Genomic DNA, 72089 nt, shown 5'->3' with positions numbered 1-72089 from the left:
TTACTGTGTTCCGATTACTTCCCCTGTCCTCTGTTTCTAATTAAACAATTACTGTGTTCCCCTTACTCCCCCTGTTCACTTTTTCTAATTAAACAGTTACTGTGTTTCCCTTGCTCCCCCTGTTCACTGATTTTAATTAAACAGTTAATGTGTTCCCCTTTCTCCCCCTGTTCATTGTTTCTAATTAAACAGTTACTGTGTTCCCCTTACTTCCCCTGTTCTCTGTTTCTAATTAAACAGTTACTGTGTTCCCGTTACTCCCCCTGTTCACTGTTTCTAATTAAACAGTTACTGTGTTCCCCTTACTCCCCCTATTCTCTGTTTCTAATTAAACAGTTACCACGTTCCCCTTACTCCCCCTGTTCTCTGTTTCTAATTAAACAGTTACTGTGTTCCCCTTACTCCCCCTGTTCACTGTTTCTAATTAAACAGTTACTGTGTTCCCCTTACTTCACCTGTTCACAGTTTCAAATTGAACAGTTACTGTGTTCCCCTTGCTCCACCTGTTCACTGATTCTAATTAAACAGTTACTGTGTTCCCCTTACTCCCCCTGTTCATTGTTTCTAATTAAACAGTAACTGTGTTCTGCTTACTCCCCCTGTTCACTGTTTCTAATTAAACAGTTACTGTGTTCCCCTTATTCCCCTGTTCACTGCTTCTAATTAAACAGTTACTGCATTCCCCTTACTCCACCTTTTCTCTGTTTCTAATTAAACAGTTACTGTGTTGCCCTTACTCCCCCTGTTCACTGTTTCTAATTAAACAGAAACTGTGTGCCCCTTACTTCCCCTGTTCACTGTTTCTAATTAAACAGTTACTATGTTCCCCTTACTCACCCTGTTCACTGTTTCAGTTAAACAGTTCCTGTGTTCCCCTTACTCCCCCTGTTCACTTAATCTAATTAAACAGTCACTGTGTTCCCCTTACTTCCCCTGTTCACTGTTTCTAATTAAACAGTCACTGTGTTCCCCTTACTTCCCCTGTTCACTGTTTCTAATCAAACAGTTACTGTGTTCCCCTTACTTCCCCTGTTCTCTGTTTCTAATTAAAGAGTTACAGTGTTCCCCTTACTCACCCTGTTCTCTCTTTCTAATTAAACAGTTACTGTGTTCCCCTTAGTCCCCCTGTTCACTGTTTCTAATTAAACAGTTACTGTGTTCCCCTTACTCCCCCTATTCTCTGTTTCTAATTAAACAGTTACCACGTTCCCCTTACTCCCCCTGTTAACTGTTTCTAATTAAACACTTAGGGCTGGATTTTCAGTAGCTTGCGCCAGCAGTTAGCGCCTTAAGAGAAGTGATTTCCGGGCGCTATGCGTGTAGCGCCCGGGCGCAGCGCAGTTTGCGCTCCGCCCCAAATTAAGTTGCCCGTTAGCGCCGGCGCAAAGTTTAGCGCCCGCCCGGATGCGCGCGCAGAAAATGACGTCACATCCTCGTGCAACGCCCTTTGGCCGCCCCGATTGCAAACTTCAGTCGGACCGCCCCATTGTGCGGCGGGCGGCCGGAGCGTTTGGAAAAAGGAACGCAACACAACCAGCGCGGGCCCCGGGGGGCGCTAATTAAAGGGAACGTCCTCTCCAGTATAAAGGCCATCCTTTTTTCAGAAAACAGTCTTGTGCAACGCATTTCTGGAGACACAACAAGGAGGATAGCTAACTGGTTTCAAGCAGCAAGAGCCAGGTATTTTTGGACTCAGGCAACAGCGCTGCAAGTGGCCATTTGGAAATTAGAGTGTTTGCCAGGATTTGATGGGGGTTGCATGGGGTGCCAACGCGGAGCTGCAGCTCCATGTCCGTAGGGCTCACAGACGCATTGTGAGAGGGGCAGCCCTGGCTAGAGGCAGAGGGGGCTACAGGCGTCGGCCACGTAGGCCTTACCCAGTCAGGCTATACCGCCAGCAGCGCTCCTACCTAAACATGAGTGCCGCGCGATGTGTTAAAAGGCTCCGATTCCGAAAGGGGGTGATTGCAGAGATCTGCCACCTGCTTCGCCGAGATCTGCGGCCAAAGCTCAGGTGCAGGACGTCTCTGTCGGTGGAAGTGAAGGTGACAGTGGCATTGAACTTCTATGCCACCGGCTCCTTCCAATACGCTGCTGGGGACATAGCAAACATCTCCAAGTACGGCGCGCATCGCTGCATCCGCCAGGTGACCGAAGCACTGTTCAGAAGGAGAAGCCAATTCATCTCCTTCCCCATGGCCCTGGAGAGCCAGCATCAGCGCGCATTGGGATTTTCCAGACTCGGGGAATTCCCCTTGGTGCAGGGCGCCATTGACTGTACGCATGTGGCTTTGCGGGCCCCTCTGGAGCATGGCGAGCAGTATCGCAACAGGAAGGGCTACCATTCTCTGAATGTGCAGCTGGTCTGTGACCACAAGCAGCGCATCATGGCAGTCAATGCCAGCTTCCCAGGCAGCAGCCACGATTCCTTTATCCTGCGGCAGAGTACTGTGCATGACATGTTCCAGGCACAGCCTCCCCCAAGAGGATGGCTACTCGGGGACAAAGGCTATCCTTTGTGCACCTGGCTCATGACCCCGCTCCGCGCGCCCAGGACCGCTGCTGAAGAGGCCTACAACGAGAGCCATCAAACCACCCGCAACATCATCGAGCTAACTATTGGGGTCCTCAAGCAGCGGTTCCGCTGCCTTGATCGCTCCGGAGGAGCTCTCCAGAATTCGCCGGACCGGGTCTCCCAATTTGTGGTGGTTTGCTGCATGCTACACAACCTGGCTATCCGCAGGACTCAGGCACTGCCACCTGACGTTGGACCAGCACCTCAGGAGGAGGAGCAGGAGGAGCATGAGGAGGAGGAGGAGGAGGAGGAGGAGGAGCAGGAGTACGTTCCCAGGAGGGAGCGACCAGGGCCAAGGGCCGCACGACGCCACCTTATTACACGGTACTTCTAAGCCCCCTGTCAGGGAATGGCCAGGGGCCATGAGGGAAGATGAATGCAGCCGCTCCGCAAGCCCTCAGCCGGCGAAGCCAACAAACACTAAGAAGAACAACCATGGAGACTGCATGAATAAAGATAATTTTTTATTACACAAAAATGAAAAGCCCTTCCCACATGAATCCCCAAAAACAATAAACGGGCCCCACAAAAAGCCCAACAAACGATTCACTCGCACAAACTGGGGAGGAGCCACTCCACCTTTATTGAAACCGGGCCTCAACGTCGGCCTAACGCAAAAAAAAAGCCCTCCAAAAGCACAACCATGGGCAAAATAAAGATGGCCACCGCCATATTAAAGGAAAGCTGGCCACACCCTCTACTGAGTGGCCCGCGAGGGCGAGACCTTGGCCAGCATTTTGCCTCCCCTGCCCTGCCTGCTGCTCCTTCGCAAGCTCTGCCCAGTGGCTGCTGCGAGGCTGGGGGAAGGCGCCTGAGGCTCAGATGCCGTTCCGCCAGATGCCGCTGGGGGGCGGCCTACACGGCGTTTGGGCCTCGAGGGGCCGTCTGCTGAGTGGCGCACCTGAGCCTGGCCACCATCAGCTGCAGCCGCTTGCCGTCGACGCCCCAGAGGGGGAATGGCGGCGACGGATGGCGCAATGTGGGCCAGCTGGCGTCTGGGATGCGCTGGCTGGTGCTGTGGCGTGGTGGCACTCGGCCGGGCCCGCACTGCAGGATCCGCAGCAATCAGCCGACGGGCGGCTTGCTGGGATGGTCCAGCGCGGCGCCTGCCCTGGCGATGCCTGCCTGAGACAGCGCGTGTGGCAGCAGTGAGTGGCCCTGTGGTCCTGGTGTGCGCGCGCATCACATCCGCCAGGGTCTTGATGGCATCAGTCAGCATGCGGCCAGTCACGGCAGTTGCTGCCCCGAACTCGCGCACACTGGTCGCCAGCGACTCGATGGCCTCAGGCATGCGCCCCACCACGCTCATGAGCTCCGTGTGGCGCCGGTCCGAGTCGTCGGCCATCTTATCCAGCTTCCGCACCTCCTCCGAAGTGAAGGTGTCCGGACTGGAGTCGTGACTCTCCCGCTGGGGAGGAGGGGGCCGAACTAGGGGACCCTTGCCGCGTTGGTGACGGCGAGTGTGCCGAGCAGCAGCACTCCCCTCTGATCCTTCCCCCCTTTGGGGGGAAGGCCGCGGGCCACGCGCACGGCTGCTGGGTGGCTGGACGCCACTGGTCCCAGAAGCTGCATTGCCCTGCGACAGGTCCTCCAGGCACTCGTCCAGTGAGGAGGTATCAAGCATTTCCTCCTCTCCTGCGGGACGTGACTGTTCCCCCGAAGGTCCGGCTTGCTCCTCCTCCTCCTCCTGGTCGGAGGTGCTGTCACTGGCAGCCTCAGGGTCCTGGTCGTCACCAGCTGAAAGCAGGAATGCACAAGAGTAGCTTCAGAGTGAGGAGACGGCGTCAGCGAGGGAGTTAGGACTGGTGGGATTCAGCGCATTGGTGGGACAGTGGCAAAGGAGGTAGCTCGGATGGGCCAGTGTGACGCAAGAGGGCCAAAAGGCGAGGCCCCCAGACTCTGCCTTTGCAAAAAACACATGCACCCGCCCCTTTAAGAGCTCACTGGCACCAGAGTGTCTGCCGTGCGCTGCGCCCGAGCTCGGGTGTTGCGCTCTGCACCGCCGGCTTAGCGCCTAAAGATAGCAGTGGAACGCCTCTTTTAGCGCTCCACCAACCTCTTAGGGCGAAGCCACTGAATTTCCGGCAACGGGGCGCTACTTTGGGGCGGGCGCTAACTTCAGGCGGGCGCTAAGGTTAGCGCCCCAAAACTGTCTATACTGAAAATCTAGGCCTAACTGTTTAATTAGAAACAGTGAACAGGAGGAGTAAGGGGAACAGAGTAAAGGTTTAATTAGAAACAGTGAACAGGAGGAGTAAGGGGAACACAGCAACTGTATAATTAGAAACAGAGAACAGGGGGAGTAAGGTGAACACAGTAACTGTATAATTAGAAACAGAGAACAGGGGGAGTAAGTGGAACACAGTAACTGTTTAATTAGAAACAGTGAACAGGGGGAGTAAGTGGAACACAGTAACTGTATAATTAGAAACAGTGAACAAAAGGAGTAAGGGGAACACAGTAACTGTTTAATTAGAAACAGTGAACAGGGGAAGTAAGGGGAACACAGTAACTGCTTAATTAGAAACAGTGAACAGGGGGAGTATGGGGAACACAGTAACTGTTAAGTTAGAAACAGAGAACAGGTGGAGTAAGGGGAACACAGTAACTGTTTATTAGAAACAGTGAACAATGGGAGTAAGTGGAACACAGTAACTGTTAAATTAGAAACAGAGAACAGGGGAAGTAAGGGGAACACAGTAACTGTTTAATTAGAAACAGTGAACAGGGGAGTCAGGGGAACACAGCAACTGTTTAATTTGAAACAGTGAAGAGGGGGAGTAAGGGGAACACAGTAACTGTTTAATTTGAAGCAGTGAACAGGGGAGTAAGGGGAACACAGTAAATGTTAAATTAGAAACAGAGAACAGGGGGAGTAAGGGGAACACAGTAACTGTTTAATTAGAATCAGAGAACAGGGGGAGTAAGGGGAACACAGAAACTGTTTAAATAGAAACAGTGAACAGGGGGAGTAAGGGGAACACAGTAACTGTTTAATTAGAAACAGTGAACAGGGGAAGTAAGGGGAACACAGTAACTGTTTAATTAGAACCAGTGAACAGGGGGAGTAAGGGGAACACAGTAACTGTTTAATTAGAAACAGTGAACAAGGGGTGTAAGGGGAACACAGTAATTGTTTAATTTAAAACAGTGAACAGGGGGAGTAAGGGGAACACGGTAACTGTTTAATTAGAAACAGTGAACAGGGGGAGTAAGGGGAACACATTAACTTTTTAATTAGAAACAATGAACAGGGGGAGTAAGCGGAACACAGTAACTGTTTAATTAGATACGGAGAACAGGGGGAGTAAGGGGAACACAGTAACTGTTTAATTAGAAACAGAGAACAGGGCAAGTAAGGGGAACACAGTAACTGTTTAATTAGAAACAGAGAACAGGGGGATAAGGGAACACAGTAACTGTTTAATTAGAAACAGAGAACAGGGGGAGTAAGGGGAACACAGTAATTGTTTAATTAGAAACAGTGAATAGGGGGAGTAAGGGGAACACAGTAATTGTTTAATTAGAAACAGTGAACAGGGGGAGCAAGGGGAACACAGTAACTGTTTAATTAGAAACAGTGAACAGGGGGAGTAACGGGAACACGGTAACTGTTTAATTAGAAACAGTGAACAGGGGGAGTAAGGGGAATACAGTAAATGTTTAATTAGAAGCAGTGAACAGGGGGAGTAAGTGGAACACAGTCACTTTTTAATTAGAACGAGTGAACAGGAGGAGCAAGGTGAACACGGTAACTGTTTAATTAGAAGCAGTGAACAGGGGGAGTAAGGGGAACACAGTAACTGTTTAATTAGAATCAGAGAACAGGGGGAGTAAGGGGAACACAGAAACTGTTTAATTAGAAACAGTGAACAGGTGGAGTAAGGTGACAACATTAGCTGTTTAATTAGAAACAGTGAACAGTGGAAGTAAGGGGAACACAGTAACTGTTTAATTAGAAGCAGTGAACAGGGTGAGTTCGGGGAACACAGTAATTGTTTAATTAGAAAGAGTGAACGGGGGAGTAAGGGGAACACGGTAACTGTTTAATTAGAAACAGAGAACAGGGGGATAAGGGAAAACAGTAACTGTTTAATTAGAAACAGAGATCAGGGGGAGTAAGGGGAATACAATAACTGTTTAATTAGAAACAGTGAATAGGTGGAGTAAGGGGAACACAGTAATTGTTTAATTAGAAACAGTGAACAGGGGGAGTAAGGGGAACACAGTAACTGTTTAATTAGAAACAGTGAACAGGGGGAGTAAGGGGAACACGGTAACTGTTTAATTAGAAACAGTGAACAGGGGGAGTAAGGGGAACACATTAACTGTTTAATTAGAAACAGTGAACAGGGGGAGTAAGGGGAACACAGTAACTGTTCAATTAGAAACAGAGAACAGGGGGAGTAAGGGGAACACAGTATCTGTTTAATTAGAAACAGTGAACAGGGGGAGTAAGGGGAACACAGTAACTGTTTAATTAGAAGCAGAGAACAGGGGGATAAGGGAACACAGTAACTGTTTCATTAGAAACAGAGGACAGGGGGAGTAAGGGGAACACAGTAACTGTTTAATTAGAAACAGAGAACAGGGGGAGTAAGGGGAACACAGTAACTGTTTAATTCAAACAGTGAACAGGGGGAGTAAGGGGAATACAGTAACTGTTTAATTAGAAACAGTGAACAGGGAGAGTAAGGGGAATACAGTAACTGTTTAATTAGAAACAGTGAACAGGGAGAGTAAGTGGAACACAATAACTGTTTAATTAGAAACAGTGAACAGGGGGAGTAAGCGGAACAAAGTAACTGTTTAATTAGAAACAGTGAACAGGGGGAGTAAGGTGAACACAATAACTGTTTAATTAGAAACAGTGAACAGGGGGAGTAAGCGGAACAAAGTAACTGTTTAATTAGAAACAGTGAACAGGAGGAGTAAGGGGAACACAGTAACTGTTTAATTAGAAACAGAGAACAGGTGGAGTAAGGGAACACAGTAACTGTTTAATTAGAAACAGTGAACAGGGGGAGTAAGGGTAACACAGTAACTGGTTAACTAGAAACAGAAAACAGGGGAAGTAAGGGGAACACAGTAACTGTTTAATTAGATACAGAGAACAGGGGGAGTAAGGGGAATACAGTAACTGTTTAATTAGAAACTGTGAATAGGGGGAGTAAGGGGAACACAGTAATTGTTTAATTAGAAACAGTGAACAGGGGGAGTAAGGGGAACACAGTAACTGTTTAATTAGAAACAGTGAACAGGGGGAGTAAGGGGAACACGGTAACTGTTTAATTAGAAACAGTGAACAGGGGGAGTAAGGGGAACACAGTAACTTTTTAATTAGAAACAGTGAACAGGGGGAGTAAGGGGAACACAGTAACTGTTAAATTAGAAACAGAGAACAGGGGGAGTAAGGGGAACACAGTAACTGTTTAATTAGAATCAGAGAACAGGGGGAGTAAGGAGAACACAGAAACTGTTTAATTAGAAAGAGTGAACGGGGTAGTAATGTGAAAACTGTAGCTGTTTAATTAGAAACAGTGAACAGTGGAAGTAAGGGGAACACGGTAACTGTTTAATTAGAAACAGTGAACAGGGGGAGTAAGGGGAACACGGTAACTGTTTAATTGGAAACAGTGAACAGGGGGAGTAAGGGGAACACAGTAACGTTTTAATTAGAAACAGTGAACAGGGGGAGTAAGGGGAACACAGTAACTGTTTAATTAGAAGCAGAGAACAGGGGGATAAGGGAACACAGTAACTGTTTCATTAGAAACAGAGAACAGGGGGAGTAAGGGGAACACAGTAACTGTTTAATTAGAAACAGAGAACAGGGGGATTAAGGGGAACACAGTAACTGTTTAATTAGAAACAGTGAACAGGGGGAGTAAGGGGAACACAGTAACTATATAATTCAAACAGTGAACAGGGGGAGTAAGGGGAATACAGTAACTGTTTAATTAGAAACAGGGAACAGGGAGAGTAAGTGGAACACAATAACTGTTTAATTAGAAACAGTGAACAGGGGGAGTAAGCGGAACAAAGTAACTGTTTAATTAGAAACAGTGAACAGGGGGAGTAAGGGGAACACAGTAACTGTTTAATTAGAAACAGAGAACAGGAGGAGTAAGGGAACACAGTAACTGTTTAATTAGAAAGAGTGAACAGGGGGAGTAAGGGTAACACAGTAACTGGTTAACTAGAAACAGAAAACAGGGGAAGTAAGGGGAACACAGTAACTGTTTAATTAGAAACAGAGAACAGGGGGAGTAAGGGGAATACAGTAACTGTTTAATTAGAAACAGTGATTAGGGGGAGTAAGGGGAAAACAGTAATTGTTTAATTAGAAAAAGTGAACAGGGGGAGTAAGGGGAACACTGTAACTGTTTAATTAGAAACAGTGAACAGGTGGAGTAAGGGGAACACGGTAACTGTTTAATTAGAAACAGTGAACAGGGGGAGTAAGGTGAACACAGTAACTTTTTAATTAGAAACAGTGAACAGGTGGAGTAAGGGGAACACAGTAACTGTTAAATTAGAAACAGAGAACAGGGGGAGTAAGGGGAACACAGTAACTGTTTAATTAGAATCAGAGAACAGGGGGAGTAAGGGGAACACAGAAACTGTTTAATTAGAAACAGTGAACAGGGGGAGTAATGTGAAAACAGTAGCTGTTTAATTAGAAACAGTGAACAGTGGAAGTAAGGGGAACACGGTAACTGTTTAATTAGAAACAGAGAACAGGGGGAGTAAGGGGAACATGGTAACTGTTTAATTGGAAACAGTTAACAGGGGGAGTAAGGGGAACACAGTAACTTTTTAATCAGAAACAGTGAACAGGGGGAGTAAGGGGAACAAAGTAACTGTTAATTAGATACAGAGAACAGGGGGAGTAAGGGGAACACAATAACTGTTTAATTAGAAACAGAGAACAGGGCAAGTAAGGGGAACACAGCAACTGTTTAATTAGAAACAGAGAACAGGGGGATAAGGGAACACAGTAACTGTTTAATTAGAAACAGAGAACAGGGGGAGTAAGGGTAACACAGTAACTGTTTAATTCGAAACAGTGAACAGGGGGAGTAAGGGGAACACAGTAACTGTTCAATTAGAAACAGAGAACAGGGGGAGTAAGGGAAATACAGTAACTGTTTAATTAGAAACAGTGAATAGCGGGAGTAAGGGGAACACAGTAACTGTTTAATTAGAAACAGTGAACAGGGGGAGTAAGGGGAACACGGTAACTGTTTAATTAGCAACAGTGAACAGGGGGAGTAAGGTGAAAACAGTAGCTGTTTAATTAGAAACAGTGAACAGTGGAAGTAAGGGGAACACAGTAACTGTTTAATTAGAAACAGTGAACAGGGGGAGTAAGTGGAACACAGTAACTGTATAATTAGAAACAGTGAACAAAAGGAGTAAGGGGAACACAGTAACTGTTTAATTAGAAACAGTGAACAGGGGAAGTAAGGGGAACACAGTAACTGCTTAATTAGAAACAGTGAACAGGGGGAGTATGGGGAACACAGTAACTGTTAAGTTAGAAACAGAGAACAGGGGGAGTAAGGGGAACACAGTAACTGTTTATTAGAAACAGTGAACAATGGGAGTAAGTGGAACACAGTAACTGTTAAATTAGAAACAGAGAACAGGGGAAGTAAGGGGAACACAGTAACTTTTTAATTAGAAACAGTGAACAGGGGAGTCAGGGGAACACAGCAACTGTTTAATTTGAAACAGTGAAGAGAGGGAGTAAGGGGAACACAGTAACTGTTTAATTTGAAGCAGTGAACAGGGGAGTAAGGGGAACACAGTAAATGTTAAATTAGAAACAGAGAACAGGGGGAGTAAGGGGAACACAGTAACTGTTTAATTAGAATCAGAGAACAGGGGGAGTAAGGGGAACACAGAAACTGTTTAAATAGAAACAGTGAACAGGGGGAGTAAGGGGAACACAGTAACTGTTTAATTAGAAACAGTGAACAGGGGAAGTAAGGGGAACACAGTAACTGTTTAATTAGAACCAGTGAACAGGGGGAGTAAGGTGAACACAGTAACTGTTTAATTAGAAACAGTGAACAAGTGGTGTAAGGGGAACACAGTAATTGTTTAATTTAAAACAGTGAACAGGGGGAGTAAGGGGAACACGGTAACTGTTTAATTAGAAACAGTGAACAGGGGGAGTAAGGGGAACACATTAACTTTTTAATTAGAAACAGTGAACAGGGGGAGTAAGGGGAACACAGTAACTGTTTAATTAGATACGGAGAACAGGGGGAGGAAGGGGAACACAGTAACTGTTTAATTAGAAACAGAGAACAGGGCAAGTAAGGGGAACACAGTAACTGTTTAATTAGAAACAGAGAACAGGGGGAGTATGGGGAACACAGTAATTGATTATTAGAAACAGTGAATGGGGGAGTAAGGGGAACACAGTAATTGTTTAATTAGAAACAGTGAACAGGGGGAGAAAGGGGAACACAGTAACTGTTTAATTAGAAACAGTGAACAGGGGGAGTAACGGGAACACGGTAACTGTTTAATTAGAAACAGTGAACAGGGGGAGTAAGGTGAACACAGTAACTTTTTAATTAGAAACAGTGAACAGGGGGAGTAAGGGGAACACAGTAACTGTTAAATTAGAAACAGAGAACAGGGGGAGTAAGGGGAACACAGTAACTGTTTAATTAGAATCAGAGAACAGGGGGAGTAAGGGGAGCAAAGAAACTGTTTAATTAGAAACAGTGAACAGGGGGAGTAAGGTGAAAACATTAGCTGTTTAATTAGAAACAGTGAACAGTGGAAGTAAGGGGAACACAGTAACTGTTTAATTAGAAACAGTGAACAGGGTGAGTTCGGGGAACACAGTAATTGTTTAATTAGAAAGAGTGAACAGGGGGAGTAAGGGGAACACGGTAACTGTTTAATTAGAAACAGTGAACAGGGGGAGTAAGGGGAACACAGTAACTGTTTAATTAGATACAGAGAACAGGGGGAGTAAGGGGAACACAGTAACTGTTTAATTAGAAACAGAGAACAGGGCAAGTAAGGGGAACACAGTAACTGTTTAATTAGAAACAGAGAACAGGGGGATAAGGGAACACGGTAACTGTTTAATTAGAAACAGAGAACAGGGGGATAAGGGAAAACAGTAACTGTTTAATTAGAAACAGAGATCAGGGGGAGTAAGGGGAATACAGTAACTGTTTAATTAGAAACAGTGAATAGGTGGAGTAAGGGGAACACAGTAATTGTTTAATTAGAAACAGTGAACAGGGGGAGTAAGGGGAACACAGTAACTGTTTAATTAGAAACAGTGAACAGGGGGAGTAAGGGGAACACGGTAACTGTTTAATTAGAAACAGTGAACAGGGGGAGTAAGGGGAACACATTAACTGTTTAATTAGAAACAGTGAACAGGGGGAGTAAGGGGAACACAGTAACTGTTCAATTAGGAACAGAGAACAGGGGGAGTAAGGGGAACACAGTAACTGTTTAATTAGAAACAGTGAACAGGGGGAGTAAGGGGAACACAGTAACTGTTTAATTAGAAGCAGAGAACAGGGGGATAAGGGAACACAGTAACTGTTTCATTAGAAACAGAGAACAGGGGGAGTAAGGGGAACACAGTAACTGTTTAATTAGAAACAGAGAACAGGGGGAGTAAGGGGAACACAGTAACTGTTTAATTCAAACAGTGAACAGGGGGAGTAAGGGGAATACAGTAACTGTTTAATTAGAAAAAATGAACAGGGAGAGTAAGGGGAATACAGTAACTGTTTAATTAGAAACAGTGAACAGGGAGAGTAAGTGGAACACAATAACTGTTTAATTAGAAACAGTGAACAGGGGGAGTAAGCGGAACAAAGTAACTGTTTAATTAGAAACAGTGAACAGGGGGAGTAAGGTGAACACAATAACTGTTTAATTAGAAACAGTGAACAGGGGGAGTAAGCGGAACAAAGTAACTGTTTAATTAGAAACAGTGAACAGGAGGAGTAAGGGGAACACAGTAACTGTTTAATTAGAAACAGAGAACAGGGGGAGTAAGGGAACACAGTAACTGTTTAATTAGAAACAGTGAACAGGGGGAGTAAGGGTAACACAGTAACTGGTTAACTAGAAACAGAAAACAGGGGAAGTAAGGGGAACACAGTAACTGTTTAATTAGAAACAGAGAACAGGGGGAGTAAGGGGAATACAGTAACTGTTTAATTAGAAACTGTGAATAGGGGGAGTAAGGGGAACACAGTAATTGTTTAATTAGAAACAGTGAACAGGGGGAGTAAGGGGAACACAGTAACTGTTTAATTAGAAACAGTGAACAGGAGGAGTAAGGGGAACACGGTAACTGTTTAATTAGAAACAGTGAACAGGGGGAGTAAGGGGAACACAGTAACTTTTTAATTAGAAACTGTGAACAGGGGGAGTAAGGGGAACACAGTAACTGTTAAATTAGAAACAGAGAACAGGGGGAGTAAGGGGAACACAGTAACTGTTTAATTAGAATCAGAGAACAGGGGGAGTAAGGAGAACACAGAAACTGTTTAATTAGAAAGAGTGAACGGGGTAGTAATGTGAAAACTGCAGCTGTTTAATTAGAAACAGTGAACAGTGGAAGTAAGGGGAACACGGTAACTGTTTAATTAGAAACAGTGAACAGGGGGAGTTAGAGGGAACACAGTACCTGTTTAATTAGAAACAGTGAACAGGGGGAGTAAGGGGAACACGGTAACTGTTTAATTGGAAACAGTGAACAGGGGGAGTAAGGGGAACACAGTAACTTTTTAATTAGAAGCAGTGAACAGGGGGAGTAAGGGGAACACAGTAACTGTTTAATTAGAAGCAGAGAACAGGGGGATAAGGGAACACAGTAACTGTTTCATTAGAAACAGAGAACAGGGGGAGTAAGGGGAACACAGTAACTGTTTAATTAGAAACAGAGAACAGGGGGATTAAGGGGAACACAGTAACTGTTTAATTAGAAACAGTGAACAGGGGGAGTAAGGGGAACACAGTAACTGTATAATTCAAACAGTGAACAGGGGGAGTAAGGGGAATACAGTAACTGTTTAATTAGAAACAGGGAACAGGGAGAGTAAGTGGAACACAATAACTGTTTAATTAGAAAAAGTGAACAGGGGGAGTAAGCGGAACAAAGTAACTGTTTAATTAGAAACAGTGAACAGGGGGAGTAAGGGGAACACAGTAACTGTTTAATTAGAAACAGAGAACAGGGGGAGTAAGGGAACACAGTAACTGTTTAATTAGAAACAGTGAACAGGGGGAGTAAGGGTAACACAGTAACTGGTTAACTAAAAACAGAAAACAGGGGAAGTAAGGGGAACACAGTAACTGTTTAATTAGAAACAGAGAACAGGGGGAGTAAGGGGAATACAGTAACTGTTTAATTAGAAACAGTGAATAGGGGGAGTAAGGGGAACACAGTAATTGTTTAATTAGAAAAAGTGAACAGGGGGAGTAAGGGGAACACAGTAACTGTTTAATTAGAAACAGTGAACAGGGGGAGTAAGGGGAACACGGTAACTGTTTAATTAGAAACAGTGAACAGGGGGAGTAAGGTGAACACAGTAACTTTTTAATTAGAAACAGTGAACAGGGGGAGTAAGGGGAACACAGTAACTGTTAAATTAGAAACAGAGAACAGGGGGAGTAAGGGGAACACAGTAACTGTTTAATTAGAATCAGAGAACAGGGGGAGTAAGGGGAACACAGAAACTGTTTAATTAGAGACAGTGAACAGGGGGAGTAATGTGAAAACAGTAGCTGTTTAATTAGAAACAGTGAACAGTGGAAGTAAGGGGAACACGGTAACTGTTTAATTAGAAACAGAGAACAGGGGGAGTAAGGGGAACACGGTAACTGTTTAATTGGAAACAGTTAACAGGGGGAGTAAGGGGAACACAGTAACTATTTAATTAGAAACAGTGAACAGGGGGAGTAAGGGGAACACAGTAACTGTTTAATTAGATACAGAGAACAGGGGGAGTAAGGGGAACACAATATCTGTTTAATTAGAAACAGAGAACAGGGCAAGTAAGGGGAACACAGCAACTGTTTAATTAGAAACAGAGAACAGGGGGATAAGGGAACACAGTAACTGTTTAATTATAAACAGAGAACAGGGGGAGTAAGGGTAACACAGTAACTGTTTAATTCGAAACAGTGAACAGGGGGAGTAAGGGGAACACAGTAACTGTTTAATTAGAAACAGAGAACAGGGGGAGTAAGGGGAATACAGTAACTGTTTAATTAGAAACAGTGAATAGGGGGAGTAAGGGGAACACAGTAACTGTTTAATTAGAAACAGTGAACAGGGGGAGTAAGGGGAACACGGTAACTGTTTAATTAGAAACAGAGAACAGGGGGAGTAAGGTGAACACAGTAACTTTTTAATTAGAAACAGTGAACAGGGGGAGTAAGGGGAACACAGTAACTGTTAAATTAGAAACAGAGAACAGGGGGAGTAAGGGGAACACAGTAACTGTTTCATTAGAATCAGAGAACAGGGGGAGTAAGGGGAACACAGAAACTGTTTAATTAGCAACAGTGAACAGGGGGAGTAAGGTGAAAACAGTAGCTGTTTAATTAGAAACAGTGAACAGTGGAAGTAAGGGGAACACTGTAACTGTTTAATTAGAAACAGTGAACAAGGGGTGTAAGGGGAACACAGTAATTGTTTAATTTAAAACAGTGAACAGGGGGAGTAAGGGGAACACGGTAACTGTTTAATTAGAAACAGTGAACAGGGGAAGTAAGGGGAACACAGTATCTTTTTAATTAGAAAGAGTGAACAGGGGGAGTAAGGGGAACACAATAACTGTTTAATTAGATACGGAGAACAGGGGGAGTAAGGGGAACACAGTAACTGTTTAATTAGAAACAGAGAACAGGGCAAATAAGGGGAACACAGTTACTGTTTAATTAGAAACAGAGAACAGGGGGATAAGGGAACACAGTAACTGTTTAATTAGAAACAGAGAACAGGGGGAGTAAGGGGAACACAGTAATTGTTTAATTAGAAACAGTGAATAGGGGGAGTAAGGGGAACACAGTAATTGTTTAATTAGAAACAGTGAACAGGGGGAGTAAGGGGAACACAGTAACTGTTTAATTAGAAACAGTGAACAGGGGGAGTAACGGGAACACGGTAACTGTTTAATTAGAAAGAGTGAACAGGGGGAGTAAGGTGAACACAGTAACTTTTTAATTAGAAACAGTGAACAGGGGGAGTAAGGGGAACACAGTAACTGTTTAATTAGAATCAGAGAACAGGGGGAGTAAGGGGAACACAGAAACTTTAATTAGAAACAGTGAACAGGGGGAGTAAGGTGAAAACAGTAGCTGTTTAATTAGAAACAGTGAACAGTGGAAGTAAGGGGAACACAGTAACTGTTTAATTAGAAACAGTGAACAGGTGGAGTTCGGTGAACACAGTAATTGTTTAATTAGAAACAGTGAACAGGGGGAGTAAAGGGAACACGGTAACTGTTTAATTAGAAACAGTGAACAGGGGGAGTAAGGGGAACACAGTAACTATTTAATTAGATACAGAGAACAGGGGGAGTAAGGGGAACACAGTAACTGTTTAATTAGAAACAGAGAACAGGGCAAGTAAGGGGAACACAGTAACTGTTTAATTAGAAACAGAGAACAGGAGGATAAGGGAACACGGTAACTGTTTAATTAGAAACAGAGAACAGGGGGATAAGGGAACACAGTAACTGTTTAATTAGAAACAGAGATCAGGGGGAGTAAGGGGAATACAGTAACTGTTTAATTAGAAACAGTGAATAGGTGGAGTAAGGGGAACACAGTAATTGTTTAATTAGAAACAGTGAACAGGGGGAGTAAGGGGAACACAGTAACTGTTTAATTAGAAACAGTGAACAGGGGGAGTAAGGGGAACACGGTAACTGTTTAATTAGAAACAGTGAACAGGGGGAGTAAGGGGAACACAGTAACTGTTTAATTAGAAAGAGTGAACAGGGGGAGTAAGGGGTACACAGTAATTGTTCAATTAGAAACAGAGAACAGGGGGAGTAAGGGGAACAGAGTAACGGTTTAATTAGAAACAGTGAACAGGGGGAGTAAGGGGAACACAGTAACTGTTCAATTAGAAGCAGAGAACAGGGGGATACGGGAACACAGTAACTGTTTCATTAGAAACAGAGAACAGGGGGAGTAAGGGGAACACTGTAACTGTTTAATTAGAAACAGAGAACAGGGGGATTAAGGGGAACACAGTAACTGTTTAATTAGAAACAGTGAACAGGGGGAGTAAGGGGAACACAGTAACTGTTTAATTCAAACAGTGAACAGGGGGAGTAAGGGGAATACAGTAACTGTTTAATTAGAAACAGTGAACAGGGAGAGTAAGTGGAACACAATAACTGTTTAATTAGAAACAGTCAACAGGGGGAGTAAGGGGAACACAGTAACTGTTTAATTAGAAACAGAGAACAGGGGGAATAAGGGGAACACGGTAACTGTTTAATTGGAAACAGTGAACAGGGGGAGTAAGGGGAACACAGTAACTTTTTAATTAGAAACAGTGAACAGGGGGAGTAAGGGGAACACAGAAACTGTTTAATTAGAAACAGTGAACAGGGGGAGTAATGTGAAAACAGTAGCTGTTTAATTAGAAACAGTGAACAGTGGAAGTAAGGGGAACACGGTAACTGTTTAATTAGAAACAGAGAACAGGGGGAGTAAGGGGAACACGGTAACTGTTTAATTGGAAACAGTTAACAGGGGGAGTAAGGGGAACACAGTAACTATTTAATTAGAAACAGTGAACAGGGGGAGTAAGGGGAACAGAGTAACTGTTTAATTAGATACAGAGAACAGGGGGAGTAAGGGGAACACAATATCTGTTTAATTAGAAACAGAGAACAGGGCAAGTAAGGGGAACACAGCAACTGTTTAATTAGAAACAGAGAACAGGGGGATAAGGGAACACAGTAACTGTTTAATTATAAACAGAGAACAGGGGGAGTAAGGGTAACACAGTAACTGTTTAATTCGAAACAGTGAACAGGGGGAGTAAGGGGAACACAGTAACTGTTTAATTAGAAACAGAGAACAGGGGGAGTAAGGGGAATACAGTAACTGTTTAATTAGAAACAGTGAATAGGGGGAGTAAGGGGAACACAGTAACTGTTTAATTAGAAACAGTGAACAGGGGGAGTAAGGGGAACACGGTAACTGTTTAATTAGAAACAGAGAACAGGGGGAGTAAGGTGAACACAGTAACTTTTTAATTAGAAACAGTGAACAGGGGGAGTAAGGGGAACACAGTAACTGTTAAATTAGAAACAGAGAACAGGGGGAGTAAGGGGAACACAGTAACTGTTTCATTAGAATCAGAGAACAGGGGGAGTAAGGGGAACACAGAAACTGTTTAATTAGCAACAGTGAACAGGGGGAGTAAGGTGAAAACAGTAGCTGTTTAATTAGAAACAGTGAACAGTGGAAGTAAGGGGAACACTGTAACTGTTTAATTAGAAACAGTGAACAAGGGGTGTAAGGGGAACACAGTAATTGTTTAATTTAAAACAGTGAACAGGGGGAGTAAGGGGAACACGGTAACTGTTTAATTAGAAACAGTGAACAGGGGAAGTAAGGGGAACACAGTATCTTTTTAATTAGAAAGAGTGAACAGGGGGAGTAAGGGGAACACAATAACTGTTTAATTAGATACGGAGAACAGGGGGAGTAAGGGGAACACAGTAACTGTTTAATTAGAAACAGAGAACAGGGCAAATAAGGGGAACACAGTTACTGTTTAATTAGAAACAGAGAACAGGGGGATAAGGGAACACAGTAACTGTTTAATTAGAAACAGAGAACAGGGGGAGTAAGGGGAACACAGTAATTGTTTAATTAGAAACAGTGAATAGGGGGAGTAAGGGGAACACAGTAATTGTTTAATTAGAAACAGTGAACAGGGGGAGTAAGGGGAACACAGTAACTGTTTAATTAGAAACAGTGAACAGGGGGAGTAACGGGAACACGGTAACTGTTTAATTAGAAAGAGTGAACAGGGGGAGTAAGGTGAACACAGTAACTTTTTAATTAGAAACAGTGAACAGGGGGAGTAAGGGGAACACAGTAACTGTTTAATTAGAATCAGAGAACAGGGGGAGTAAGGGGAACACAGAAACTTTAATTAGAAACAGTGAACAGGGGGAGTAAGGTGAAAACAGTAGCTGTTTAATTAGAAACAGTGAACAGTGGAAGTAAGGGGAACACAGTAACTGTTTAATTAGAAACAGTGAACAGGTGGAGTTCGGTGAACACAGTAATTGTTTAATTAGAAACAGTGAACAGGGGGAGTAAAGGGAACACGGTAACTGTTTAATTAGAAACAGTGAACAGGGGGAGTAAGGGGAACACAGTAACTATTTAATTAGATACAGAGAACAGGGGGAGTAAGGGGAACACAGTAACTGTTTAATTAGAAACAGAGAACAGGGGAAGTAAGGGGAACACAGTAACTGTTTAATTAGAAACAGAGAACAGGAGGATAAGGGAACACGGTAACTGTTTAATTAGAAACAGAGAACAGGGGGATAAGGGAACACAGTAACTGTTTAATTAGAAACAGAGATCAGGGGGAGTAAGGGGAATACAGTAACTGTTTAATTAGAAACAGTGAATAGGTGGAGTAAGGGGAACACAGTAATTGTTTAATTAGAAACAGTGAACAGGGGGAGTAAGGGGAACACAGTAACTGTTTAATTAGAAACAGTGAACAGGGGGAGTAAGGGGAACACGGTAACTGTTTAATTAGAAACAGTGAACAGGGGGAGTAAGGGGAACACAGTAACTGTTTAATTAGAAAGAGTGAACAGGGGGAGTAAGGGGTAAACAGTAATTGTTCAATTAGAAACAGAGAACAGGGGGAGTAAGGGGAACAGAGTAACGGTTTAATTAGAAACAGTGAACAGGGGGAGTAAGGGGAACACAGTAACTGTTCAATTAGAAGCAGAGAACAGGGGGATACGGGAACACAGTAACTGTTTCATTAGAAACAGAGAACAGGGGGAGTAAGGGGAACACTGTAACTGTTTAATTAGAAACAGAGAACAGGGGGATTAAGGGGAACACAGTAACTGTTTAATTAGAAACAGTGAACAGGGGGAGTAAGGGGAACACAGTAACTGTTTAATTCAAACAGTGAACAGGGGGAGTAAGGGGAATACAGTAACTGTTTAATTAGAAACAGTGAACAGGGAGAGTAAGTGGAACACAATAACTGTTTAATTAGAAACAGTCAACAGGGGGAGTAAGGGGAACACAGTAACTGTTTAATTAGAAACAGAGAACAGGGGGAATAAGGGGAACACGGTAACTGTTTAATTGGAAACAGTGAACAGGGGGAGTAAGGGGAACACAGTAACTTTTTAATTAGAAACAGTGAACAGGGGGAGTAAGGGGAACCCAGTAACTGTTTAATTAGAAGCAGAGAACAGGGGGATAAGGGAACACAGTAACTCTTTCATTAGAAACAGAGAACAGGGGGAGTAAGGGGAACACGGTAACTGTTTAATTAGAAACAGTGAACAGGGGGAGTAAGGTGAACACAGTAACTTTTTAATTAGAAACAGTGAACAGGGGGAGTAAGTGGAACACAGTAACTGTTTAATTAGAAACAGTGAACAGGGGGAGTAAGGGGAACACAGTAACTGTTTAATTCAAACAGTGAACAGGGGGAGTATGGGGAATACAGTAACTGTTTAATTAGAAACAGTGAACAGGGAGAGTAAGTGGAACACAATAACTGTTTAATTAGAAACAGTGAACAGGTGGAGTAAGCGGAACAAAGTAACTGTTTAATTAGAAACAGTGAACAGGGGGAGTAAGGGGAACACAGTAACTGTTTAATTAGAAACAGAGAACAGGGGGAGTAAGGGAACACAGTAACTGTTTAATTAGAAACAGTGAACAGGGGGAGTAAGGGTAACACAGTAACTGGTTAACTAGAAACAAAAAACAGGGGAAGTAAGGGGAGCACAGTAACTGTTTAATTAGAAACAGAGAACAGGGGGAGTAAGGGGAATACAGTAACTGTTTAATTAGAAACAGTGAATAGGGGGAGTCAGGGGAACACAGTAATTGTTTAATTAGAAACAGTGAACAGGGGGAGTAAGGGGAACAAAGTAACTGTTTAATTAGAAACAGTGAACAGGGGGAGTAAGGGGAACACGGTAACTGTTTAATTAGAAACAGTGAACAGGGGGAGTAAGGTGAACACAGTAACTTTTTAATTAGAAACAGTGAACAGGGGGAGTAAGGGGAACACAGTAACTGTTAAATTAGAAACAGAGAACAGGGGGAGTAAGGGGAACACAGTAACTGTTTAATTAGAATCAGAGAACAGGGGGAGTAAGGGGAACACAGAAACTGTTTAATTAGAAACAGTGAACAGGGGGAGTAATGTGAAAACAATAGCTGTTTAATTAGAAACAGTGAACAGTGGAAGTAAGGGGAACACGGTAACTGTTTAATTAGAAACAGTGAATAGGGGGAGTAAGGGGAAAACAGTAACTTTTTAATTAGAAACAATGAACAGGGGGAGTAAGGGGAACACGGTAACTGTTTAATTAGAAACAGAGAACAGGGGGAGTAAGGTGAACACAGTAACTTTTTAATTAGAAACAGTGAACAGGGGGAGTAAGGGGAACACAGTAACTGTTAAATTAGAAACAGAGAACAGGGGGAGTAAGGGGAACACAGTAACTGTTTAATTAGAATCAGAGAACGGGGGAGTAAGGGGAACACAGAAACTGTTTAATTAGAAACAGTGAACAGGGGGAGTAAGGTGAAAACAGTAGTTGTTTAATTAGAAACAGTGAACAGTGGAAGTAAGGGGAACACAGTAACTGTTTAATTAGAAACAGTGAACAGGGGGAGTAAGGGGAACACGGTAACTGTTTAATTAGAAACAGTGAACAGGGGGAGTAAGGGGAACACAGTAACTGTTTAATTAGAAACAGTGAACAGGGGGAGTAAGGTGAACACAGTAACTGTTAAATTAGAAACAGAGAACAGGGGGAGTAAGGGGAACACAGTAACTTTTTAATTAGACACAGTGAACAGGGGGAGTAAGGGGAACACAGTAACTTTTTAATTAGAAACAGTGAACAGGGGGAGTAAGGGGAACACAGTAACTGTTTAATTAGATACATAGAACAGGGGGAGTAAGGGGAACACAGTAACTGTTTAATTAGAAACAGAGAACAGGGCAAGTAAGGGGAACACAGTAACTGTTTAATTAGAAACAGAGAACAGGGGGATAAGGGAACACAGTAACTGTTTAATTAGAAACAGAGAACAGGGGGAGTAAGGGGAACACAGTAACTGTTTAATTAGAAACAATGAACGGGGGAGTAAGGGAAACACAGTAACTGTTTAATTAGAAACAGAGAACAGGGGGAGTAAGGGGAATACAGTAACTGTTTAATTAGAAACAGTGAATAGGGGCATTAAGGGGAACACAGTAAATGTTTAATTAGAAACAGTGAACAGGGGGAGTAAGGGGAACACAGTAACTGTTTAATTAGAAACAGTGAACAGGGGGAGTAAGGGGACACGGTAACTGTTTAATTAGAAACAGTGAACAGGGGGAGTAAGGTGAACACAGTAACTTTTTAATTAGAAACAGTGAAAAAGGGGAGTAAGGGGAACACAATAACTGTTCATTTAGAAACAGAGAACAGGGGGAGTAAGGGGAACACAGTAACAGTTTAATTAGAAACAGAGAACATGCATGTAAGGGGAACACAGTAACTGCTTAATTAGAAGAAGAGAACAGGGGGATAAGGGAACACAGTAACTGTTTCATTAGAAACAGAGAACAGGGGGAGCAAGTGTAACACAGTAACTGGTTAACTAGAAACAGAAAACAGGGGAAGTAAGGGGAACACAGTAACTGTATAATTCGAAACAGTGAACAGGGGGAGTAAGGGGAACTTAGTAACTGTTTAATTAGAAACAGTGAACAGGGGGAGTAAGGGGAACACAGTAACTGTTTAATTAGAAGCAGTGAACAGGAGGAGTAAGGGGAACACAGTAACTGATTAATTAGAAACAGTGAACAGGGGGAGTAAGGGGAACACAGTAACTGTTTAATTCGAAACAGTGAACGGGGGAAGTAAGGGGAACACAGTAACTGTTTAATTAGAAACAGAGAACAGGGGAAGTAAGGGGAACAAAGTAACTCTTTAATTAGAAACAGTGAACAGGGGGAGTAAGGGGAACACAGTAACTGTTTAATTAGAAGCAGTGAACAGGGGGAGTAAGGCGAACACAGTAACTTTTTAATTAGAAACAGAGAACATTGGGAGTAAGGGGAACACAGTTACTGTTTAATTAGAAAAAGAGAACAGGGGGAGTAAGGGGAACACAGTAACTGTTTAATTAGAAACAGTGAACAGGGGAAGTAAGGGGAACACAGTAAATGTTTAATTAGAAACAGTGAACAGGGGGAGTAAGGGGATCACAGTAACCGTTTAATTAGAAACAGAGAACAGGGGGAGTAAGGGGAACACAGTAACTGTTAAATTAGAAACAGAGAACAGGGGAAGTAAGGGGAACACAGTAACTGTTTAATTAGAAACAGTGAACAGGGGGAGTAAGGTGAAAACAGTAGCTGTTTAATTAGAAACAGTGAACAGTGGAAGTAAGGGGAACACAGTAACTGTTTAATTAGAAACAGTGAACAGGGGGTGTAAGGGGAACACAGTAATTGTTTAATTAGAAACAGTGAACAAGGGGTGTAACGGGAACACAGTAATTGTTTAATTAGAAACAGTGAACGGGGGAGTAAGTGGAACACTGTAACTTTTTAATTAGAAACAGTGAACAGGGGGAGTAAGGGGAACACTGTAATTGTTTAATTAGATACAGAGAACAGGGGGAGTAAGGGGAACACAGTAACAGTTTAATTAGAAACAGAGAACAGGGCAAGTAAGGGGAACACAGTAACTGTTTAATTAGAAACAGAGAACAGGGGGATAAGGGAACAGAGTAACTGTTTAATTAGAAACAGAACAGGGGGAGTAAGGGGAACACAGTAACTGTTTAATTAGAAACAGTGAACAGGGGGAGTAAGTGGAACACAGTCACTGTTTAATTAGAAACAGAGAACAGGGGGAGTAAGGGGAACACAGTAACTCTTTAATTAGAAACAGTGAACAGGGGGAGTAAGGGGAACACAGTAACTGTTTAATTAGAAACAGTGAACAGCGGGAGTAAGGTGAACACAGTAACTTTTTAATTAGAAACAGTGAACAGGGGGAGTAAGGGGAACACAGTAACTGTTAAATTAGAAACAATGAACAGGGGGAGTTAGGGGAACACAGTAACTGTTTAATTAGAAACAGAGAACAGGGCAAGTAAGGGGAACACAGTAACTGCTTAATTAGAATCAGAGAACAGTGGGAGTAAGGGGAACACAGTAACTGTTTAATTAGAAACAGAGAACAGGGGTAGTAAGGGGAACACAGTAACTGTGTCATTAGAAACAGTGAACAGGGGGAGTAAGGGGAACACAGTAACTGTTTAATTAGAAACAGAGAACAGGGGGAGTAAGGGGAATACAGTAACTGTTTAATTAGAAACAGTGAATAGGGGGAGTAAGGGGAACACAGTAATTGTTCAATTAGAAACAGTGAACAGGGGGAGTAAGGGGAACACAGTAACTGTTTAATTAGAAACAGTGAACAGGGGGAGTAAGGGGAACACAGTAACTGTTTAATTAGAAACAGTGAACAGGGGGAGTACGGTGAACACGGTAACTGTTTAATTAGACACAGTGAACAGGGGGAGTAAGGGGAACACGGTAACTGTTTAATTAGAAACAGTGAACAGGGGGAGTAAGGTGAACACAGTAACATTTTAATTAGAAACAGTGAACAGGGGGTGTAAGGGGAACACAGTAACTGTTCAATTAGAAACAGTGAACCGGGGAAGTAAGGGGAACACAGTAACTGTTTAATTAGAAGCAGAGAACAGGGGGATAAGGGAACACAGTAACTGTTTCATTAGAAACAGAGAACAGGGGGATTAAGGGGAACACAGTAACTGTTTAATTGGAAACAGTGAACAGGGGGAGTAAGGGGAACACAGTAACTGTTTAATTAGAAACAGAGAACAGGGGGAGTAAGTGGAACACAATAACTGTTTAATTAGAAACAGTGAACAGGGGGAGGAAGCGGAACAAAGTAACTGTTTAATTAGAAACAGTGAACAGGGGGAGTAAGGGGAACACAGTAACTGTTTAATTAGAAACAGAGATCAGGGGGAGTAAGGGGAACACAGTAACTGTTTAATTAGAAACAGTGAACAGGGTAAGTAAAGGGAACACGGTAACTGGTTATTAGAAACAGTGAACAGTGGATGTAAGGGGAGCACAGGAACTATTAATTACAAACAGAGGGGGAGTAAGGGGAACAAAGTAACTGTTTAATTAGAAACAGTGAACGGGGGAAGTAAGGGGAACACAGTAACTGTTTAATTAGAAACAGAGAACAGGGGAAGTAAGGGGAACAAAGTAACTCTTCAATTAGAAACAGTGAACATTGGGAGTAAGGGGAACACAGTTACTGTTTAATTAGAAAAAGAGAACAGGGGGAGTAAGGGGAACACAGTAACTGTTTAATTAGAAACAGTGAACAGGGGAAGTAAGGGGAACACAGTAAAAGTTTAATTAGAAACAGTGAACAGGGGGAGTAAGGGGATCACAGTAACTGTTTAATTAGAAACAGAGAACAGGGGGAGTAAGGGGAACACAGTAACTGTTAAATTAGAAACAGAGAACAGGGGAAGTAAGGGGAACACAGTAACTGTTTAATTAGAAACAGTGAACAGGGGGAGTAAGGTGAAAACAGTAGCTGTTTAATTAGAAACAGTGAACAGGGGAAGTAAGGGGAACACAGTAAAAGTTTAATTAGAAACAGTGAACAGGGGGAGTAAGGGGATCACAGTAACTGTTTAATTAGAAACAGAGAACAGGGGGAGTAAGGGGAACACAGTAACTGTTAAATTAGAAACAGAGAACAGGGGAAGTAAGGGGAACACAGTAACTGTTTAATTAGAAACAGTGAACAGGGGGAGTAAGGTGAAAACAGTAGCTGTTTAATTAGAAACAGTGAACAGTGGAAGTAAGGGGAACACAGTAACTGTTTAATTAGAAACTGTGAACAGGGGGTGTAAGGGGAACACAGTAATTATTTAATTAGAAACAGTGAACAAGGGGTGTAACGGGAACACAGTAATTGTTTAATTAGAAACAGTGAACGGGGGAGTAAGGGGAACACTGTAACTTTTTAATTAGAAACAGTGAACAGGGGGAGTAAGGGGAACACTGTAACTGTTTAATTAGATACAGAGAACAGGGGGAGTAAGGGGAACACAGTAACTGTTTAATTAGAAACAGTGAACAAGGTGTGTAACGGGAACACAGTAATTGTTTAATTAGAAACAGTGAACGGGGGAGTAAGGGGAACACTGTAACTTTTTAATTAGAAACAGTGAACAGGGGGAGTAAGGGGAACACTGTAACTGTTTAATTAGATACAGAGAACAGGGGGAGTAAGGGGAACACAGTAACTGTTTATTTAGAAACAGAGAACAGGGCAAGGAAGGGGAACACAGTAACTGTTTAATTAGAAACAGAGAACAGGGGGATAAGGGAACACAGTAACTGTTTATTTAGAAACAGAGAACAGGGGGAGTAAGGGGAACACAGTAACTGTTTAATTAGAAACAGTGAACAGGGGGAGTAAGGGGAACACAGTAACTGTTTCATTAGAAACAGAGAACAGGGGGAGTAAGGGGAATACAGTAACAGTTTAATTAGAAACAGTGAAGAGGGGGAGTAAGGGGAACACAGTAACTGTTTAATTAGAAACAGTGAACGGGGGAGTAAGGGGAACACAGTAACTGTTTAATTAGAAACAGTAAACAGGGGGAGTAAGGGGAACACAGTAACTGTTTAATTAGAAACAGTGAACAGGGGGAGTAAGGGGAACACAGTAACTGCTTAATTAGAAACAGTGAACAGGGGGAGTAAGGGGAATACAGTAACTGTTTAATTAGAAACAGAGAACAGGGGGAGTAAGGGGAACACAGTAACTGTTTAATTAGAAACAGTGAAAAGGGTTAATAAGGGGAACACGGTAACGTTTTAATTAGAAACAGTGAACAGGGGAAGTAAGGACAACACAGTAACTGTTTAATTAGAAACAGTGAACAGGGGTGTAAGGGGAACACAGTAACTGTTTAATTAGAAACAGTGAACAGGGGGAGTAATGGGAACACAGTATCTTTTTAATTAGTAAAATTGCACAGAGGGAGTAAGGGGAACACAGTAACTGTTTAATTAGAAACAGATAACAGAGGGAGTAAGGGGAACACAGTAACTGTTTAATTAGAAACAGTGAACAGGGGGAGTAAGGGGAACACAGTAACTGTTTAATAAGAAACAGAGGACAGGGGAAGTAAGGTGGACACAATAACTGTTCAATTAGAAACAGTTAACAGGGGAAGTAAGGGGAACACAATAACAGTTTATTTAGAAACAGAGAACAGGGGAAGTAAGGGGAACACAGTAACTGTTTAATTAGAAACAGTGAACAGGGGGAGTAAGGGGAACACAGTAACTGTTTAATTAGAAACAGTGAAGAGGGGGAGTAAGGGGAACACAGTAACTGTTTACTTAGAAACAGTGAACAGGGGGAGTAAGGGGAACAAAGTAACTGTTTAATTAGAAACAGTGATCAGGGGGAGTAAGGAGAACACAATAACTGTTTAATTAGAAACAGTGTACAGGGGAAGTAAGGGGAGCACAATAAATGCTTCATTAGAAACAGTGAACAGGGAGAGTAAGGGGAACACAGAAACTGTTTAATTAGAAACACTGAACAGGGGGAGTAAGGGGAACACAGTAACTGTTTAATTAGAAACAGAGAACAGGGGAAGTAAGTGGAACGCAGTGACTGTTTAATTAGAAACAGAGGACAGGGGAAGTAAGGGGAACATGGTAACTGTTTAATTAGAAACAGAGAACAGGGGAAGTAAGGGGAACACAGTAACTGTTTAATTAGAAACAGTGAACAGGGGGAGTAAGGGGAACACAGTCACTGTTTAATTAGAAACAGTGAACAGGGGGAGTAAGTGGAACACAGTAACTGTTTAATTAGAAACAGTGAACAGAGGAAGTAAGGGGAACACAGTAACTGTTTAATTAGAAACAGTGAACAGGGGGAGTAAGGGGAATACAGTAAATGTTTAATTAGAAGCAGTGAACAGGGGGAGTAAGTGGAACACAGTCACTTTTTAATTAGAACGAGTGAACAGGAGGAGCAAGGTGAACACGGTAACTGTTTAATTAGAAGCAGTGAACAGGGGGAGTAAGGGGAACACAGTAACTGTTTAATTAGAAACAGTGAACAGGGGATGTAAGGGGAACACAGTAACTGTTTAATTAGAAACAGTGAACATGGGAAGTAAGGGGAAAACAGTAACTGTTTAATTAGAAACAGTGAAGAGGGGAAGTAAGGGGAACACAGTAACTGTTTAATTAGAAACAGAGAACAGGGGAGTAAGGGGAACACAGTAACTGTTTAATTAGAAACAGAGAACAGGGGGAGTAAAGGGAACACAGTAACTGTTTAATTAGAAACAGAGAACAGGGGGAGTAAGGGGAACACAGTAACTGTTTAATTAGAAACAGAGAACAGGGTGAGTAAGGGGAACAGAGTAACTGTTTAATTAGAAACAGAGAACAGAGGGAGTAAGGGGAACACAGTAATTGTTTAATTAGAAACAGTGAACAGGGGAAGTAAGGGGAAAACAGTAACTGTTTAATTAGAAGCAGTGAACAGGGGAAGTCAGGGGAACACAGTAACTGTTTAATTCGAAACAGAGAACAGGGGAGTAAGGGGAACACAGTGACTGTTTAATTAGAAACAGTGAACAGAGGGAGTAAGGGGAACACAGTAACTGTTTAACTAAAAACAGAGAACAGGGGGAGTAAGGGGAACACAGTATCTGTTTCATTAGAAGCAGTCAACAGGGGGATTAATGGGAACACAGTAACTGTTTAATTAGAAAAAGTGAACAGGGGAAGTAAGGGGAACACAGTAACTGTTTAATTAGAAACAGTGAACCGTGGAAGTAATGGGAACACAGTAACTGTTTAATTAGAAACATTGAACAGGGGGAGTAAGGGGAACACGGTAACTGCTTAATTAGTAACAGTGAACAGGGGAAGTAAGGGGAATACAGTAACTGTTTAATTAGAAACAGTGAACAGGGTGAGTAAGGGGAACACGGTAACTGTTTAATTAGAAATAGAGAACAGGGGGAGTAAGGGGAACACAGTAATTGCTTAATTAGATACAGAGAACAGGGGGAGTAAGAGGAACACAGTAACTGTTTAATTAGAAACAGTGAACAGGGGAAGTCAGGGGAACACAGTAACTGTTTAATTAGAAGCAGTGAACAGGGGAAGTAAGGGGAACACAGTAACTGTTTAATTAGAAACATTGAACAGGGTGAGTAATGGGAACACGGTAACTGTTTAATTAGAAACAGTGAACAGGGGAAGTATGGGGAACACAATAACTGTTTAATTAGAAACAGTGAACAGGGGATGTAAGCGGAACACAGTAACTGTTTAATTAGAAACAGAGAACAGGGGGAGTAAGGGGAACACGGTAACTGTTTAATTAGAAACAGTGAGCAGGGGGAGTAAGGGGAACACAATAACTGTTTAATTAGAAACATTGAACAGGGGGAGTAAGGGGAACACAGTAACTGTTTAATTAGAAACAGTGAACAGGGGAAGTCAGGGGAACACAGTAATTGTTTAATTAGAAACAGAGAACAGTGGAAGTAAGGGGAACACAGTTACTGTTTAATTAGAAACAGTGAACAGGGGAAGTAAGGGGAACACAGTAACTGTTTAATTAGAAACATTGAACAGGGGGAGTCATGGCAACACGGTAACTGTTTAATTAGAAACAGAGAACAGGGGAAGTAAGGGGAACACAGTAACTGTTTAATTAGAAACAGGAATCATGGGAAGTAAGGGGAACACGTTAACTGTTTAATTAGAAACAGTGAACAGGAGGAGTGAGGGGAATTGTGTAGGGCAGAAAGGGGAAGCAATTTCTGAAGTGTGTTCAGGAGAACCTTCTTGATTAGTATGTTTCTGGCCCAGTGAGGAAGGGGATATTGCTAAATCTGGTTCTGGGGGCTTCGGTGGGTCAAGTGGAGCAATATCTGTAGGGGAACATTTAGGGAACAGTGATCATAGAATCATAAGGTTTAGATTAGCTATAGAAATGGACAGGGAGCAATCTAGAGTAACATACTTTTTGGGAGGAAGGCCAATTTCAATGCATTGAGAACTGATCTTACCCGGGTAAATTGGAATCAAAGATTGGCAGGCAAATCTGTAATTGACAAGGGGCTGCCTTTAAAGAAGAGATGGTTTGGGTACTGTCAAGGTACTTTCCCACAAGGGGGAACGATAGGGCAAACAAAGCCAGAGCTCCCTGGATGATGAAAGAGATAAAGAATAAAATGAAGCAGAAAAAGGGGAGTATGACAGATCTCTGGTTGAGAATACAATTGAGAACCAGGCTGGATATAGAAAGTTCAGAGGAGAAGTGAAAAGGTTAATAAGAGGGGCAAAGAGAGTATGAGAATAGACTGGCAGCTGACATAAAATGGAATCCGAAAGTCTTATATTGGCATATAAATAATAAACGGGTGGTAAGAGGTAGGGTGGGGCTGATTAGGGACCAAAAGGGAGACCTACGCATGGAAGCAGAGGGCTTGGCTGAGGCACCAAATGAGTACTTTGCATCTGTCTTTACCAAGGAAGAAATTCTGTCAAAGTCATGGTGAAAGAGGAGGAGATGAGATGCTAGATGGGATAAAAATTGATAAAGAGGAGGTACTAAAATGTCTGGCAGAACTTAAAGTAGATAAGTCACCAGGACGGGATGGGATGCATCCTAGGATACTGAGGGAGGTAATGGTGGAAATTGCAGAGGTACTGGCCATAATCTTCCAATGCTCTTCAGATACAGGGGTGATGTCAGATGAAAGGAGAATTGAAAATGTTACACCCTTGTTCAAAAAAAGGCTGGAAGGATAAATCCAGCAACTACACACCAGCCAGTTTAACCCCGATAGTGGGGAAGCTTTTAGAAACGATAATCCGGGACATAAGTAACAGTCACTTGGACAAGTGTGGATTAACTAAGGAAAGCCAGCACGGATTTGTCAAAGGCAAATCGTGTTTAACTAACTTGATTAGTTTTTTGATGAGTTAACAGAGAGGGTTGATGAGGGCAATGTGGTTGATGTGGTGTACATGGACTTCCAAAAGGCGTTTGATAAAGTGCCACATAATCGGATTGCCAGGAAAGTTGAAGCCCATGGAATGAAAGGGTCAGTGGCAGCATGGTACGCAATTGGCTAAGCGACAGTACACAGAGAGTATTGGTGAATGGTTGTTTTTCAGACTGGAGGAAATATGCAGTGGTGTTCCCCAGGGGCTGGTACCAGGACCACTGCTTTACTGGATATATATTAATGACTTGGACTTGAGTATACAGGGCACAATTTCAAAATTTGCAGATGACACAAAACTTAGAAGTATAGTGAACAGTGAGTCGGATAGTGATAGACGTCAAGATATAGACAGGCTGAGTGAATCGGTGGACACCTGGCAGATGAAATTTAACCCAGAAATGTGCGAATCATACATTTCAGTAGGAAGAATGAAAAGAGGCAATATAAACTAAAGGGTACAATTCTAAAGGGGTTGCATGAAGAGAGCAACCTGGGGGTACATGTGGACAAATCGTTGAAGGTGGCAGGGTAGGTTGAGAAAGCAGGATCCTGGGCTTCATAAATAGAGGATCAGAGTAGAAAAGCACGGAAGGTATGATGAATCTTTACAAAACATTGTTTCAGTCTCAACTGCAGCATTGTGTCCAATTTATGGCACTTTAGGAAGGATGTGAAGGCCTCAGTGAGGATGCAGAAAAGATTTACAAGAACGGCTCCAGGTAAGAGGGACTTCAGTCACATGGATAGACTGGAGAAGCTGGGTTGTTCTCCTTAGAGCAGTGAAGTTTTGAGAGGAGATTTGATAGAGGTGTTCAAAATCATGAGGTGTATAGTCAGAGTAGATAGAGGGAAACTGTTCCCATTTCCAGAAGGGTCGAGAACCAGAGGACACAGATTTAAGGTGATTAGCAGAAGAACCAGATACGACATGAGGAAAAAATTATGCCATGAGTGATTATGATCTGAAATGCCCTGCCTGAGAAGGTGGTGGAGGCAGATTCAATCGTGGCTTTTAAAAGGGAATTGGATAAGAACATGAAGGAAAAATTATCAGGGCTACGGGGACAGGGAAGGGGAGTGGGTCTAATTGAAGTTCTCTTGCAGAGAGCTGGCAGGGGCCCGACGGGCCAAATGGCCCCTTTCCAAGTGGTGTATTTATATAATTTTATTATTGTCCTTTGCAATGGAATAGCACTTTACAATGGAATAGATCTTTTCAATATAATAGTAATTTGCAATTGAATAGCCCTTTGCAATATAATAGTCCTTTGCAATGAAATAGCACTTTGCAATGGAATAGCCCTTTGCAATATTGGAATAGCACCTTGCAATGGAATAGTCCTTAGCAATGGAATAGCACTTTGCAATATAATAGTCCTTGGCAATGGAATAGCACTTTGCAGTATAATTGCGCTTTGCGGTGCACTGTGAATTTAAATGGGTGCCACTTGTGTTGCAGGATGGGGTCCCGCACCGCTGCTTTGTGCCATTGCCTGGAGCCGCTCACGGGCTGTGCAGCTGCTCACACATACCCAGGCAGGCAGCTCATGGTGCAGGAAGGAAGGAAGGAAGGAATGGCGGCTGCAGCTCGCCAACTCGGCTCCTGTGTGTGAGTTAGTGTGGAGCTCAGGACCACAAGGGGCTGGGGGATTGGAGGGGGTGAAAATGAATGTAGGGGGTGATTGACGCCCCAGGAGATGGGCACGGAGGGAGTGTGAAATGAAGCAAATGCAATCAAGAATAAATAATAATAATAACAACATATGGACTGTACTTCTGTAAATGAAATACATTCTGTGATTTGAGTGGAGTGGAATAACATGAATGGAAAGATCCCACAGCAGCTTTTGCTCTGAAAACACTCCTGAAACATTCCCCAATAGAGCCCAGTCCAGAAAAACATTAAATGGACTATTCTGAAAATAATAATAAAATAAATATAATATATATATACTTTGTTTTTACAAAAGTCTTGTCTTGTCTTAGTTGGTTTGGGAATAAAAGGGAGAGTAAGGTCCCACAGCAGGATATGATCTGACACTTCCCACAAATATTCCTCGATAAAGTCCAGTCCATAAAAATATCAAATGGCTTGTTGTATATATGTAGCTTTCATTTTTACAAGTCTTGAAAGAAAGGCAAAGTAAGATCCCACGGCACTGCGGTCTGGAATGAAATCAGTATGATCTAATGGTGTACACTTTCTGTTTTTACAGACATGAGATGCAGTACCAATGCACACGGCAGATAACTTGAACACAGACAAGTCCTGCATACACACCAGCTTTTGCTCTCTGTCTCTCTCTCTCTCACACACACACACACAGGCCAGCCTGCAAAATTTCCACACAACACTGTCAATGAAAGAAGATTGATTTCTCTCATTGCTCTGCTGTGTTTGGCAGTTTAAAAGTAAAAAAACACTTTTCAGTATCTTGTCTTTTCATTTTGCAGCCTACAGAATTAGGCTTTCTATTCTGCATCAAAAGCAAAATACTGCAGATGCTGGAAATCAGAAATTAAAACAGAAAATGCCGCAAATACTCAGCAGGTCAGGCAGCTTCTGTGGAGAGAGAGAAACGGAGTTAATTCAGCTCGATGACCTTTCATCAGATTCTGGCAAGGTTCTGATGACAGGTCATCAAACTGAAACGTTAACTTTGCTTCTCCCTATCTCCACAAATGCTGCCTGACGTGCTGAGAATTTCCAGCATTTTCTGTTTTTATTTCTATTCTGCTTGTTTCTTGATTTCATGTGTCTCTCTCATTGCCCGGCTGCCTTATCTTGATTTGAGTGGAGTGGAATAAAAATAATTCAAAGATCGCAGAGCAGCTTTTCCTGTCAGAGAGTCCAAAAAGATTTTTTCAGTATATAACTGACTGTCTGTCATGAAGTGAAGTGAAGTGAAATAAAGTGACACACAGCAGCATTACATGTGGAGCAGACCAGAATTAAATCAATAGGGTTTAATACAACAATAGCAGGTAATAAGACAGCAGACCACGTCTCACACAAACACCAGCATTTTCTCTCTATTTCTCTCTCTCCCTCTCTCTCTCACACACACACACTCACACACACACACACACACCATCCCTGGTCAGCTTGCAGAATGATGACAGCCGTGTTGAAACATTAAATCCAAAAATACACTTTTCTGTATCTTAGCTTTTTACTTTGTGGCCTTCAGAAACAGGCTTTCGATTCTGCAACATGCCTTTTGATTTCATGTCTCGCTCTCTCACAGGCTATCTGTCTGTCTGTCTCTCACTCACACACTCTCACTCCCATCCACAATGAACAAAAACTTACAGTGACTTGACACACACACTCACACAGACTCTGCAATTTGCAGACACCCACGTACATACAGACACACTCACACATTCTCTGCAATTTGCAGACATACAGACACCCACTCACATACAGACACACTCACACAGACTCTGCAATTTGCAGACACCCACTCACATACAGACACACTCACACATTCTCTGCAATTTGCAGACATACAGACACCCACTCACATACAGACACACTCACACAGACTCTGCAATTTGCAGACACACAGACACCCACTCACATACAGACACACTCACACATTCTCTGCAATTTGCAGACATACAGACACCCACTCACATACAGACACACTCACACAGACTCTGCAATTTGCAGACACACAGACACCCACTCACATACAGACACACTCACACAGGCTCTGCAATTTGCAGACACACAGACACCCACTCACATACAGACACAATCACACAGTCTCTGCAATTTGCAGACACACAGACACTCACTCACATACAGACACACTCACACAGACTCTGCAATTTGCAGAAACACTGACACCCACTCACATACAGACACATTCACACAGACTCTGCAATTTGCAGACACACAGACACCCACTCACATACAGACACACTCACACAGACTCTGCAATTTGCAGACACACAGACACTCACTCACATACAGACACACTCAGACAGACTCTACAATTTACAGACACACAGACACCCACTCACATACAGACACACTTACACAGACTCTGCAATTTACAGACACACAGACACCCACTCACATACACACACACTCACAGATTCTACAATTTACAGACACACAGACACCCACTCACACACAGACACACTCACACAGACTCTGCAATTTGCAGAAACACAGACACCCACTCACATACAGACACACTCACACAGACTCTGCAATTTGCAGAAACACAGACACCCACTCACATACAGACACTCACACAGACTCTGCAATTTGCAGAAACACAGACACCCACTCACATACAGACACACTCACACAGACTCTGCAATTTGCAGACACACAGACACCCACTCACATACACACACACTCACACACACTCTGCAATTTGCAGACACACAGTCACCCACTCACATACAGACACACTCACACAGACCCTGCAATTTCCATACACTCACTCACATACAGACACATTCACACAGACTCTGCAATTTGCAGACACACAGACACCCACTCACATACACACACACTCACACAGACTCTGCAATTTGCATACACTCACTCACATACAGACACATTCACACAGACTCTGCAATTTGCAGAAACACAGACACCCACTCACACACAGACACACTCACAGACTATGCAATTTGCAGAAACACAGACACCCACTCACACAGACACACTCACAGACTATGCAATTTGAAGAAACACAGACACCCACTCACACACAGACACACTCACAGACTATGCAATTTGCAGAAACACAGACACCCACTCACACAGACACACTCACAGATTCTGCAATTTGCAGAAACTTTCACATCCATTTTGAAAGGGGTGCAGCCTGGGAGCGGCTGAGTCACGTGACTCTGTGGCTGGGCCTCTGACCTCACAATGGGAGATGACGCGATCAGCTCGAGCTGGAAACCCTTAATTTAATTAAAATAAAATCAACAGCCGGAAATGGTCACACAATGGGAGCAGTGATGTCATCACTTGGAATGGTCACACAATGGGAGCAGTGATGTCATCACTTGGAATGGTCACACAATGGGAGCAGTGACGTCATCACTTGGAATGTTCACACAATGGGAGCAGTGACGTCATCACTTGGAATGGTCACACAATGGGAGCAGTGACGTCATCACTTGGAATGTTCACACAATGGGAGCAGTGACATCATCACTTGGAATGGTCACACAATGGGAGCAGTGATGTCATCACTTGGAATGGTCACACAATGGGAGCAGTGACGTCATCACTTGGAATGGTCACACAATCACTCTCAGTCCGGATCTTGTTCCCTGCAGTAACTCCAGCTGTTGTTTTCCGGATGAACTGAACTGATTCCCCAGCCTGAAACAGATTAAAGATTAAACAGGAAATAAACAGATTGAACAAGTGTAAATAACCGCGAGATTGGGGTTAATATTTCAATAATAATTACAGACAAAATTATCCAGAAAAGTGACTGAATCCCATTGATATTTTAATTATTACATTAAACTTTAACACAAGCACTCACCGGATCCACTCCAGACTCCCGCGGGTGCATATGAGGTGGCGGAAAGCGGGGACAGATCGGTCTGTGAAGTAGTTTGATCCCAGGTCCAGATCCGTCAGTGACTGGATTGTACTGAGAGCGGAGGCGAGATCCTCGGCACAAGAATCTGTGAGACCGACAGCCTGTAGTCTGGGGGTCAAAGAGAAATAACAGGAATCAGTGTCAATCCCCAGAGTTTACTAATAACACTATTACTGATACTAACAATAATGTTCAGTGTCAGACATCCAGTTATTATAAACAGAATCTCACACAATCTGGTACTTACTCCAGTTTCTGTATTTTACAGTCTGGGTTCCTTAGAGCCGCAGACAGTAGTTTCACTCCTGAATCTCCCAGTTTATTATAACCCAGGTTCAGATCCATCAGTGAGCGGTTTGAACTGAGAGCGAAGGCGAGATCCTCGGCACAAGAATCTGTGAGACCGACATCCCATAGCCTGGGGATCAGAGAGAGAAATAACAGGAATCAGAGCAAATCATCAGAGTTTATTAACAACATTATTACTGATACGAATAATAATGTTCAGTGTCAGATATCCAGCTATTATAAACACAAGCTCACACAGTCTGGTACTTACTCCAGTTTCTGTATTTTACAGTCCGGGTTCCTCAGAGCAGCAGACAGTATTTTCACACCTGAATCTCCCAGTTTATTATAACCCAGGTTCAGATCCATCAGTGAGCGGTTTGTACTGAGAGCGGAGGCGAGATCCTCAACACAAGAATCTGTGAGACCGACATCCCATAGCCTGGGGATCAGAGAGAGAAATAACAGGAATCAGAGTAAATCCCCAGAGATTATTAATAACATTATTACTGATACTCATAATAATGTTCAGTGTCAGACATCCGGTTATTAAAAACACAATCTCACACAATCTGGTACTTACCCCAGTTTCTGTATTTTACACTCCGGGGTCCTCAGAGCCACAGACAGTAGTTTCACTCCTGAATCTCCCAGTTTATTATAACTCAGGTCCAAATCAGTCAGTGAGCGGTTTGTACTGAGAACAGAGGCGAGATCCCCGGCACAAGAATCTGTGAGACCGACACCACACAGCCTGGGGATCAGAGAGAAATAACAGGACTCAGAGAAAATCCCCAGAGTTTATTAATAACACTATTACTGATACTAATAATTATGTTCAGTGTCAGACACCCAGTTATTATAAACACAATCTCACACAGTCTGGTACTTACCCCAGTTTCTGTATTTTACAGTCCGGGTTCCTCAGAGCCGCAGACAATTGTTTCACTCCTGAATCTCCCAGGTTATTATCGCCCATTTCACTGCTGCTCAGATCCAGATGCGTCAGTGAGTGGTTTGCACTGAGAGCGGAGGTGAGACCCTCAGCACAAGAATCTGTGAGACCGACACCGCACAGCCTGGGGATCAGAGAAAGAAATAACAGGAATCAGAGGAAATCCCCAGAGTTTATTAATAAGGTGAGGTCGGTGGAGGGTCGGGTGGGGCGGGGGTCGGTGGAGGGTCGGGTGGGGCCGGGGTCAGTGGAATGTTGGATGGGGCCGGGGTTGGTGGAGTGTCGGGTGGGGCCGGGGTTGGTGGAGGGTCGGGTGGGGTCAGGGTCGGCTGAGGTCGGGGTTGGTGGAGTGTCGGGTGGGGCCAGGTTCGGTGGGGGTCGGGTGAGGCCGGGGTTGCATGTGGGTCGTGTGGGGCAGGGGTCGGTGGAGGGTCGGGTGGTGCCGGGGTCGGCTGGTGTCGGGGTCGGTGGAGGTTCGGGGTAGGTGGAGGATTGGGTGGGGGCCGGGTTCAATGGAGGGTCGGGTGGGGCCGGGGTCAGTGGAAGGTCAGATGGGGTCGGGGTCAGTGGAGTGTCAGGTGGGGCCGTGATCGGTGGAGGATCGGGTGGGGCTGGGGTCAGTGGAGGGTCGGGTGGGGCCAGGGTCGGTGGATTTTAGGGTTGGGCCGAGGTTGGGGGGGGTCGGGTGGGGACAGTGGAGGGTCAGGTGTGGCCGGGGTCGGTGGAAGGTTGGGTGGGTTCGGTGGAGGGTCGGGTTGGGCCGGGGTCAGGGGAGGTTCGGGCGAGGGTCAGGTGGGGCCGGTGTCAGTGGAAGGTCGGATGGGGTCAGTGGAGGGCCGGGTGGGGCCAGGGTCAGTGGAGGGGCGGGTGGGGTCGTGGCCGATGTCGGGTGGGGTCGGGGTCAGGGGATGGTCAGGTGGGGAGAGGGTCAGCGGTGGGTCGGGGGAGGTCGGGGTTGGTGGGGTGTCGGGTAGGTCGTTGTCAGGGCCGGGTGGGTTCGGGGTCGGTGGAGGGTCGGGCGGGGCCGGTGTCGGTGGAGGGTCGGGTGTGGTCGGGGTTGGTGGAGGGTCGGGTGGTGTCGGGGCCAGTGGAGGGTCAGGTCTGGTGAGGCCAGGGTATGTGGAGGGTGGGGTGGGATCGGTGTCGGTGGCGGGTCGGGGGAGGTTGGTTTCGGGTGGGGTCAGGGTAGGGGGAGGGTCGGGGAGGTCGGGGTTGGTGAAAGGTCAGGGGAGGCCGGGATCGGGTGTGGTCGGTTGCGGGTCGGGGAACGTCGGGGTTGTGTGGGGCTCTGGTCGGGGGGGACGGGGTCGGTGGAGGGTCGGGTGGGGCCAGGTTCAGTGGAGGGTCAGGTGGGGCCAGGTTCAGTGGAGGTTCGAGTGGGGCCGGGGCCAGTGGAGGGTCGGGTGGGGCCGTGGTCGGGTCGGGTGGGTCCGGTGGCGGGTGGAAGGTTGGGTGGGGCCGTGGTCAGTGGAGTGTCGGTTGGGGCCGGGGTTGGTGGAGGGTCGGGTGGGGTCGGGGTCAGCTGGGGTTGGGGTCGGAACGGGGGATGTTGTGGACGGTGGAGGGTCGGGTGGGGACGGGGGAGTGTTAGGGTCCGGGGAGGTTGGGGCCGCTGGAGGGTCGGGGGAGTTCGGGTTTGGGTGGGTCCGGGGTCGGTGGAGGGTCGGGGGGGTCGGGTTCGGTGGAGGGTAGTGTGTGGTTGCGGTCGGTGGATGGTCGGGGGAGGTCGGGGTTGGGTGGGTTCGGGTTTGGTGGCAGGTCCGGGGAGGTCGGTGCCGGGGTCAGTGTAGTTTCGGGTTCTGAGGAGTGTCAGGTGGGGTCGGAGTCGGTGGAGGGTCGGGGATGGTGGGATTGGTGGAGGGTCGGGGCATGTCGGGGTCGGTGGAGTGTCATGGGAGGTTGGGTCGGGGTCGGAGGAGGGTCAAGTGGGGCTGGGGTCGGTGGAGGGTCGGGGGAGGTCGGGGTCTCTGGAGGATAGGGTGGGGTCGGGGTCGGGAGAAGGTCGGGGGAGGTCGGGGTCGGGTGGCATCAGGGTCGGTGGAGGTCGGGGTCGGTGGAGTGTCGGAGGAGGTCGGGGTCGGGGTCAGTGGAGGGTCGGGTGAGGTCGGGGTCAGGTGGGGTCGGGTATGGGGGAGTTTCAGGGGAGGTCGTGGTCGGTGGAGGGTCAGGTGGGGTCGGGTTTGGTGGAGGGTCGGGGGAGGTCGGACTCGGTGGAGGGTCGTGGGAGGTCGGGTTCGGGTGGGGTCAGGGGAGGGTTGGGGGCGATGAGGGTCGGGATGGGGCCGGGGACGTTGGAGGTTCGCCGGAGGTTGGGGTCGGTGGAGGATCGGGATGGGGCCGGGGTTGGATGCAGAGGCGAAATCCTCGGCACAAGAATCTGTGAGACCCACACCATCCAGACTGGGGATCAGAGAGAGAAATAAAAGGATTCAGAGTCAATCCCCAGCGTTTATTAATAACACTATTATTGATACAAATAATGTTCAGTGTCCAACATCCAGTTATTATAAGCATAATCTCACACAGTCTGGAACTTACCCCAGTTTCTGTATTTTACAGTCCGTGTTCCTCAGAGCCACAGACAATAGTTTCACTCCTGAATCTCCCAGTTTATTATAACTCAGGTTCAGATCCGTCAGTGAGCGGTTTGTACTGAGAGCGGAGGTGAGATCCTTGGCACAAGAATATGTGAGACCGACAGAATCCAGCCTGGGGATCAGAGAAAGAAATAACAGGAATCAGAGTAAATCCCCAGAGTTTATTAATAACACTATTACTGATTCTAATAATAAAGTTCAGTGTCAGACATCCAGTTATTACAAACACAATCTCACACAGTCTGGTACTTACTGCAGTGTCTGTATTTTACAGTCCGGGTTCTTCAGAGCTGCAGACAGTCGTTTCACTCCTGAATCTCCCAGTTTATTGCCACTCAGTCTAAACACAAATAGAGAGAGAAACAAACTGAATCATAGCCCGGATCTGACATATTTTTCTCTCTGGGTTATTACAGCAATCACTGAAAGTGCTTCAGGACATTAATTATCCTGTTTCCCCCGCGATTTCCCACCTGGGTGGTTCGGGTGAGGCTGGGGTCGGTGGAGGGTTGGGGATCCGAGGTCTGTGGCGGTCGGGTGGTGCCGGGGTCAGTTGGGGGTCGGAGGAGGTCGGGGTCGGTGGAGGGTCGAGGGAGGGGCGAGGGAGGTCGGTGTCTGGGTCGGGGGAGGGTTGGGTGGGGCCGGTTCGGGGGGCCGGGGTCGGGGGGCCGGTGCCAGGGGAGGGTCAGGTGGGGCTGGGGCCGGGTCGGGCGAGGCCAGGGTCGGATCGGGGTCATGGGAGCGTCGGGGGCGGGGTCGAGGTCGGGGGAGGGTCGGGTCGGGGTCAGGGGAGGGTCGGGGTCAGGGGATGGCCGGGGTCGGGGGGGCGGTGTCGTGTTCGGGGGAGTGTCTGGTGCGGCCGGGGTCGGGTTGGGCCGGGGTTCACGGCCTCGCTCTGGGGAATTGCAGGAAGCGCGTTTGGTGACCTCATTTGAAGACACACACATTGACTTTGCCTATTGTGCTCTCAGTGTTCTACAGTATTGAGGTTCTACAAACACTGACAACATCTGCACAGAGGAGCTCGGCTGCACCCAGGCTCTCCCAGAACTCCCTCTCGATGATTATGGAGGGAGCCACAGCCCGCAGGGAGTTTCTCGTCACTTCGAAGGGGTGGAAGAGACCCACACAGCCTGGTTGCACATTGCACAGTGGGTCTCAAGCAGGGATGTCGTCGGGAGGACCAGCCTGCAGTGACACAAACCTTTCAATGGTTTGAGTAGATCACAAAACTTTACTGCAAAGCCACACTTCACCTCATCCGGCTGTGCCTCTGATCACATCCCCATCACTCTGCCTTCCCTACCCTACTCCTGAACATCCTTACTCACACCAACTTACCTTGCACCTCCCCCATCTCCCTCTATATTATCACATCCCCATCACTCTGCCTTCCCTACCCTACTCCTGCACATTTTTACTCTCACCAACTTACCTTGCACATCCACCCATCTCTATCTATATTATCACATCCCCATCTCACTCGCCACCCCTCACACTCACCCTCAACCTAGTCCAATCATACCAACTAACAACACACAAGGGTAGGCAATTGTGTGTTTTAGCCCATGTTCATGCGAGGTTTCTTTTAATATGGTGTCTAACATTGAAATCTTTATTTTCAACACTTTCCGTTCCTGGACATAATTGTGTGCACGTTTCGAAGTGGCTTAGTGAGTTGCAGTGAATGGTGAGACATAACGGAACCCCTTGCAATGTTGATGAGTGTGACAGGAATGGTTTGGGCATTGTAGGGATGCTTTGTGTTATTGGTGTGGGCTGGTGTTAACCTGGCGCATCATGTGTCATCCAGGGCATGCAGCGTCAAGTGAAGAAATTCTGGCCATGGTGAGGCCATCTCTGGCGACCCGGTCAGCAATGTGGTCGGGTGTTGATGCCCTCTGTGCTGTGCAGCATCAGGAGTTGCGGAGAAGGTTGGTGTTGTTGTTGGTGCTGCTGGTATGACTGGTGCTGCGGGTGTTGGGGCTGATGGTGGTGGGATTCTGAGGCCCAAGGTGAGTCAGTATAAACCATACCCATGCTGATGTCATAGATGGCAGGTGAATTTGAGACGTCAGAAGCAATCTGTCAATGGTGAGAGAGGTTGTTCCAATGAGGTGACACTGGATAGAGAGTTTGCTCCAAGCACATGCAACCTGCATAAAGTTAAATCTGTCTTCCAAATGCAGAAAGCAACAGCCTCTTTGCTTGAAAAGTGAACAGCTGTGTGATGGGATCTTTTATAGCACATTTCCAGCTGTCAAGTAATGAAATGATTCCATGGCCATTCAACTCCTGCCCTGCTTACCTGACGTGATCCCCGAGCAGCGTGGACCACATGGGTGAACTGGAAAACTCTGAAGCTGAGCTGATAATAGTTGTTAATCCTTTGTTAACAAGGTCATAATGACCTGAATTGCCTCTCCTGCCGCTACGTGTCGGGTCTGCTTAGCGCTGACAGACCCGACATTTGTGAAAAGCGCGTGGCGGCGGGTTGACAGCTCGCCCACACTGGGAATTACCCTCACAGTATTACCCTCCTGGAGCTCAGTGACCGGCCATGGCATGTTGGCAGAAACTTGTCTCATTTCTGCTGTAAAGTGCCTAATTGAAAGATGAGATACTGTTCCTCGATCTTATGATGAACATTGTTGGAAGACTGTAAGAGGCCGAGAACGGAGAGATCAGAGTGGGAGTGGAGCAGAGACTTCAAGTGACAGGCGACCAGAAGCTCGGGGTCAGACTTACGGTCTGAGCAGAGGTGTTCCGCAAAGCAGTCGCCCAATCTCCGTTTGGTCTCCCCAATGTAGAGGAGACTGCAGCGTGAGCAGCGCATACCATATACTAAATTGCAAGTACAACAAGTACATCACTGTTTCACCTGGAAGGGGTGTTTGGGGCCCTGGACAGTAGGAAGGGAGGAGGTAAAAGGGCACGTGTTGCATTTCCTGCACTTGCATGGGAAGGCGCCGGGCAAAGGGGAAGGGTTGTTGGGGGTGATTGAGGAGTGATCCAGGGTGTCGTGCAGGAAGCGACCCCTTCCGAATGCTGAAAGGGGAGGTGAGGGGAAGATGTGTTTGCTGGTGGGATCACGCTGGATGTGGCAGAAATAGCGGAGGATGATCCGTTGAATGCGGAGGCCAGTGGGGTGAAAGGTGAAGACAAGGAGAAGCCTATCGTGGTTTCGGGTGTCATGGGAAGGGGTGAGAGTGGAAGTGCATGAAACAGAATGGACACGGTCAAGAGCCATGTCAACCACGGTAGAGAGGTATTCTCGGTTGAGGACCAAGGATGATACGTCGGATTCAATAGTATGGAACATAGTATCGTCAGAAAAACTGGGAGAATGGGCCAGCGTCCTTACAGAAAGTGAGGTGGGAGGAACTGTATTCCAGGTAGCTGTGGGATTCAGAGGGCTTATAATGAATGTTAGTCAATAGCAGCAATAGAGTTTAATTTGCCCCGTTACAAGTTTTAAATGTCCCTGTGCTCCAAGTTGATAGGGGAGGGGAGTCACAGGAACATAGAAACATAGAAGATAGGAGCAGGAGTAGGCCATTCAGACGCTCGAGCCTGCTCCGCCATTTAATGAGATCATAGCTGATGATCCAAACTCAGTACCCTTTCCCTGCTTTCTCCCCATATCCCTTGATCCCTTTAGACTTAAGGAATATATCTAACTCCTTCTTGAATACAGTTAAAGAATTGACTTCAACTGCCTTCTGTGGTAGAGAATTCCACAGGTTCACCACCCTCTGGGTGAAGAAATTCCTCCTCATCTCAGCCATAAATGGCTTACCCCGTATCCTTAGTCTGTGACCCTTGGTTCTGGACGTACCCACCATCGGGAACATCCTTCCTCCATCTAGTCTGTCTAGTCCTGTTAAAATTTTATAAGTTTCAATGATATCCCCTCTCATTCTTCTAAACTCTAGCGAATACAAGCCCAATCGACCCAATCTCTCTTCATACATCATTCCTGCCATCCCAGGTATCAGTCTGGTGAATCTTCGCTGCACTCCCTCCATGGCAAGAACATCCTTCCTCAGATAAGGCGACCAAAACTGCACACATTACTTAAGGTGTGGTCTCACCAAGGCCCTCTACAACTGCAGCAAGTCATCCTTCTTCCTGTACTCGAACCCTCTCGCTATGAAGGCTAACATACAAATTGCCTTCTTAACCGCCTGCTGCACCTGCATGCTTACCTTCAGCGACTGGTGCACAAGGACACCCAGGTCTCGTTGCACATCCCCTTCTCCCAATCTATTGCCTTTCAAATAATAAACTGCCTTTTTGTTTTTGCCAGCAAAGTGGATAACCTCGCATTTATCCACATTATACTGCATCTGCAATGCATCCACCCAATCACCCAGCCTGTCCAAATCAAACTGGAGTTTCTCGGCATCTTCCTCAAAGCATACACACGCGCACCCAGCTTTGTGTCACCTGCAAACTTGAAGATATGACTTCTAATTGCCTCGTCTAGATCATTAATGTATATTGTGAATAGCTGGGATCCTAGCATCGATCCCCGGAGTACCCCACCAGTCACTGCCTGCCACTCAGAAAAAGACCCATTTATTCCAACTCTTTGCTATCTGACAGAAGGCAGAGAGCTGGGATAAATGATTCATTCTCGGACAGGCAATCAGTAACTAGTGGTGTTCCACAGGGGTCCCCAACACTTTACAATCTATATTAACGATTTGGAGGAGGGGACCGAGTGCAACATGTCAAAGTTTGCAGATGATACAAAGATGGGATGGAAAGTAGTGAGTGAGGAGGACATAAAAAACCTGCAAAGGGACATAGACTGGCTAAGTAAGTGGGCAGAGATTTGGCAGATGGAATACAATACTGGAAAGTGTGAGGTTATGCACTTTGGCAGGAAAAATCATAGAGTAAGTTATTATCTTAATGGCAAGAAACGGGAAAGTACTGTAGTACAAAGGGATCTGGGGGTCCTGGTGCACGAAACTCAAAAAGTTAGTATGCAGGTGCAGCAAGTGATCAAGAAGGCCAATGGAATGTTGGCTTTTATTGCTAGGTGGATGGAATATAAAAACAGGGAGGTATTCCTGCAGTTGTACAAGGTATTGGTGAGACCGCACCTGGAATACTGCATACAGTTTTGGTGTCCATACTTAAGAAAAGACATACTTGCTCTCGAGTCAGTACAAAGAAGGTTCACTCGGTTAATCCCGGGGATGAGGGGGTGGTCATATGAGGAGAGGTTGAGTAGATTGGGACTCTACTCATTGGTGTTCAGAAGAATGAGAGGCGATCTTATTGAAACATATAAGATTGTGAAGGGGCTTGATCGGGTGGATGCGGTGAGGATGTTCCCAATGATGGGTGAAATTAGAACTAGGGGGCATAATCTTAAAATAAGGGGCTGCTCTTTCAAAACTGAGATGAGGAGAAACTTCTTCACTCAGAGGGTGGTAGGTTTGTGGAATTTGCTGCCCCAGAAAGCTGTGGAAGCTACATCATTATATAAATTTAAAACAGAAATAGATAGTTTCCAAGAAGTAAAGGGAATTAAGGGTTACGGGGAGTGGGCAGGAAATTGGACATGAGTCTAGGTTCGGAATGGTCATGGCCTTGTGGGTAGTGGAGTGGGCCCAGGGGCCGTGCAGCCTGGTTCTGCTCCTACTTCTTGTGTTCTAATTCTGTGTTAGATTTCAGGAGATGGTTTTATTCCTGTTCCTGGCTGGGGTGGAGATCGCCTTTACAGAAGGTAAGTACTGTAGAAAATATAGGGATAGAGTGATCTCCTGGAAGAATTTCGATCGCCTAGATGGGTCAGAGAGGAATTTCCCAGATTTTTTTTCCCAAATTGGCCATTGGGTCTTTATCTGGTTTTTCGCCTCTCCCGGGAGATCACATGGGTTCGGGTGGATGCACAGTGATAGAAGATTTGAGGTTAGGATCAGATCAGCCATGATCTTATTGAATGGTGGAGCAGGCTCGAGGGGCCGGTTGGCCTACCCCTGCTCCTATTTCTTATGTTCTTATGTAAGGTAGGGACAGGGTACTGAATTTGGATGATCAGCCATGATCCAATTGAATGGCGGAGCAGGCTCGAAGGGGTTGCGGTACCCCACTAGTCACTGCCTGCCACTCGGAAAAAGACCAGTTTATTCCAACTCTTTGCTTTCTGTCTGCCAACCAGTGCTCTATCCAAGTCAGTACCTTGCCCCAATCCCATGTGCCTTAACTTTACACGCTAATCTGTTATACACGAACTTATCGAAAGCCTTCTGAAAGTCCAAATACACCACATCCACTGGTTCTCACTTATCTATTTTACCAGTTACATCCTCAAAATATTCCAGTAGATTAATCAAGCACGATTTACCCTTTATAAATACATGTTGACTTTTTCAGATCCTGTCACTGTTTTCATTCAGTTCCTCCCTCTCATTAGACCCTATGTTCCTCGACATCTCTGGGGGGTTATCTGTGTCCTCCTTTGTGAAGACAGAACCAAATTATGCATTTAATTGGTCAACCATTCTTTTTTACCCAATATAAGTCCCCCCAATTCTGACTGCAAGGGACCTACGCTTGATTCAATAATCTTTTTCTCTTCACATATCTGTAGAAGCTTTTACAATCAGTTTTTATGTTCCCCGAAAAGTTACTCTCATACTCTATTTTCCCCCTCTTAATTTATCATTTTGTCATAAGAACAAAAGAACATAAGAAATAGGAGCAGGAGTAGGCCAATCGGCCCCTCGAGCCATTTAATAAGATCATGGCTGATCTGATCCTAACCGCCAATCCACTATCACAGAACCATCTCCTGAATCTAACAGAATTAGACACACGAAATAGGAGCAGGATAAGGCTACACGGCCCCTGGGCCCGCTCCGCTACCCACAGGGCCATGTCCGATCCGAAACTAGACTCATGTCCAAATCCCTGCCCGCTCCCCGTAACCCTTAATTCCCTTTACTTCTAGGAAACTGTCTATTTCTATTTTAAATTTATGTAATGATGTAGCTTCTACAGCTTTTTGAGGCAGCATATTCCATTGACCTTCCACCCTCTGAGTGAAGTAGTTCCTCCTCATCTCAGTTTTGAAAGAGCAGCCCCTTATTCTAAGACTATGCCCCCTAGTTCTAGTTTCACACATCATCGGGAACATCCTCCCCGCATCCACCTGATCCAACCCCTTCACATATGTTTCAATAAGATCGCCTCTCATTCTTATGAACTCCAATGAGTAGAATCCCAATCTACTCATCCTCTCCTCATATGTCTATCTCCTCATCCCCGGGATTAACCGAGTGAACCTTCTTTGTACTGACTCGAGAGCAAGTATGTCTTTTCTTAAGTATGGACACCATAACTGTATGCAATATTCCAGGTGCGGTCTCGCCAATACCTTGTACATCTGAAGCAATACCTCCATATTTTTATATTCTATCCCCTTAGCAATGAAAGCCAACATTCCATTGGCCTTCTTAATCACTTGCTGCACCTGCATACTAATCTTTTGAGTTTCGTGCACCAGGACCCCCAGATCCCTTTGTTCTTCAGTACTTTCCAATTTCTTGCCATTAAGATAATAGCTTGCTCTACGATTTTTCCTGCCAAAGTGCATAACCTCACACTTTCCAGTATTGTATTCCATCTGCCAAATCTCTGCCCACTTACTTAGCCTGTCTATGTCCCCTTGCAGGTTTTTTATGTCCTCCTCACTCACTACATTCCCTCCCATCTTAGTATCATCTGCAAACTTTGATATGTTACACTCGGTCCCCTCCTCCATATCGGTAAAAAAGATTGTAAAGAGTTGGGGCCCAGCACCGCCCCCTGCGGAGCACCACTAGTTACTGATTGCCATTCTGAGAATTATCCATTTAACCCAACTCCCTGCCTTCTGTTAGATAGCCAATCCTCTATCCATGCCAGAATATTACCCCAAACCCGTGATTTTTTAGCTTAGCAAGAATCTTTTGTGTGGCACCTTGTCAAATGCCTTTTGGAAGTCTAAATACACTGCGTCCACTGGTTCCCCTTTATCCACCCTCTATGTTACTTCCTCAAAGACCTCAAGCAAATTTGTCAAACATGACTTCCCCTTCATAAAACCATGCTGACTTTTCCTATTAAATGATGATTATCCAAATGTCCTGTTACTGTCTCCTTACAATGGACTCCAAAATTTTACCTACCGCAGATGTTAGGCTAACCGGTCTATAGTTTCCAGCCTTCTGTCTACTGCCCTTTTTAAATAAGAGTGTTACATTAGCAATTTTCCAGTCTGCCGGGACCTTTGCTGAGTCCAGGGAGTTTTGGAAAATTATTATCAATGCATCCACAATCCCTGCCGCCACTTCCCTCAAGACCCTAGGATGTAAGCCATCAGGTCCAGGTGATTTATTTGCCTTGAGTCCCATTATTTTACCGAGTACCACTTCCTTAGTGATTTTGATCGTGTTTAGCTCCTCCCCCCCTTTAGCCTCCTGTTTGTCCAGTGTTGGGATATTCTTACTGTCTTCTACTGTAAAGACTGATGCAAAATATTCATTCAGTGTCTTTGCCATGTCCATATTTCCCACCATTAATTTCCCGGTCTCATCCTCTAAGGGACCAACATTTACTTTAGCCACCCTTTTTCTTTTTATATAACTATAAAAACTCTTACTATCTGTTTTTTATATTTTATGCTAATTTACTTTCATAATCCATCTTCCCTTTCTTAATCAATCTTTTTGTTATTTTTTGATGTCTTTTAAAGTTTTCCCAGTCCTCTATCCTCCCACTAGATTTGGCTACCTTATAAGCCCTTGCTTTTAGTCGAATACTATCCTTAATTTCTTTACTTAGCCACGGATGGCTGTCTTTTCTTTTACACCCTTTTCTTCTCAGTGGAATATATATTTTTTGGAAGTTGTAAAATAACTCCTTTGCTGAATCCTAAACTGCTCCCGATCCTCAAGTTAGCTGATTTTTTGGAAGTTGTAAAATAACTCCTTTGCTGAATCCTAAACTGCTCCCGATCCTCAAGTTTGCTGATTTTTCTGGCTAATTTCCCTTGTTAGCCACGGTTGCGTCAACTTTTTTGTTTTATTTTTATGCCAGACAGTGATGAACAAATTCTGTAGTTCATCCATGTGATCTTTAAATGTTTGCCATTGCCTCTCCACCATCAACCACTTAAGTAACGTTCCCCAATCCATCCTAGCCAACTCGTGCCTCATACCATCATAGTTTCCTTTATATAAAATATAAGCACCCTATTCTCTGAGTCAACTACTTCACTCTCCATCTTAATGAAGAATTCTATCATCTAATGATCGCTCCTCCGCAAGGGGCCTCGCACAATAGGGTTGCTAATTAATTCTTTCTCATTATTAATACCCAGTCTAAGATGGCCTGATCTCCAGCCGGTTCCTTGACATATTGGTCCAGGAAACCAACCCGTATACACTCTAGGAATTCCTCCTCCACAGTATTGTTACTAATTGGTTAGTGCAACCTATAAGTAGATTAAAGTCACCCATGATAACTTCTGTGCCCTTATTGCACACGTCTCTAATTTCCCGTTTAATGCCATCCCCAACCTCAGCATTACTGTTTGGGGTTCTGTATACAACTCCCACTAACTTTTTCTGCCCCTTGGTATTTCTCATCTCTACCCATACAGATTCCACATCATCAGAGCCAATATCCTTCCTTTCTATTGTTTTAATCTCCTCTTTAACCAGAAATGCTACCTCACCTCCTTTTCCTTTTGGCCTGTCCTTCCTGAATATTGAATACCCTGGATGTTGAATTCCCAGCCTTGGTCACCCTGCAGCCACGTCTCCGTAATCCCGATTATATCATGTCCGTTTACATCTATTTGTGCAGCTAATTCCTCCACCTTATTATGAATGCTCCTCGCATTCAGACACAAAGCCTTAAGGCTTGTTTTTTAACACTCTTAGTCCTTTTTGAATTATTATTTACTGTGGCCCTGTTTGATTTACACTCTTGATTTCGCTGCCTTCCACTTTTGCTTTTCTCCTTCCTGTCTTTTGCTTCTATGCTTGCTTCCCATTCCTCTGTCTCCCTGCACAGGTTCCCAATCCCCTGCCATTTTAGTTAAAACACTCACCAACAGCACTAGCAAACACTCCCCCTAGAACATCGATCCCATTCCTGCCCAGGTGCAAACCATCCAGTTTGTACTGGTTCCACCTCCCCCAGAACCGGTTCCAATGTCCCAGGAATTTGAATGGCTCCCCCTTGCATATTCCTCTAGCCACGTATTCATCTGAAATATCCTTCTATTTCTACTCTGACTAGCATGTGGCACTGGTAGCAATCCTGAGATTACTACTTTTGAGGGTCTACTTTTTAATTTACCTCCTAACTCTCTATATTAAGCTTTTAGGGCCTCATCCCGTTTTTTTACCTATATTGTTGGTCCATATATTCACCATGACAATTGGCTGTTCTTCCTACCCCTCCAGAATGCCCTGCAGCCTCTCTGAGACATACTTGACCCTTGCACCAGAGAGCCAACATACCATCCTGGAGTCTCGTTTGCGGCCGCAGAAATTCCTATCTGTTCCCCTTACAATAGAATCCCCTATCACTATAGCTCTCCCGTTCTTTTTCCTCCCGTCCTGTGCAGCAGAACCCCACCCATGGTGCCAGGGAGTTAGCTACTACTGCTCACTTTATACCTATTAAACTGGCCCTACATATATTTCAGGTGCAACTGGCCCGAATGTTTTTGCGGAATTTCTGGAAGTTCCCTCCCTGAGCGGGGCCTCACACACACGGGGTGGATCATGGGGAATTCCTGGATTCACTGCCCCCGGTTTACTCAGGAGCCGCTCGCTGTGTGCGAGGCCCCACCGCTGGCTGGTGTGTGTCTGCACTCCGTTTAGATTAGAACCTTTTCACCAGCAGGTTTAAGATCCTGAATATCAATCTTTACTCAATGTTCAGGACTGTGAATAATTGTAAACAATTACAGCTGAAAGAATTCCCGATTCCCCAATATTCCCAATCCAGGAAACTACCCCCTCGACAGGAAACACCCTGCACGGTATTGGAGTAAATATCGAAATGTTAGTGATTTAAACTCTGGTTTCTTTCCTGTTTCTAGTTGAAATGGTGGATGTGGAAAACATTTTAAATCAATTTTATCTTTACTGCCGGATTATGTTTTATGTTTACATTCTGCTGCCATGCTTATTAAATATGATTAATTTAATTAAATTATCAGACTGGAAGTGACCTGTGTTTGCTGATCTGATAAAGACTGTAAAATCCCTACTTGTTCACAAGGGTCCATTTTAGTTTCTCCAGTCCTTAGGGAATTACTAACTGAGCCCCTTATTATTGGTCATATTTTTGTTGAATCTGATTCTCTCTGGTTTAACTGAACTGTTTGTTTCCCTACATTACGGAGCCACAACACAATCCCTGACTGTTCTTCAAATCGCCCAACAGTTAGAGACAAATAAACAGTTACCTCAACACATGGCATTTGTGCAGTACGGGTCCCAACCGCTGGAGTCCTTCACACTGAATGTAGCAGTCTCCTAGATCGAGTTCTTTTATTGTATCACAGAATCCAATGATGTGAGACAGGACCGCACAGTCAATCGGGGTCAATGTCAATCCACGAAATGTAAGTGATTCCACAGATCCCACTGTGGCCCGAGCTAGTGCAATATTCTGAGACTCAAACAGGTAGTGGAATGTGTTCAGGAGGTTCCTTTTACCAGTTCCATTCTCTGTGTCTCCAATCTGTCCTTCAATCTTCTCCTTCACCCAGTCAATCACTCGGTAGGTTGTTTGATGAAGAAATCGACCCAGAAACAACTCCAGGGGCCGAGCTGCCTGTGTGGAGGAGAGACCAGCAACAAAACGGAGAAATATCTCAAATCGCCCATCTTCCTTGCTGTGGGCTTCTCTGAGGAGTTTCAGGATGTCCCCGGGATCTGGAGTCAGGAATTGTGCGAGTGCGGCTACAAACTCTTGGATGGTGAGGTGCGGGAACGTGTACACCACGCTCTGGACAGATTCATCTCTCTCCAAAAGTTCCATCATGAACCCAGACAGGAACTGGGAAGGTTGCAGATTGTACTTAATCAAATCTCCATTTCCAAACACAATCTTCTTCTCGGAGACTCCTGTGAAGGCCATCTCACCAAGCTTCAGTAACACATCACGTGGGCTTTCAATCTCTCGGCCATGGCTTTTCAGAATGTTGTATATAAAGCAGGAATATAGTTGGGTGATGGTCTTGGGAACTCGCTGCTGATTCCTGTCTCTTTGTGTAAAGAAGGGACCCAGCGAGAGGCCGAGTATCAAGCAGTAGGAAGGGTTGTAGCTCATGGTGTACAGGATCTCGTTCTCTTCCACGTGTTTGAAAACAGCTGCTGCCACCGTCTGAGCTTCAAAAAACTTGTTGAAAAATTCCTTCCGCTCTTCAACAAATCCCAGGATTTCAGCCCAGACACTGATCTCAGCCTTTTCCAATAAATGTAATGCAGTGGGGCGGCTGGTCACTAGCACTGAACATCCTGGGAGCAGCTTGTGCTGTATTAAACTGTACACAATGTCAGACACTTCACACCAGTCTTCAGGATCTGTGCACATGTGCTGAGGTTCAGTATTTCTCCGATTGTCAGCAAAATCGATGCTGTCCTTAAATTCATCCAAACCATCGAATATAAACAGCAATCCCTCTGGGTTCTTCCAGAGCTCCCTAAGAATATTCCCAAAGTAAGGATACAGATCCAGTATCAGATTCCTCAGGTTTATTCTACAGTTAATAGCGTTCAAATCCCGGAATTTAAAACTGAAAACAAATTGAAAGTTTGGGTATATTTTCCCAGTGGCCCAGTCATGAACAATCTTTTGTACCATTGTTGTTTTTCCAATCCCCGGGACTCCGCTCACTGCTCCTGAACTCCCAGATTTGGATTTTCTCCGGGAAAAACAGCTCTGGAACAATTGATCAGTTCGGATTTTTTCCAGCTCTCCCCGGAGATGTTTCTCTCTCCACTCTTCATGGTCTCGGCCTCTTGCCAGCAATTCATGTTCCACAAGTGTCCGATCTCGAACAGTAGAAATGATCGTTACTTCAACGTATCGATCAATCAGCTGGAAAATCTTAACCTTCTCCTTAATTAGGATAGTGTTCACTCTCAAGGTTTCAGTTTGTACCCGGAGTGTTTCCTTGTGTTTCTGTTGAACATCTTCAATTAGAACAGAGAGAAAGTGGTCTCTATGTTAGTTGAATTGACATAAAGACAACATCTCAATAACATTTCATTATTCAGTAAAATTTTGCAAGGTTTAATTCACAGCTTCAATAGAGGTGCGTGTAGAAATTAAATCTCAGTTAATGGAAACCTCGTTTGAAAGTGAACAATGGCCGAGAAGAGTTTCAATCCTCACTTGATTCTAATATTCACTGAACATGCAGGTTTCAATGATATGACTTTTCCCTCTGATGGTTAATACTTTCCAGCCTGCCCTTTACTATTGATCTCCTCGAGGCTGGAGAAGAACTTGGAGTGGGAGGGGGAGGATCCAGTTGTCGTGGCCCACGTAGGAACCAAAGACAGAGGTATAACTAGGAAAGAGGTTCTGCTGAGGAAGTTTGAGGAGCTAGGTTCCAAATTAAAAAACGGAACCTCAAAGGTAATAATCTATGGATTGGTACCTGAACGCCGCACAAATTGACATAGGGAGAAACAGAATAGAGGTTTAACTGTGTGGCTCAACGAGTGGTGTGGGAGGAAGGGCTGTCAATTTATGGGGCACTGGCACCAGTACTGGGGAAAGAGGGAGCTGTTCCTTTGGCATGGGCTCCACGGGGCTGGGACCAGTGCCCTGGTGAACCGAATAACTGGGGCAGCAGACAGGGCATTAAACTAATGAAGGGGAGGGGGGTGGGAGGCTTCAGGAAAGAGTAAATTTAAAAGCAGTGAGAGAAATGTCAAGGCTCTAGAACAGAGTAGAGTTTTGAGTAAAAATAAGCAGAGAGCGCCAGGATGGGACTGAGAGATTAACAAAGGTAATAAGGCATCAGTGACTAAGGTGACATCAGGGAAAAACAGAAATAAGCTAAAGCTAATGGCACTATATCTGAATGCGTGAAGCATTTACAACAATCTGGATGAATTAATACTGCAGACAGAAATTAACAGGTATGATCGAATAGCCATAATGGAGACGTAGTTGCAAAGTGGCCAAGGTTGGGAACTAAATATTTCAGGATACTTAACTTCTAGAAGAGTTAAGCAAAATGGAAAAGGAGGAGGGTTAGCCCTGATAATAAAGGATGGAATAAAGACCGTAGAGAGAAAGCATCTTACGTCTGAGAATTAAGAAGTGGAGTCAGTTTGGGTGAAGCTAAGAAACAGCAAGGGGCTGAAAACATTGGTGGGAGTTGTGTTTCGGCCCCCCAAACAGTAGTTGTAACGTAGGGCAGAGTACAAATCAGGAAATTAGAGGCGAATGTAACAAGGGTAATACAATAATCATGGGGGACTTTAACCTACAGAAAGACTGAGCAATCCAAATGTGCAGTAATACTGTGGAGGACGAATTCACGGAATGTATGCAAGTTAGGTTTGTAGATCAGTATGTTGAGGAACTAATTAGGGAACAGGCTATTTTAGATCTAGTATTGTGCAATAAGAAAGCATTAATTAATAACCTTGTAGTAAAGGGGCCTTTAGGGAAGAGTGACCATAATATGATAGAATTTTACATTGTGTTTAAAAGTGATTTAGTTAAATCTGAAACTAGGGTCTTAAATCTAAACAAAGCAAACTATGTAGTTATGAGGGACGAGTTGGCTAAGATAGATTGGGAAACTACATTAAAAGCTATGATGGTAGACAAACAATGGCTAGCATTTAAAGATTTAATACATAATTTACATTCCTTTAAGGCACAAAAACCCCACAGGAAAAGTGTTCCTACCGTGGCTAACAAGAGACGTTAAAGATAGTATTAGATCAAAGGAAGATGCTTACATTGTTGCCAAAAAGAGGAGTAAGCCTAAGGAGTGTATTTTAGAATTCAGCAAAAGAGGACCAGAAACTGATAATGAAAGGGAAAATAGAATGAGAGGACACATAAAAACAGACTGCAAAATCTGTTGTAGTTATGTAAAAAGGGAAAGATTTGCGAAAGTAAATGTGGGGTCTTTACAGGCTGAGACAGGAGAAATTTTAATGGGGAATAAGGAAATGGCAGATAAATTAAATAAATAGGTTGTGTCTCTCTTCGCGGAAGAAAAATGCAAAAAAATTCCTGGAAATAGTGGAGAACCAAGGGTTCAGCGAGAATGAGGAACTGAAAGAAATTAGTATTAGTAAAAAGAAGTACTGGAGAAATTAATGGGACTGAAAGCCGACAAATCCCTTGGACCTGATGGCCTACATCCTAGGGTTTTGAAAGAGTTGGCTATAGAGATAGTGGATGCACTGGATGCCATTTTCCAAAATTCCCTTGATTCTAGAACGGTCCCCGCAGATTGGAAGGTAGCAAATGTGATCGCATTATTTAAGAAAGGAGGGAGAGAGAAAATGGGGAACTACAGACCGGTTAGCCTGATATCAGCCATAGGGAAGATGATAGAATTTATTATTAAGGAAGTGATAACAGGGCACTTAGAAAATAATAATAGGATTGGGCAGATTCAAAATGGATTTATCACAGAATCACAGAAACCCCACAGTGCTGATAGAGGCCATTTCGGCCCATCGAGCCTGCACCGACACATATCCCACCCGATCCCCGTAACCCCTACACCAACACATATCCCACCCTATCCCCGTAACCCCACGTATTTAATCCCTCTAACACTAAGGGTCAATTTATCATAGCCAATCATCCTAACCCGCACATCTTTGGACTGTGGGAGGAAACCGGAGCACCCGGAGGAAACCCACGCAAACACGGGGAGAATGTGCAAACTCCACACAGACAGTTACCCGAGGCCGGATTTGAACCCGGGTCCCTGGCGCTGTGAGGCAACAGTGCTTGCCACTGTGCCACTGTGCTTATGAAAGGGAAATCGTGTTTGACGAATCTGTTAGAGATTCTTGAGGTTGTAACTAGCAGAATAGATAAGGGGGAACCAGTCAGTAGATATGGTGTACAGGAAACTTTGTGATATCCGGCACTGACGGGACCGAGCTGTTACCGTCCCATCAAAACTGCTGGACAAACCAGTGCTAATGTTGAAACATATGGAGGTTTTCAGCTCCGTGTGAATCAACAAACCCTGTTGCTTAGCAACAGCTTCTAAACAGTCGGCCCGTACCTTGGAAGCATCTCTGTAAATTAGCAACAGCTTTTGTGAGACCTTGCAGAGCCTGACTGGTGAAAAAAAAGGAACGTGAAGAAAAAAACCTAATGAAACGGCTCCTGACATTTGCTGGTGGATCGAGCATTCCGGACAGGTAACCTCCGGATAAACCAAAGTTTCCTGTATTTGGATTTTCAGAAGGCATTCAGTAAGGTACCACACAAGAGGTTGTTAAACAAAATTAGGGCTCATGGGATTGGGGGATAATATACCAGCATGGATTGAGGATTGGTTAACGGACAGAAGAGAGTAGGAATAAACGGGTCATTTTCTCGTTGGCAGGCTGTAACTAGTAGGGTACCGCAAGGATTAGAGCTTGGGCCTCAGCTATTCACAGTCTACATCAATGATTTGGATCAGCAAACCAAATGTTATATATCTAAGTTTGCTGATGATTCAATGCTGGGTGGGAATGTAAGCTGAGGAGGTTGCAAGAAGGCTTCAAGGGGATAAAGACAGGCTAAGTGCGTGGGCAAGAACATGGAATATTACGTGGAGAAAAGTGAATTTGTCCAATTTGGTAGGAAAAATAGAAAAGCAGAAATTTTTAAATGGTGAGAGATTGGGAAATGTTGCTGTTCAGAGGGACCTGGGTGTCCTTTTACACAAATCACAAATTTAACATGCAGGTAAAGCAAGCAATTAGGAAAGCAAATGGTATGTTGGCCTTTATTACAAGAGGATTTGAGTACAAGAGTAAAGACATCTTACTGCAGTTGTATAGGACCCTGGTGAGACCACAGCTGGAGTATTTTGTACAGTTTTGGTCTCCTTACCCATGGAAAGATATACTTGGCATAGAGAGAGAGTAACAAAGGTTCTCCAGCCTGGTTCCTGGGATGGGGGGATTGTCCTATGAGGAGAGATTGAGTAGACTAGGCCTATATTCTCTACAGTTCAGAAGAGTGGGAGCTGATCTCATTGAAACATACAAAATTCTTACAGAGCTTGAGAGGGTAGATGCAGGGAGGATGGTTCCCCTGGCTGGGGAGTCTAGAACCAGGGGTCACAGTCTCAGAATAAGGGGTGACCATTTAGGACTGAGATGATGGGACATTTCTTCACTCAGAGGGTGGTGAATCTTTGGAATTCTCTACCCCAGAGGGCTGTGGAGGCTCAGTCGTTGAGTATATTCAAGACAGAGATTGATAGATTTTTGAATATTAAGGGAATCAAGGGATATGGGGCTAGTGCAGGAAAGTGGAGATGAGGTAGAAGAACAACGATGATCTTATTGAATGGCGGAGCAGGCTCGAAGGATCAAATGGCCTCCTCCTGCTCTTATTTATTATGTTCATTACAAATCCACACACAATCCTGGTTATAAGACAGTAGACTTCTAGTGGATCAATCATTCGCACAGTCAGTGGTGCTTACAATCTTCAGAAATGAGAAATGGGACATTGGATATCTGTGGAAGAGGGACAGACTGTGAATGGTCAGAAGCCCACGATTATTTTATCAGAACTTGGGCACGTTATTTATGATATTTTGTACATTGGGTGATGGACAGACTGGGAAGGGAAGTAAGTTCCAATCGGCAGATTATTTGATCCTTAACTGAGATCCCAACCCCATATCCTGTCCATCACCAAGACCGCCTACTTCCACCTCCATAATATTGGCTGTCTCCGCTCTTGCCTCATCTCATCTGCTGCTGAAACCCATACCAATGTCTACGTTACCTCCAGATGAACAACCCCAACCCTCTCCTGATCAGCCTCCCTATTCCAAAGCACTCTTGGTCAGCCTCCCACCTTGCACCCTCCAGAAACTTGAGGTCATTCAAAACTCTGCTGCCCCTAACCTAACTTGCCCCAAGTCCCGTTCACCCCTCACCCCATTCGTCGCTGACATACATCAGCGCTGCGTCCAGCAATGCCTCATTTTAAAATTAATCATTTTTGCATTCCGATCCCTCCATGACCTCACTCTCCCAATCCCTGTAGCTTCCTCCAGCCCTACATCCCGAGATCGCTGCACTCCTCCAATTCTAGCCTCTTACGCATTCCAAATTTTCATCATTCCATCATTGCCAGCCTTTTTTCAGCTTTCTTGGTCCTAAACTCTGGAATTCTCTCTTTAATCCTCACAGATCCTTAACAGAAATCCACTGTCCTTATATCAGGACTCGAACATGTTATCTGTGGTATTGTGGGCACTGAGCGAGAGACAGGCTGTGAAAGAACAGGAGATAATTTGCTGTTGCTTCAGGACTCTGTTTATCTGGTGTATTAACTCCACTTCCACAGTCACCTGATCACTGGTGAAGGTTACTGTCATTGTGAAGGTACAGAGGCGAATGAGAAAGATTATTCAAGGTATTAGGAGTTTAGGTTGAGGGGGCTAGTTGTGCTTTGTTTGGGCAAGAGACTTCTGTGTTGAAACGTTTTAATGGAATTCCCAACATTAGTGCAAGAAACAGGCTCACATTTACAAATTAATTAGTAACCGAGAAAATTGAAAGTCAGAAGTAGGAAGGGAAACCAAGCTAACTTTTTACCCCAAGGGTTATAGGGCGGGGGAACAGTTATCAGGGAAGAACACTAAAGGGGCAGTGTTAGTGGAGTACGGAGACAAGTAAATGCGATTCTGTGGATACACTGAGAGGAGGGCTAGTTGGGTTCATCTCTATAATAGAGAAATGCTCATTTGGGACAAATGGCCATTTGCTTTCCCTAATCATTACATAGGATACAGGCCATTAAACCCAACCAGTCCATGCCGGTGTTTATGCTTCACATGAGCCTCCTCCCGCCTTTCCTCATCTAAATCTATCAGCAGAACCCTCTATTCCCTTCTCCCTCATATGCTTGTCCAGCCTCCCCTTAAATGTACCTATACTATTCGCTTCAACCACTCCCTGTGGTAGCGAGTTCCACATTCTCACCACTCTCTGGGTAAAGAAGTTTTTCTGAATTCCCTGTTGGATTTCTTGGTGACTGTCTTTCTTGATGGGCTCTAGTTATGCTCTTCCCCACAAGTGAAAACATTCTCTCTGTATCCACTCTATCAAAATGTATCATAATTTTAAAGACATATATTAGGTCACCCCTTAGCCTTCTTTTAATCAAGAGAAAATAGACCCAGCCTCTTCATCCTTTCCTGAGATGTATACCCTCGCATTACTGTTATCATCCTTGTAAATCTTCTCTGCACCCTCTCCAGTGCCTTTTTATAATATGGTGACCAGAACTGTACACTGTATTCTTAGTGTGATCTAACCAAGGTTCGACACAGGTTTAGCATAACTTCCCTACTTTTCAATTCTATCCCTCTAGAAATAAACCCTAGTGCTTGGCCTAGCTTACCTGTGTCGCAACATTTAGTGATTTGTGTATTTCTACTCAGGGATCCCTTTGTTGCTCTACCCCACCTAGACTCGCACCCTCCAAGTGATGGGCGACCTCCCTATTCTTCCTACCAAAATGTAGTACCTCACATCTTTCTGTGTTGCACTTCATCTGCCAATTATATGCCCATTCTGCAAGTTTATTAATGGCCTCCTGTTACTTGTTGCAGTCCTTCTCAGTACTGACTATCCTCCCCCCAGAATTTGGTGTCATCTGCAAATTTAAAAATTGTGTTTTTAATTCCTATGTCTAAATCATTAATGTGAATTGTGAACAGCAGTGGTCCCAGCAGTGATCCTTGTGGAACACCACTACCCACCTTCTGCCACTGTGAATAGCTATCCTTTACTCCTACTCTCTGCTTTCTGTCCTGAAGCCAGCCAGCAATCCATTCTGCTACTTGTCCCCTGACTCCACATTCTCTGACCTTGCTCATCAGTCTATTATGGGGTACCTTATCGAAGGCTTTTTGAAATCATATCCTGTTATATTGTGTTTCAGAAATTGTGAACCCAGAATTTGCGGTTGGAATGATGGCGAACTGACAGCATTTGCCATGATTCCTCCTTTGAAGCTGACTGCAACTTCGGGATTTTGGCACATGAGCAGGTGCATGCGAAAATCCTGAAGTTGTGGTCTTGTCAATGACAGCTACGGAACTAACTGCGCTGTGCCCCCCCCCCCCCCCACCCCACAGAGCCGGGAATCAGTGTCAATACCAGATCAGGGAAACTGAAGAGAAATTCAGCTCTTCGACAGTATGCACACTGTCCAATTCCTCACAAAACGTGAGATAGAAAGGAATTGCTGAAACTGGGGAATTAAAGCGTTATTACTAGTAAACAACTGTTAAGGGTCTGGAAACTAATTTTACTTTTGCACAGTTTGAAATTTGTCCATTTTAATAGAAATATTTGTTTTAAGAAGATTTTCAAAAGAAATATTTTAATGTTTGCCAATCTTTATATCAGGTTTGGGCAAACATTGAAATATTTATTTTGAAAATAACTGGACCAGCCTCATAAATACTATGGCGAGTGTCTCACCTTCAGACTCCCCAAAGCCTTGCCACCATCTACAAGGCACAAGTAAGGAGTGTGATTGAACTCTCCACTTGCCTGGATGAGTGCAGCTCCAACAACACTCAAGAAGCTCGACACCATCCAGGACAAAGCAGCCTGCTTGATTGTCACCCCATCCACCACCTTAAACATTCACTCCCTCCACCACCGGCGCACCGTGGCTGCAGTGTGTACCATCTACAAGAAACACTGCAGCATCTCGCCAAGGCTTCTTCGGCAGCACCTCCCAAAACCGCAACCTCTTCCACCTAGAAGGACAAGGGCAGCAGACAAATGGGACCACGACCTCCAAGTTCCCCTCCAAGTCACACACCATCCTGACTTAGAAGTGTATCACCGATCTTTCATCATCGCTAGATCAAATTCCTGGAACTCCCTCCCAAACAGCACCATGGGAGTACCTTCACCACACGGACTGCAGCGGTTCAAGAAGGCGGCTCACCACCACCTTCTCAAGGGCAACTAGGGATGGGCAATAAATGCAGGCCTTGCCAGCGGCACCCTGATCTCATAAACGAATTTTTTTTAAATTTTGATTTGAGTTAAAGTTCAGAAAACCCAACATTCTCGACACGGTGAACGTGAGAATCTTCTGCGAAAAGAACTTTGGGGCCAGCCTCCCCGAGGGCCCCACCATCACAGAAGCCAGTCTTCAGCCTATACAATTCACTCCAGATATCATGAAAGTGCACTGGATACAGCAAAGGCTATGGGCCCTGACAACAGCCCGGCTGTCGTGCGGAAGACCTGTGCTCCAGAACGAGCCACCCTATCAGTCTACTCTCAATCATCAGCAACGTGATGGAAGCTGTCTTCGACAGTGCTATCAACAGCACTTACTCACCAATAACCTGCTCACTAATGGCCGGTTTGGGTTCCGCCAAGACCACTCGGCTTCCAACCTCATTGCAGCCTTGTTCCAACCATGGACAAATAACTGAATTCCAGAGGTGAGGTGAGAGTGACTGCCTTGACATCAAGGCAGCATTTGACTGAGTGTGGCATCAAGGAGCCCTAGTAAAGCTGAAGTAAATGCAAAACGGGGGGAATATTCTCCACTAGCTGTTCCGCGTTTCAGATCTGGAGTCACTGTGGAGCATCCACGAGGCTGAGATCTATGTGGATAGCACGTTTAACGAGGTGGTCACACCACAGGTAAAGATTGTACATGCAGACAGGTTTGAACTCCCCATTTCGTCACTTACCTTTCAGGTTACCGGGTATTTCGGATAAACATTCTGCGATGTTCATGTAATCAAATGGATCAGAACCTGTTTAAAACAATTAACTTTCATCAATTCAGATCTGGGTGATATTATAGTAAAATCTGCAGTGTTTGAATCTGTCATTGAATTCAGTGGGTGATGTTACCGTACCAAGTTCCTGTATTTCTTTCAGTATTTTGTTCAGCTTTGGTAACCTGTGGCGCATTTTCACCAAGGATTCCCACATCACCCTTCGGGCCCCAGAGCCTTTCTCCATCACCAGAGTTAGGAGTAGTTTGGAACTGTCCGCCCGGTTTCCCTTCTCTGCGAGCTCAGTGACTGCCTGTAAAGAATAGTAATGAATATATTGAGGAGATGAGTGAAAGACAAACACTGATAATGAGAAGGAAAGGATCTGCTCAGTGATGGGATCTCCCAATTGTTTTGAGCACAGAAAGCAGTCACTGGGACGAGTACTGACCCATTCTGAACATGGGCTGAGGATTCTGTAAACATCTTGATTCACTCATTAACGGGAAATAAATGAGATAAAAGGAAAATAGAAATCAGGAATATTGTTCTTGGAGAGTGAGGAATCACTGAGAATCTGCAATAGGTTTAATGTGATTAGTATTCTCTGTGCTTCAGTGTCCAACATGACATCAGATTCCTGATTGACAATAAGATGCACTCGTTTCTCACACTTACTTCCTGCTTTCACACTTTGTTATTTACCAAGAACTAAACCAACAGCGAATCGGAACTCGAGTGGCAGGGAAGGGACGATTCTGAAGTGAGGGAAGCTGCTAGAAAACTACCTGAGCAATTACATCGACAAATCAAAGCAACCACTGTTGATTTATCGGTCACATAAATCGACCAAAAAAATGAAAAATCCAATTACATGTCCGTCGGTGATAGACATGTTTGACAACCATTATTTTGCACGCACGCTGCCAGTATGAAACTGCAGTAACCCAGGCACACGTGCAGCATATAATCAGGACCTTTATCATCAACAACTTTTATTTAAATAGCGGCTTTAACGTCGAAGAATGTCCCAAGGCCCTTCACATAGACGGAATCAGACAATGGACCCGAGAGAAAGCAGGATATACTATTAAAGATGACCAAAAACTAGAGGAACGGTAAATTTTAAGGAGAGAGGTGGCGAGGCAGAGGGGTTCAGAGAGTGAATTACAGAGTGTGGAGCCTTAGACAACTGAACGCTTGGCCACCAGTGGTGTTGTAAAGGAAGGGGTGCACAAGAGGCCAGAATCAGAACAACAGGGCAAAGGCAGCATAGTTTGGAGTAGCTGAAGTTTATGGAGGGGCAGGGTGGGAGGCCGACTAGGGGAGCATTGGAATAGTCGAGGCTGGAGTTGAAAAAAGCATGGGTGAGGGTTCAGCAGCAGATGGAATGAGGTAGGGCTGAAGACGGACAATATTAGAGACAGAAGTAGGTGGTCTTTGAAAAGGAATGTATATGGGGTGGGGAGTTCAGATTGAGGTTGGATGAAGAGATATTGGACAGTTTGCTTCAGCCTCAGTGGTCTAGTAGGAGGATGAAATGAAGTGGTGAGGAGGCGGAGTTTGTAGAATACGATGGCTTCAGTTTTCACACTGTTTAATTGGATAAAAGTTCAAACTCAAAAAACGGCACGATCTAATAAAAATACTGAATCTAAAACGTGGAAGAACATTAAACTATGCAACTATTAATATTTCATCCGTCAGTCATCCTCTCTATAACCAGAGTGGAGCGGAAATTCATCCACATAAATTTAATTGACATTTGCAGACTGAATGAGCTCAATTTCCTAATGTTCCTCTGGGGAGTGAGGATCCAGACCCAGAGCACAGGAGGAGGTAATTTACCCAGTAGTGCAAACTCCATTTTGGACGCTCCATTTATGGGAAGGACATTTTAACAAATGGGGAACAGTCTTGCGGATTCACTGGGGTGTTATCAGAAATGAGGAGCTATGTGTTATTTTTTAATTCATTCATGGGATGTGGGCGTTGCTAGCAAAGTGAGCATGTATTGCCCATCCCTAGTTGCATTGAGAAGGTGGTGGTGAGCTGCCTTCTTGAACCGCTGCTGTCCGTGTGGTGAAGGTACTCCCACAGTGCTGTTAGTGAGGGAGTTCCAGGATTTCGACCCAGCGACGATGAAGGAACGGTGATATATTTCCAAGTCAGGATGGTGTGTGAATTGGAGGGGAACGTGGAGGTGATGGTGTTCCCATGTGCCTGCTGCCCTTGTCCTTCGAGGTGGGAGCGGTCGCGGGTTTGGGAGGTGCTGCCGAAGAAACCTTGGTGAGTTGCTGCAATGCATCTTGTAGATGGTACACACTGCAGCCTCGGTACGTCGCGTGTTTTGGTGGGGATTTGATCATCTGGGCTCATGCCACAAGAGTCAAGAAGATTAAGTGAGGAGTTGAGGGAAGTCTTCAAGATTCTGAACGCACATGATGAAATAAATAGCCCTTAAATTACGGTCTCTGTAATCCATTTGAAAGGCCTTGCAACTTTTGGAGCCGAAACTTGCAATCCGTCAATTTACGCCTTGACAGATCATCCAAACCGCCTATAAAATGAGCATTGCTGGAGCAGAGATGGGCTATTTGCCCAACAAATGCCCACCCAGCTCTTATGGCTGCTAAAAGCAGGCCCAGGGCCTGCTTGCATCAGCATAATGGTTTATATAAGGCTTAAATAAAACATGTAAAAATCCAATATTATGCACATACATGTCAAATGAGTTTTTGCGAATATTGACCCGGATTCAGATGGCTAAAATTATTTATCAAAAAATTAAATTTTTATTGAGGTTGGTGCAATGAAGGATCTTTTGCATAAAATTGCAGTTCAGTACATTTATCATTATTATTATTCTGTACATTTATAATTATTTGGAGATTACATTGCTTATCATTAGGGGATTCCCTTTATAGATGATTGAAAAGGAATCCTCCTTTGTCATTGGAGAACCGGGCGCACGAGATCCCAGGCATGTTTCTGAACCACCTGTGTCACTGTGATCTGTTGGCCCTTACACTGCCTCAACCTGGAGGCCCAAGACCAGAACTCATCACAGCCTGGACCCCAGCGGGTACTTTCAGAATTATTTAATGGGTCGGAATGTACTCCCGAGGTAGGCCTCCGACCGCAGAGTGTTTCCACTGTCTGTACAGAGGGGCAAACGTCGGCCAATTCGAAGTATTACGGGTAAGGTTAGATCCATTTATTTACCTACATTGTGGTTAGAATGCATAATTTACTCCCACAACCTGAAGCACTTGATAAATTATAACAATAGATAATTCTATTGTTTTTGAAAAATTGAGTTGTTAGTGTTTGTGGAGTGAACAACAACAGAAAGTGCTGGAAAACTCAGCAGGCCAGACAACACCCGTGGAGAGAAATTAGAGTCGATATTTCGGGTCAAAACCCTTTGGCCGAAACGTCGACTCTAATTTCTCTCCACGGATGTTGCCTGGCCTGCTGAGTTTTTCCAGCATTTTCTGTTGTTATTTTGGATTTCCAGCATCTGCAGTATTTTGCTATCATACTAGGAAACTGGGAAGTTGGGAATAGCTAAGGTTGGATATTAATAGTAATAGGTAGTGAGCAGGAGGTTGGGAACACACTAGGTAGGATATTAATGGTAATGGCTAGAGAGCAGGAGGTTGGGATTAGACTAGGTGGGATATTAACGGTAATGGGTAGAGAGCAGGTGGTTGGGATTAGACGAGGTGGGATATTAACAGTAATGGGCAGTGAGCAGGAGGTTGGGATAAGACTAGGTGGGATATTAACAGTTATGGGCAGAGAGCAGGAGGTTGGGATGAGACTAGGTGGGATATTAATGGTAATGGGTAGTGAGCAGGAGGTTGGGATTAGACTAGGTGGGATATTAACAGGAATGGGCAGTGAGCAAGAGGTTGGGTTAAGAGTAGGTGGGATATTAACGGTAACGGCTAGAGAGCAGAAGGTTGGGATTAGACTAGGTGGGATATTAAAGGTAATGGACAGTGAGCAGGAGGTTGGGATTCGACTAGGTGGGATATTAACAGTAATGGGTAGTGAGGAGGAGGTTGGGATTAGACTAGGTGAGATATTATCAGTAATGGGTAGTGAGCAGAACGTTGGGATTAGACGAGATGGGATATTAACGGTAATGGGTAGTGGGCAGGAGGTTGGGATTGGACTAGGTGGGTTATTAACGGTAATGGGCAGTGAGCAGGAGGTTGGGATTAGACTAGGTGGATATTAACGGTAATGGGCAGTGAGCAGGTGGTTGGGATTAGACTAGGTGGGATATTAACAGTAATGGGCGGAGGGCAGGAGGTTGGGATAAGACGAGGTGGGATATTAACATTAATGGGCAGAGAGCAGGAGGTTGGGATTAGACTAGGTGGGAAATTAATGGTAATGGGTAGTGAGCAGGAGGTTGGGATTAGACTAGGTGGGATATTAACAGTAATGGGCAGTGAGCAGGAGGTTGGGATAAGACTAGGTGGGATATTGTCGGTAATGGGCAGTGAGCAGGAGGTTGGGATTAGACTAGGTGAGATATTATCAGTAATGGGTAGTGAGCAGGAGGTTGGGATTCGGCTAGGTGGGATATTAACGGCAATGGGTAGTGGGCAGGAGGTTGGGATTAAACTAGGTGAGATATTAACGGTAATGGGCAGTGAGCAGGAGGTAGGGATTAGACTAGTTGGATATTAACGGTAATTGGCAGTGAGCATGTGGTTGGTATTAGACGAGGTGGGATATTAACGGTAATGGGCATTGAGCAGGAGATTGGGATTAGACTAGGTGGGATATTAACAGTAATGGGCGGAGGGCAGGAGGTAGGGATAAGACGAGGTGGGATATTAACATTAATGGGCAGTGAGCAGGAGGTAGGGATTAGACTAGTTGGATATTAACGGTAATGGGCAGTGAGCATGTGGTTGGTATTAGACGAGGTGGGATATTAACGGTAATGGGTAGTGGGCAGGAGGTTGGGATTAGACTAGGTGGGATATTATCGGTAATGGGCAGTGAGCAGGAGGTTGGGATTAGACTAGGTGGGATATTAACGGTAATGGGCAGTGAGCAGGAGGTTGGGATTAGACTAGGTGGGATATTAACAGTAATGGGCCGTGAGCAGGAGGTTGGGATAAGACTAGGTGGGATATTAATGGTAATGGATAGTGGGCAGGACGTTGGGATTAAACTAAGTGGGATATTAACGGTAATAGGCAGTGAGCAGGAGGTTGGGATTAGACTAGGTGACATATTAACAGTAAGGTGTAGTGAGCAGCAGGTTGGGTTTAGACTAGGTGGGATATTAAAGTAATGGGCAGTGAGCAGGAGGTTGGGATGAGACTAGGTGGGATATTAATAGTCATGGGTAGTGAGCAGGTGGTTGGGGTTAGACTAGGTGGGATATTATCGGTAATGGGCAGTGAGCAGGAGGTTGGGATTAGACTAGGTGGGATTTTAACTGTAATGGGGAGTGAGCAGGAGTTTGGGATTAGCCTAGGTGGAATATTATCGGTAATGGGCAGTGAGCAGGAGGTTGGTATTAAACTAGGTAGGATATTAACTGTAATGGGTAGTGAGCAGGAGGTTGGGATTAGACTGGTTGGGATATTAACAGTAATGGGCAGAGAGCAGGAGGTTGGGATAAGACTAGGTGGGATATTAACAGTAACGGCTATAGAGCAGGAGGTTGGGATTAGACGAGGTGGGATATTAACGGTAATGGGCAGTGAGGAGGAGGTTGGGATTAGTCTAGGTGGGATATTAACAGTAATGGGTAGTGAGGAGGAGGTTGGGATTAGACTAGGTGAGATATTATCAGTAATGGGTAGTGAGCAGGAGGTTGGGATTAGTCTAGGTGGGATATTAACGGTAATGGGTAGTGGGCAGGAGGTTGGGATTAAACTAGATGGGATATTATCGGTAATGGGCAGTGAGCAGGAGGTTGGGATTAGACTAGGTGGATATTAACGGTAATGGGCAGTGAGCAGCTGGTTGGTATTAGACTAGTTGGGATATTAACGGTAATGGGTAGTGGGCAGGAGGTTGGGATTAGACTAGGTCGGATATTATCGGTAATGGGCAATGAGCAGGAGGTTGGGATTAGACAAGGTGGGATATTAACGGTAATGGGCAGTGAGCAGGAGGTTGGGATTAGACTAGGTGACATATTAACAGTAAAGTGTAGTGAGCAGGAGGTTGGGTATAGACTACAAGGGATATTAACAGTAATGGGCAGTGAGCAGGAGGTTGGGATTAGACTAGGTGGTATTTTAACTGTAATGGGTTGTGAGCAGGAGTTTGGGATTAGCCTAGGTGGGATATTATTGATAATGGGCAGTGAGCAGGAGGTTGGGATTAAACTAGGTAGGATATTAACTGTAATGGGTAGTGAGCAGGAGGTTGGGATTAGACTAGGTGGGATATTAACGGAAATGGGCAGTGAGCAGGTGGTTGGGATGAGACTAGGTGGGATATTAACGGTAATGGGCAGTGAGCAGGAGGTTGGGATTAGACTAGTTGGGATATTAACGGTAATGGGCAGTGAGCAGGAGGTTGGGATTAGACTAGGTGGGATATTAACAGTAATGGGCAGTGAGCAGGAGCTTAGGATTAGACTAGGTGGGATATTAACAGTAATGGGTAGTGAGCAGGAGGTTGGGATGAGTCCAGGTGGGATATTAACAGTAATGGGTAGTGAGCAGGAGGTTGGAATTAAACTAGGTGGGACATTAACTGTCATGGGCAGTGAGCAGGAGGTTGGGATTAGACTAGGTGGAATATTAACAGTAATGGGTAGTGAGCAGGAGGTTGGGATTAGACTAGGTGGGATATTACCTGTAATGGGCAGTGAGCAGGAGATTGTGATTAGACTAGGTGGGATATTAACAGTAATGTGTAGTGAGCAGGAGGTTGGGATGAGACTAGATTGGATATTAACAGCAATGGGCAGTGAGCTGGAGGTTGGGATTAGACTAGGTGGGATATTAACAGTAATGGGAAGTGAGCAGGAGGTTGGGCTTAGACTAGGTGGGATATTAACAGTAATGGGCAGTGAGCAGGAGGTTGGGATTAGACGTGGTGGGATATTAACGGTAATGGGTAGTGAACAGAAGGCTGGGATTAGACTAGGTGGGATATTAACTGTAATGGGCAGTGAACAGGAGGTTGGGATTAGATTAGGTCGGATATTAACAGTAATGGGCAGTGAGCAGGAGATTGGGATTAGACTAGGTGGGATATTAACAGTAATGGGTAGTGTGCAGGAGGTTGGGATTAGACTAGGTGGGATATTAACATTAATGGGCAGTGAGCAGGAGGTTGGGATTAGACTAGGTGGGATATTAACAGTAATGGGTAGTGAGCAGGAGGTTGTGATTAGACTAGGTGGGTTATTAACAGTAATGGGCAGTGAGCAGGATGTTGGGATTCGACTAGGTGGGATATTAACGGTAATGGGCAGTGAGCAGCAGGCTGGGATGAGACTAGGTGGGATATTAACAGTAATGGGTAGTGAGCAGGAGGTTGGAATTAGACTAGGTGGGATATTAACGGTAATGGGCAGTGAGCAGAAGGTTGGGATTGGACTAGGTGGGAGGTTAAGAGTAATGGGCAGTGAGCAGGAGGTTGGGATTAGACTAGGTGGGATATTAACAGTAATGGGCAGTTAGCAGGTGGTTGGGATTAGACTAGGTGAGATATTAACGGTAATGGGCAGAGAGCAGGAGGTTGGGATTGGACTAGATGGGATATTAACAGTAATGAGCAATGAGCAGGCGGTTGGGATTAAACTAGGTGGGATATTAACGGTAATGGGCAGTGAGCAGGAGGTTGGAATTAGACTAGGTGGGATATTAACGGTAATGGGCAGTGCGCAGGAGGTTGGGTTTAGACAAGGTGGGATATTAACAGTAATGGGCAGTGAATAGGAGATTGGGATAAGACTAGGTGGGATATTATCGGTAATGGGTAGTGAGCAGGAGGTTGGGATTAAACTAGGTGGGATATTAACAGTAATGGGTAGTGAGCGGGAGGTTGGGATTAGACTAGGTGGGATATTAACGGTAATGGGCAGTGAGGAGGAGGTTGGGATTAGTCTAGGTGGGATATTAACAGTAATGGGTAGTGAGGAGGAGGTTGGGATTAGACTAGGTGAGATATTATCAGTAATGGGTAGTGAGCAGGAGGTTGGGATTAGTCTAGGTGGGATATTAACGGTAATGGGTAGTGGGCAGGAGGTTGGGATTAAACTAGATGGGATATTATCGGTAATGGGCAGTGAGCAGGATGTTGGGATTAGACTAGGTGGATATTAACGGTAATGGGCAGTGAGCAGCTGGTTGGTATTAGACTAGTTGGGATATTAACGGTAATGGGTAGTGGGCAGGAGGTTGGGATTAGACTAGGTCGGATATTATCGGTAATGGGCAATGAGCAGGAGGTTGGGATTAGACTAGGTGGGATATTAACGGTAATGGGCAGTGAGCAGGAGGTTGGGTATAGACTACAAGGGATATTAACAGTAATGGGCAGTGAGCAGGAGGTTGGGATTAGACTAGGTGGTATTTTAACTGTAATGGGTTGTGAGCAGGAGTTTGGGATTAGCCTAGGTGGGATATTATCGGTAATGGGCAGTGAGCAGGAGGTTGGGATTAAACTAGGTAGGATATTAACTGTAATGGGTAGTGAGCAGGAGGTTGGGATTAGACTAGGTGGGATATTAACGGAAATGGGCAGTGAGCAGGTGGTTGGGATGAGACTAGGTGGGATATTAACGGTAATGGGCAGTGAGCAGGAGGTTGGGATTAGACTAGTTGGGATATTAACGGTAATGGGCAGTGAGCAGGAGGTTGGGATTAGACTAGGTGGGATATTAACAGTAATGGGCAGTGAGCAGGAGCTTAGGATTAGACTAGGTGGGATATTAACAGTAATGGGTAGTGAGCAGGAGGTTGGGATGAGTCCAGGTGGGATATTAACAGTAATGGGTAGTGAGCAGGAGGTTGGAATTAAACTAGGTGGGACATTAACTGTCATGGGCAGTGAGCAGGAGGTTGGGATTAGACTAGGTGGAATATTAACAGTAATGGGTAGTGAGCAGGAGGTTGGGATTAGACTAGGTGGGATATTACCGGTAATGGGCAGTGAGCAGGAGATTGGGATTAGACTAGGTGGGATATTAACAGTAATGTGTAGTGAGCAGGAGGTTGGGATGAGACTAGATTGGATATTAACAGCAATGGGCAGTGAGCTGGAGGTTGGGATTAGACTAGGTGGGATATTAACAGTAATGGGAAGTGAGCAGGAGGTTGGGCTTAGACTAGGTGGGATATTAACAGTAATGGGCAGTGAGCAGGAGGTTGGGATTAGACGTGGTGGGATATTAACCGTAATGGGTAGTGAACAGAAGGCTGGGATTAGACTAGGTGGGATATTAACTGTAATGGGCAGTGAACAGGAGGTTGGGATTAGATTAGGTCGGATATTAACAGTAATGGGCAGTGAGCAGGAGATTGGGATTAGACTAGGTGGGATATTAACAGTAATGGGTAGTGTGCAGGAGGTTGGGATTAGACTAGGTGGGATATTAACATTAATGGGCAGTGAGCAGGAGGTTGGGATTAGACTAGGTGGGATATTAACAGTAATG

The 72089-nt window shown here is 44.7% G+C and overlaps 1 protein-coding gene across 1 annotated transcript; it reads right to left on the bottom strand.

Moving 5' to 3' along the window:
- Window positions 1–35897: 35897 nt before the first annotated feature.
- On the bottom strand, window positions 35898–62467 carry LOC147084741 (NACHT, LRR and PYD domains-containing protein 3-like). The gene is made up of 10 exons (XM_085979495.1): window positions 62402–62467; window positions 51896–53630; window positions 40661–40747; window positions 40349–40519; window positions 37749–37934; window positions 37439–37609; window positions 37127–37297; window positions 36815–36985; window positions 36508–36675; window positions 35898–36338 (listed from the first exon to the last, which is right to left on the bottom strand). Exons 1-10 carry the CDS (start codon window positions 62445–62447, stop codon window positions 36254–36256), a joined length of 2991 nt encoding a protein of 996 aa, XP_085835621.1. The 5' UTR covers window positions 62448–62467; the 3' UTR covers window positions 35898–36253.
- Window positions 62468–72089: the final 9622 nt, after the last annotated feature.

Source organism: Somniosus microcephalus, unplaced genomic scaffold (assembly GCF_052327205.1).
Source record: "Somniosus microcephalus isolate GS21.2 unplaced genomic scaffold, FLI_Smic_1.0 unresolved_chr9, whole genome shotgun sequence".
NCBI classification, from domain to species: Eukaryota; Metazoa; Chordata; class Chondrichthyes; order Squaliformes; family Somniosidae; genus Somniosus; species Somniosus microcephalus.
This window is presented reverse-complemented; position numbering and strand designations above follow the sequence as displayed.

Bases quoted from the DNA above. Each gene is read 5' to 3' on its own strand.
- LOC147084741 (XM_085979495.1), bottom strand. From the start codon at position 62,447: ATGAACATCGCAGAATGTTTATCCGAAATACCCGGTAACCTGAAAG. The intron at 36,986-37,126 runs GTAAGTACCAGA...TCTGATCCCCAG, and splicing joins TGTAAAATACAGAAACTGGA to GCTATGGGATGTCGGTCTCA. The intron at 36,339-36,507 runs GTGAGTGCTTGT...AATCTGTTTCAG, and splicing joins GGGAGTCTGGAGTGGATCCG to GCTGGGGAATCAGTTCAGTT.